General features: G+C 36.5%; 1 protein-coding gene across 2 annotated transcripts; it reads right to left on the bottom strand.

The window, feature by feature from the left end:
- Positions 1–21,287: 21,287 nt before the first annotated feature.
- On the bottom strand, positions 21,288–54,823 carry LOC107160248 (steroid transmembrane transporter SLC22A24-like). 2 transcript variants are annotated; one of them, XM_048789033.1, is made up of 10 exons: positions 54,161–54,822; positions 53,233–53,336; positions 46,858–47,012; positions 46,590–46,758; positions 44,728–44,851; positions 37,253–37,368; positions 28,795–29,009; positions 27,072–27,180; positions 26,425–26,628; positions 21,288–25,528 (listed from the first exon to the last, which is right to left on the bottom strand). In XM_048789033.1, the coding sequence occupies exons 1-10, from the start codon at positions 54,560–54,562 to the stop codon at positions 25,468–25,470; spliced, it is 1,659 nt and encodes a 552-aa protein (XP_048644990.1). In that variant the 5' UTR covers positions 54,563–54,822; the 3' UTR covers positions 21,288–25,467. The 2 variants fall into 2 exon arrangements, with proteins under 2 accessions (XP_048644990.1, XP_015362401.2); XM_015506915.2 differs by lacking the exons at positions 21,288–25,528; positions 27,072–27,180 and having other exon boundaries at positions 26,431–26,628; positions 54,161–54,823.
- Between the last annotated feature and the right edge of the window lie 7,124 nt (positions 54,824–61,947).

A 61,947-nucleotide genomic window follows, 5' to 3' on the forward strand; every position in this document is an offset into this window, starting at 1 on the left:
AGAGTAGTTATACCTACATTCCTCTCATTCTCTACCTTTTAAAAATGTTTTAGTTGTAGAAGGACCTTTATTCTATTTATTTATATGTGTGCTGAGGTTTGAACCCAGTGCCACACAGATGCTAGGTAAGTGCTCTATCACTGAACTACAATCCCAGCTCCTCATTCTCTTCCTTTTGGAATGAGAATATCTACCATGTGTCTGGTTCATCATTGTATTTTGGAAGCAGATACCCCTAGTCTTTCAGGTCTCTCCCCCATGTCTAATTTAGATGATTAAATGATAAAGTTTGGAACTTTTTGAGTTGATGTTTAGTTAAAATTTTGGAATTACAGTTGATTCTGTAATGGGTTGTGGCATTTTGGGAATGCCAAAGTGGGGGATGAATGCACATGGAAAGAATATGAATTTGGTGATGTCAGAGGGTGGGTTGTTGTCAATTTAACTGTATAATCTAAAGATATATGTTGAATCCTAAACCTGGGGACCTATGAGTGTGGCCTTGTTTGGATATAGGTTTTCTGCAGATATATCAAGTTAAGAAGTCAATACTGATTAGATTGTAACCTTATAATTACTGGTGTCCTTATTGGAAGAGAACTTTGGACACTGATATATAGGTAGAACATCATGAGGTGATGGAGGTGGAGATTTGAGGTTTTTTACAAGCCAAAGAAATCCAAGAATTTTCAGCTAAGAAGAGGCAATGAGTGATTTAAAAGCCTCTAGAGCTTTTAAAGGGAGCATTGCCCTGATGACTCCTCAATTTTTAACTACTCAACCCCAAAATTGTGAAAAAAATAAATTTACATTGTTTAAAGTCACTAAACCTGTAGTACTTTATGACAGCCATAGGAAACTAATATGGCCCCATTTCTTCCCATCCTTTTCTTTGGTTTCTTTCTTGAGAATACCACACTCAAAAAATTACTGAAATTCTATCAGTTTTTAAACTGCTCCAGACTCTTTCTCACCTACTGGGTTTTAAGCAATATTCCTATATCATCTGAATAGCATATTTTGTTAGTTATTACACAACCAACTCTCAGTAGTTCAACAATTGATAAACATCCATTAAGTGATACCTGAAACATAACTTTCTCCAGGATGCTCTCTTGATATCTGTACATTACAGTAGAACTCCTGCTTCACCATCCTTTTACTCTCCTTTCGTCATTTAGCACAGTGACTCTTAACTTTGGCATATGTCAATCACTCAAGTAAATTCCCAAAGTGCAAATTCCTGGGCCATGCACAGAATTACTTATTTAGCTGGTCTGTGTGGAATGATCTGGTTCCTTTTACTCACTTATACTGTGTGTGAAAAATCCCCAGCTGGGCTGCGTTGTGGCTCAGTACTAGAGCACTCGCCTGGCATGTGTAAGGCCCTGCTTTCAATCCTTAGCACCACATAAAAATAAATAAATAAAATAAAGGTATTGTGCCTAACTACAACTAAAAAATAAAATATGAAAAAAAAAGATGTAGGAGCTGCTCCTGAGTGTGGAGGATATTATAACAGTCACATGACTCCAGTTTTGTATTGAGTGTGATGCAAATTCACTTGAGGGCATTTGGGATTATGATCCTTGGGACATTAGCAAAAAAACACCATGGTCCAGGAAGTGAATTCTGTCAGCAATAACTAGGAAAGTTTTTGGTGCAGTTCTTCTAAAAAATGTGAGGGCAGATTATCTTGATTGAGGTAAGAAGAAAGCCATTTGAAGGGTTTGGAATTTTCCTATGCTTCCAGCTTGATTTAAGGGCTCCTTAAAGAGGAGTTATTGCTGACAAAGAATGTCTTTATGGAGATAGAACATAACTCCTGCCATTAATTTACACACCCAGAATTAATCCTAACTTCACTATCCATCAACATTTCCTTCCCCAATGCTTTATAAAAGTAGTTTTAACAGTTTCTTAGGGTTTTGTTAGTTCAGGCAGAGACATTTTTCAATAGAGTCACAGGGGGAATTATTTAAAATATTTCTTCTAATAACTGATAAATGAACATATTAAATTCCTCTTCTGGAAATGTCCCTGACTTCAGGGACAACTAGAAAACCAGAAGGAACTTGTAGTTTAATAAAATAAGTAAACAAAAGTATACCTGCTTAAGGGTCTATAGCGGAATAGAAATTTCTGTGCCAGGGCACCCCTGGTCCTAAGAGATTCTCCTCCTACCCTGTCTGCAATAAGTTTTATTTGGGCTGGAAGTAGGCCTCCAGCTTTCATAGCAGCTTCATGGACTCCAAATTCCAAGATCATAGAGGAAAATAAAGCCTGTTTCTGTCTGCTCTGTGACATGAAACCAAGAAAGCAGACAGGCAGCTTCTCCACAAGGTTTTGCCTAGGTAGAATACAACATCTCAGAGAGTGTGAGAAGACCCCTATACAGTGGATTTGAGCAGAAATCACCAGTGCTGCAACCACCTGCACAGAAATCAGAGCCTCTGGGCTTAAGTAAGTCTCCAGACTCCAGACCCAAAGCCTGCAGTTCTAGCTCACACAGCACCCCTAGGCAGATTAGAAGAAACACCTATCAGCACCTCTGCAGAACTCCAGACTGTGCTCAGCTCCCATGCAGGTCACTCGGATGCTACCTATCCACAGCACAAGTCCATTGTCCAACTACTCCCACATCACCAGACACCCGGGTACATAAACAAATACAAGAAGGAAAAGATCACCTCAACAGGGAGATAGAGGTTCTTTAAAAACAAACAAACAGAAATCCTTGAAATGAAAGAACTAATAAACCAAATTAAAAACTCAAATGAAAGCATCACCGAAAGAGTAGACCACTTAGAAGATAGGACATCAGACAATAAAGATCAAATAGATCATCTTGAAAAGAACATAGACCACACAGCCAAAATGATAAGGATCTATAGCATTTTTCCTCTAAAATAAAAATGTTGATATAGGTTCAAACTTTTTGTTTGTTTGTTAGAAAGAATAAATGCTAGGTTATTTAGCATTACATTTTGGTTAAAAGAGTTAGTTAAAACAATCAATTATGTTAGTGTTACATTTTGGTTAAAAGAGTTAGTTAAAACAATTACGAGTTAAATCCAGATGGAATGTTCAATATAAAATATTAATTTTATTAACTAAAGATTTACCTCAATGGACATCTAACCAGGAGTTAAGAATGATTTTAAATTTATAAAAATTGGGAAATGGATTTGGGGCTGAGTGGTGGCATGGGAGAATTAGTATTCCTTCTGATAAAGAAGTTTACTTTCTTTACCTTATTTTTCATTTATTTAACATATTTTCAGAACATCATCTGTGCTTGCTAGGAACACAGAGTTCAAAGAACATAATAAGGATTCCTAATGGTCTCATATTTCTTCAAAAAAGGAAGAGTTTAGTTTGTGAGGGCAGGATGTACAACATGCTGTAGAAGAATCAATAAGATGGTGTTTGTAGTACTTAGTAAATGCAAAGTAAGGAAGTCTCAGCTGTAGGTATCAACTTTGTGCAGGTATCAACCAGGTATCCGAGGATGAGTGAACCCTCCAGAGTTAAAAAAGGGTAGGTGGAATTAAACACTAGGAAAATATCATTCCAGGCTGAGTAATAACAAGCACAACTATGAACAGAAGGGTAGTGGAACATGGGATCATTGTGCAATCAGTGCTTTCTTAACATAGTCAGATATTAAAGAGGGTACATAACTATAGAAGAGATTTTAAAGGAATAAACAAAAGAATCAACTTTATTCTGAAGATCAAATGTTGATTCCTCAGTTGCTTAATAACTGCCCTTGAGGAAATGATAATGAAACTCTGTTCTGGAAGTGATCATGAGGCTGGTGGCTCAAAACTCAGATGTGAAGAATCTGTGTCACAAATTGGCAGATGTTTTCTGTAAGGTCTAGGAAATGACCTTTAGATAATAAATAGTTTAAGATCTGTAGACCAAGATGCAAAGTTGAAGCTATTACATAGGTATTTATATAACAAAAGAAAAAGCAAATTTTTATATTTTTTTGTTATTTTCCATAATTCATTACCCTAATCAGTTTTAAAAATTTATTTATTTATTCTATTTTGTAACATATAACAGCAGAATGCATTTCAATTCATTGTACCCATATAGTGCACAATTTTTCGTGTCTCTGGTTGTACGCAAAGTAGAGTCACACAATTTGTGTCTTCATACATATACTTAGGGTCATGATGTCCTTCTCATTCCACCCTCTTTCCTACCCCTTTCCCCTACCTAAAGTTCCTCCATTTCTCCCAAGCTCCCCTCCCCTTCCCCATTATGAATTAGTATCCTCATATCAGAGAAAACATTCAGCATTTGTTTTTTGGGTGATTGGCTTACTTCACTTTGCATAATATTCTCCAACTCCATCCATTTACCTGAAAATACCATAATTTTATTTTCTTTTAATGCTGAGTAATAATCCATTGTGTATATACACAACATTTTCTTTATCCATTCATCTACTGAAGGACATCTAGGTTGGCTCCACAATTTAGCTATTGTGAATTGTGCTGCTATAAACATTGATATGGCTACATCATTATAGTATGGTGTTTTTAAGTCTTTGGGGTATAAACCGAGGAGTGGGATAGCTGGGTCAAATGGGAGTTCCTTTCCAAGTTTTCCAAGGAATCTTCAAACTGATTTCCAGATTGGTGGTAACAATTTGCAGTCTGACAAGCAATGTATGAATGTGCCTTATTCCCCACATCCTCGCCTACAATCATTGTTGCTTGTATTTTTAATAACTGCCATTCTGACTGGAGTGAGATGAAATCTTAATTTTCATTAGCATTTCTCAAATTGCTACAGATGTTGAACATTTTTTTCATATATTTGTTGATTGATTGTACATCATCTTCTAAGAAGTCGTTCTTCAATTTCTTAGCCCATTTATTGTTTTGGTTATTTGCTTTTTGAGTGTTAAGATTTTGGGGTTCTTTATATATCTTAGAGATTAGTCCTTTGTCTGATGTGTATGTGGTAAAAATTTGCTCCCATTCTGTAGGCTTTCTATTTACCTCATTGATTGTTTCTTTTGCTGAGAAGAAGCTTTTTATTTTAAATCCATCCCATTTATTGATTAATGATTTTATTTCTTGCACTATTGGACTCTTATTAAGGAAGTCAGGGCCTAATTAGACATGATGAAGATTTGTCCCTACCTTTTTTCTTCTATTAGGCACAGGGTCGTGGTCCTTGAAACACATTGAGTTGAGTTTTGTGCATGGTGAGAGATAGGGGCTTAATTTCATTTTGTTGCATATGGATTTCCAGTTTTCCCAGCACTATTTGTTGAAGAGGCTGTCCTTTCTCCAATATATGTTTTTGGTCGCTTTGTCTAATATGAGATAACTGCATTTATGTGGGTTTGTCTCTGTGTCATCTATTCTGCATCGTGGGTCTACAAACCTATTTTGGTGCCAATACTGTGCCATTTTTGTTACTATTTCTCTGTAGTATAATTTAGGTCTGGAACAATGATGTCACCGGCTTCACTCTTCTTGCTATGAATTGCTTTAGCTATTCTGGGTCTCTTGTTTTTCCAGATGAATTTTATGACCACTTTTTCTATTTCTATGAGGAATGTCTTTGGGATTTCAATTGGAAATTCATTAAATCTGTATAGTGGTCTTGGTAGTATGGTCACTTTGACAATAGTAATTCTGCCTTTCCAAGAATAAGGGAGATCTTTTCATCTTATATGAACTTCTTTAATTTCTTTATTTACCATTCTGTAGTGTTCATTGTAGAGGTCTTTAACCTCTATCATTAAGTTGATTCCCAAGGTTTGTTTGTTTGTTTGTTTGTTGAGGCTATTGGAAATAGGGTGGTTTTTTTGAGTTCCTTTTTCAGAGGGTTTGTTATTGATGTACAGAAATGCCTTTGATTTATGGGTGTTGATATTATATCCTGCTACTTTGCTGCATTCTTTTAACAGTTCTAGAGGTTTTCTGGTGGAACTTTTTGGATCTTCTAGGTATAGAAATATATCATTAGAAAATAGTGATAGTTTGAATTCTTCTTTTCTGATCTGTGTCCATTTAAGTTTTTTATTTTTTAATCTGTCTAATTGCTCTGGCTAGAGTCTCAGTGTCGTCATTTACCTTTAGGAATTTTTAATCTCTTCTTTAATGTCTTTTGCAACACATTGTTCTATTTGTTTTGTTCCAGTTTTTAGAGGGAACACTTGCAATTTTTTTTCATTTAGAATGATGATGGCCTTGGCCTTATCATAGATAGCTTTTATAGCATTGAGATATATTCCTGTTATCTCTAGTTTTTCTAGTGTTTTGAACATGAAGGGGTGCTGTATTTTGTAAAATGCTTTTCTGCAACTATTGAGATGATCATACAGAAATGATCATATAGTAACTCTATTTTCTTGTATTTGCTAGGAGTAAATTTGTGGCATAAAATATGGTCTATTTTAGAGATGAATTCATGTGCTGCTGAGAAAAAAGAGTATTCATTTGTGGATGAACGAAATTTTCTATATATGTCTCTTAAGTCTAAATTATTGATTGTATTATTGATTTTTATCATTTATTTGTTTAGCTTTTGTTTGAAAGATCAATCCAGTAGTGAAAGAGTTTGTTTAAATCACTCAGAATTATTGTGTTGTGGTCTATCTGACTCTTGGACTTGAGAAGAGTTTGTTTGATTAATATAGATGCTCCATTGTTTGGGGCATCTATATTTATAATTGTTATGTCTTGTTGATGAATGGTTCCCTTAAGCAGTGTGAATGTCCTTCTTTATCCCTTTTGATTAACTTTGGCTTGAAGTCTACTTTATTTAATATGAGGATGGAAAACCCTGCTTAATTTCCACAGTCTACATGAGTGGGATGTTTTTTGTTCCAATCTTTCACCTTCAGTTTGTGGAAGTTTTTTCCTATGAAATCAGTCTCTTGAAGGCAGCATATTATTGGGTCTTTTTAAAATCCAGCCTGCCAGTCTATGTCTTTTGATTATTGAATTTAGGCCATTAACATTCAGGGTTATTATTGAGACATGATTTGTATTTCTGGACATATTTGTTCATTGTGGGTATTTAAGTTGACTTAGTTTCTCCTTTGATTAGTATTTCCTTTGGCGTAATACATACCTTTGCTGATTTTCATTTCCTCCTTATGGAATATTTTGTGAAGAATGTTCTGTGGTGTATGCTTTCTAGTTGTAAATTCTTTTAACTTTTGTTTATCACAAAAGGTTTTTATTTCATCATCAAATCTAAATCTTCATTTTGCTAGATAGAAGATTCTTAGTTGGCATTCATTTTCTTTCAGAGCTTGGTATGTGATGCTCCAGGATCTTCTAGGTTTCCACATCTGGATTGACAAATCTGCAGATATCCTAATTGGTTTTCCCCTCTATGTAATCTGATTCATTTTTCTTGTGCCTTTTAAAATTCTCTTCTTTTTCTGTATGCTACTCTTTTTCATTATAATGTGCTTTGGTGTGGATCTGTTGTGGTTTTGTACATTTGGTGTCCTGTAATCCTCTTGTATTTGATTTTCCAATTCATTCTCCAATTTTGGAAAATTTTCTGATATTATTTTATTGAACAGATTGTTGATTCCTTTGGTTTGGAAATCTATGCCTTCCCCTATCCCAATAATTCCTGAATTTGGTCTTTTTATGTCATCCCTTAATTCTTGAATATTCTGCTCATGGTGTCTTACTATTTTCACTGTGTGGTCAACATTCTTTTCAAGATTATATATTTTGTCTTTATTGTCTAAGATCCTGTCTTCCAAGTGATCTAATGTGTTGGTGGTGTTTTCTGTTGAGATTTTAATTTTGTTTATTGTTTCTTTTATTTCAAGAATTTCTGTTTGGTTTTATTTTCAGAACCTCTATCTCTTATTGAAGAAATCTTTTGCTTCCTGTCTTGGCTTATGTAGATGTTTATTGAAATAATCTTTTTTTTCTGTATTTATTCTCTTACATCACATTTAATTCAGAGAACATTTTAATTATGTATATCCTGAACTCCTTCTCTGTCATTTTTTTTTCTGTTGTGCTGCTCTTGGATTCTAATAATGTAATATCTTGGTTTGTTTATGTCACTATCTTCCCTTGTTTATTCATCATGTTATTGTGTCTTCCCTTGTGACACTATGGATCTGAAGAGTTAATAGGCTTATAGTGTCTCTTCAGGGGACACTATACTTTGATGAGGGAACAATGTAAACAGACCCCAATACAAACAATACACAGCCTTAAAGCAGATAGCTGCTATTAAGACATTTACAGTTTTGTCAAAATAAGCAGAAATGATAAGTTCAATTATTATCTATAATAAAAACAGTAGGTTGGCAAAAGGACCTACAGATTCTGATGGTGGACAAAGAATCATGGTTGAGGTGTAGGATGAGATGTTGAGGAGGGAGGAGGTAAGGATATAGAATTATTAGATCTTAGAAAGCATGAAAGATTATATATTTTGTCTTCATTGTCTTAGGTCCTGCCTTCCAAATAATCTAATGTGTTGGTGATGCTTTCTGTTGAGCTTTTAATTTGGTTTATTGTTTTTTTTTTATTTCAAGAATTTCTGTTTGATTTTATTTTCAGAACCTCTATCTCCTATTGAAGTACTCTTCTTCTCTGTCATTTCTTCTATTGTGCTGGCCTTGGATTCTAATAATGTAATATCTTTGTTTTTAGGGAGCACTGTCTTCCCTTGTTTTTTTTTTGTATGGTTCTTGTGTCTTCCTTTCTAGCACAAAAGATGTTGGTTAGTAGCAGGAGAAGATAGAAAAATTAATTTTGGGGAAACAAGTAAGTGGGAAGACAGTAGAGTACTAAAACTAAACAAACATATATATTAAGAAACATTTAAAAATGTAAACATAGGAGATAAAAGAATATACAACACCATTGCAATATACTATTTGGACATCCCAGTTCTCAGTAGCCTAATTCATGAAAAGTATTTGGTTTCAGAAATTTTGAGGATATGAGGGCAGGAGAAAAGAGAAAAAAAATCTCAAAAGAAGATACAAAGTTTGTTTCTGTTGAAGACCAGTATCTTTCCAGCTTCCCTTCTCATCCAATAGGTGGAGTTGTCTGTTGCTTGCTGGTTTCTCCACCCTCAGGATGATGAAGGTTATTAGGGTATGAAGATTGCTTTTGGGGACATGGTTCCTGGAGGTAGAATATAGCAATTGCTCATCCCCGATAGAAGACTGCACACCAAGGATCTCCTTTAGGACCACTCTTGTGATGTAGGCATGTGGTCTTATCTCCTTATATTGCCTGTAGACTTCACAATTCCTGGTGTCTAATTATGTCTCTAAACTGTATCTCTCTCACCCTTGCCCTTTCTACTTCCTAATCATGAACCTTTCTCTCCAGAGGTCTGTGTTCTGGGGGCTGCACACATGTTAAGGAGAGATGTTTTATACTGGGCATTTCAGGACCGAGTTTTATGAGCTACAGATCAGCCTCATAGCTGCAAGCACTGTGCCAGATTAGCAGCTGCCAAGGACAGGGGAGTTGGGGACTTTTGGTACCTTGATATTGCTTCTAAGCCTTAGCCAGTGTTCCAAGCTGGGAGTTTACCCAGGTAAATATGGTGATGAAGGTGTCCCAAGATGCAAGTGGCTGCTTTCAGCAATGGGTGTCAGGTCAGGTGGGGCTGGGCAGTGGCACTGAGCAGCATGTTCAGAGATGCAGCTCTGTGGCAGTATTCTGACTGGCAGCTGTCTCCAGACAACAACTCTGGTTGCAGAGTCCCAAGATGGAGGCAACTGGGGGATCCCAACATTAGTAGATGGGGGTCCACACAGGAATGGTGGCCAGATTTCCAGCCCATGGGCTGTGGCCAGGTGTCCTGTGTGGGTGCTAATGCAGGTGGTCCTACTCAGTAACCCAGAGGTCCTCTGTAGACTAGTAGCCGGTAGTCCTGCACTGACACTGAGACCTAGAGACCTGAGCAACATGGCAGTTGTGATTCCTCCCTAATTAGTTTTTTGACAAGACTAAACTATAACAACCACTGAGTATGAATTTTTGTAATAAAAGCCTGCCAATGAGAATTAAATTATTTTTGAGACATTTTATTTATTTGAGTTCAAAGTTAGTGCTACCTCTCAAAGCCAATTGTACATATTCATGTTTTAATGATGATCCATTGTTAGAGTCTGTAAACAAGTCAAAATAACACCTGGCATTTTGCCAGGGGAATGTTAGAGTTCGTAAACAAGTCTGGATGGTGCCTGGCAAAATGCCAGAGGGAGCGGTTTGAGAAGTAACAAAAACAAGCCATTAAGTGTGGAGATTCCTGATTGGTTGACTGATGTATCTAGTTTATGCTAATTAGATAAGCTGTGTGGAATGTATAAATACTGCTCCTGTCCTGCAATAAACGGCTCCTACTCCTGCTGTATCAACGTACACAAGTTATTCGTCACCCCCCGGTTATTTTGCTGCAGCCGGACTGCGGCAATCCATGATGAACTTGTGCATATTTAATCTTTTCAATTGTCTTTTCACATCAGTAGGTACTACTAAAAACTGATATTAATTCATGAGCATATCTATTGCATGAAGTAACTTAAAGAATTCTAGTAGAGTGTTCTTTAGAAATTAGGTTACACAGAAGCTCCTTGATTGCAAAGCAGCATATTATTTGCATAAGAACAGACATTGATCAATGGAATAAAAAAGAGCTCAGAATCCCAATTGGAGGTGGGGCCCAGCCACTGCCTGCACCTGCACGGTAGGCAGACCGAGCAACCCGGAGAAGGGGCCCAGCGGCCCGCCGGTGGTAGTCAGACCACCCCAATTGGAGGAGGGGCCCAGCCACCGCCTGTACGGTGGGCAGACCACGCAACCCAGAGATGGGGCCCAGTGGCCCACAGGCATGGTAGACAGACCACCCAAATTGGAGGAGGGGTCCAGCCGCCACCTGCCCCTGCACGGTAGGCAGACCCTGTGACACGGAGAAGGGGCTCAGCGGCCTGCCTGCGTGGTAGACAGACCTCCCCACTTCGAGGAGCCCAGCCTCCCACAGGTAAGATAGACAGACAACTCCATCTGTAGGAGGGGCCCTGCCGCCCGCCCATGCGGTCACCTGACCGAGCTCTTGACAAACATAAGGTTTCCCCAACACCTCCACCTCATCAAATACCTTATGAGAAAAAACTGATGGAACTCATCTTGGAAAATCCCACCAACCCTTAAAACCTACCAACCAGTTGGCAAGGCTACCAGTGCAGTTCTGCGGTGGATCAGGCACCTGGTTTACATCTCAGAGAATAAAAGTAGAGAGGCCACAGGTGGAAGCTCATGTCCTCTCACACTGACTACCACCACCATCCTGAACCCAGAGACTCAAGCTAGGAATAGACAACACCACCAACTGGAAGAAATGAAAACAGAGTTCTGAGAGACATTTTTTTTTTCTTTCTTTTTCTCTCTCCTCTCTCTGTTTTCAGCCATTCACTCAGTCTCCTCTACCCTTCTCCCTCTGGTCCTCACAACCTCAACATATGTGAAACCAAAAATTGTGCACGAAAAAGGTCTTTAACAACTGAATCACCAGAATAATATACTATAGAGGAATTGCATATGCCCCACCTCCCTCCCCCCTTTTTATTTCTTTTCTTTTTTCTTGTATTTTCTTTTTCCCACTCTCTTTTTTCTCTTCCTTTCCTTGTTATTTGTTTTCCTCCCTCTTACTCTCTCTATCCCACTTGCAAACCCCTAAATTTTACTATTTATAAGTAGGGTAATCTTATAATTACAGATAGGAATTTGAATCTATACATTCTTCCATAAATTACCCATCTATTGATTAGAGCTTTCCAAAGTTACTAAGTTAGATTAACACCATACTCGCACTCCTTTCCCCATAAACATAACATCCTACACCGGAAATTCAGTTTTCTTCAAGCTACCAGAAACGGTGTGCCTTTCATGAAACTAATCACTATATTTGTAAATGATAATCGAAACCAACATTTGTAGACATAGAGTCTAGCTATAAATGTAGTAATAAGGAAAATGTGTGCTTAGATGATGTACTATTGATATTGAGAACTGTTAATATTGTCTTTCTCCAAAAAAGGGAGACATTGCAACTATACAAGAGCAATATAAATATATAGGGGGAAAATCAATCACACACCAGGTTCACAAAGCAGAAAGAAAAGTGAGCAGTATGAAAAGACAAGGAAAGAAAGGACCACAAGCAATGCAGGTCAACTCAACTTTAGAAGAGGTAATATCTGCAGCAGATGGAATGTCAGATAATGAATTCTGGATATACATGCTTCAGATGATCTGGAGTCTCAAGGAAGACATTAGACAGCAAAATCAGACAATAAAAAGATCACATCGACAATGAATTACATAAACAAATCCAAGAAGTAAAAGATCAACTATACAGGGAGATAGAGGTTATAAAAAACAAACAGAAATCCTAGAAATGCAGGAAGCAATAAACCAAATTAAAAACTCAAATGAGAGTACTACCAGCAGAGTAGAACACTTAGAAGATAGAACATCAGACAATGAAGACAAAGTATTTCAACTTGAAAAGAACATAGACAGCTCAGCGAGACTGCTAACAAATCATGAGCAGAACATCCAAGAAATATGGGATAACATAAAGAGACCAAACTTAAGAGTTATTGGGATACAGGAAGGTATAGAGGTCCAAACAAAAGGAATGAGCAATCTATTCAATGAAATAATACGAGAAAAGTTCCTAGACTTGAAGAATGAAACAGAATCCCAAATCCTAGAAGCCTACAGGATGCTGAATGTGCAAAATCATTAGAGATCCACAACTAGACACATTATAATGAAGATGCCCAACATACAGAATAAGGAGAGAATTTTAAAACTAAAAGAGAAAGGAAGCAGATTACATTTAGGGGTAAACCAATCAGGATAACAGCTGTCTTTCAACAAAGACTCTGAAAGCTAGAAGATCTTGGAACAACATATTTCAAACGCTGAAAGAAAATGGGTTCCAACCAAGAATTGTGTATCCAGTGAAGTTAAGCTTCAGGATGAAAGATGAAATTAAAACCTTCTACAAGAAACAAAAGTTAAAAGAATTTATAGCTAGAAAACCAACTCTTCAAAACATCCTTGGCAAAACATTACAGGAAGAAGAAATGGAAAATAACAATGAAAACCAAAAGTGGGAAGTAGGACAGTAAAGGGGGGGGAAATGATCAAAGAGGAAAAAAAACCATGTTTATTAACATAAATAAACAAATATGGCTGGAAGAACAACCCATATCTCAATAATAACCCTAAATGTTAATGGCTTAAACTCACCAATTAAGAGACACAGGCTAGTAGAATGGATCACAAAACAAGACCCAACAATATGCTGCCTACAGGAGACGCATTTGATAGGAAAAGACATACATAGGCTGAAGGTGAAAGGTTGGGAAAAATCATATCACTCATATGGACTTCGGAAACAAGCAGGAGTGTCCATACTCATATCAAATAAAATAGATTTCAAGCCAAAGTTAATCAAAAGGGATAAAGAGGGACACTACATACTGCTTAAGGGAACCATACACCAACAAGACATAACAATCATAAATATTTATGCCCCAAACAATGGTGCAGCTATGTTCGTCAAACAAACTCTTCTCAAGTTCAAGAGTCTAATAGACCACCATACCATAATCATGGGAGACTTCAACACACCTCTCTCGCCACTGGACAGATCTTCCAAACAAAAGTTGAATAAGGAAACTATAGAACTCAATAACACTATTAATAACCTAGACCTAATTGACATATATAGAGTATACCACCCAACATCAAGCAGTTACACTTTTTTCTCAGCAGCACATGGATCCTTCTCAAAAATAGATCATATATTATGTCACAGGGCAACTCTTAGACAATATAAAGGAGTAGAGATAATACCATGCATCTTATCTGATCATAATGGAATGAAACTGAAAATCAACGATAAAAGAAGGAAGGAAAAAGCATACATCACTTGGAGAATGAACAATAGGTTACTGAATGATCAATGGGTTATAGAAGACATCAAGGAGGAAATTAAAAAATTCTTAGAGATAAATGAAAACACAGACACAACATATCGGAATCTATGGGACACATTGAAAGCAGTTCTAAGAGGAAAATTCATTGCTTGGAGTTCATTCCTTAAAAAAAGAAAAAACCAACAAATAAATGATCTCATACTTCATCTCAAAATCCTAGAAAAAGAAGAGCAAAACAACAGCAAAAGAAGTAGAAGGCAAGAAATAATTAAAATCAGAGCTGAAATTAATGAAATCGAAACAAAAGAAACAATTGAAAAAATTGACAAAACTAAAAGTTGGTTCTTTGAAAAAATAAACAAAATCGACAGACCCTTAGCCATGCTAGCGAAGAGAAGAAGAGAGAGAACTCAAATTACTAGCATACGGGATGAAAAAGGCAATATCACAACAGACACTTCAGAAATACAGAAGATAATCAAAAACTATTTTGAATCCTTATACTCCAATAAATTAGAAGATAGTGAAGGCATAGATAAATTTCTTAAGTCATATGATCTGCCCAGATTGAGTCAGGAGGATATAGACAACCTAAACAGACCAATATCAATTGAGGAAATAGAAGAAACCATCAAAAGACTACCAACTAAGAAAAGCCCAGGACCGGATGGGTATACAGCAGAATTTTACAAAACCTTTAAAGAAGAACTAATACCAATACTTTTCAAGCTACTTCAGGAAATAGAAAAGGAGGGAGAACTTCCAAATTCATTCTATGAGGCCAACATCACCCTGATACCTAAACCAGACAAAGACACTTCAAAGAAAGAAAACTACAGACCAATATCTCTAATGAACCTAGATGCAAAAATCCTCAATAAAATTCTGGCGAATCGGATACAAAAACATATCAAAAAAATTGTGCACCATGATCAAGTAGGATTCATCCCTGGGATGCAAGGCTGGTTCAATATACGGAAATCAATAAATGTTATTCACCACATCAATAGACTTAAAAATAAGAACCATATGATCATCTCGATAGATGCGGAAAAAGCATTCGACAAAGTACAGCATCCCTTTATGTTCAAAACTCTAGAAAAACTAGGGATAACAGGAACATACCTCAATATTGTAAAAGCAATCTATGCTAAGCCTCAGGCTAGCATCATTCTGAATGGAGAAAAACTGAAGGCATTCCCTCTAAAATCTGGAACAAGACAGGGATGCCCTCTCTCTCCACTTCTGTTCAACATAGTTCTCGAAACACTGGCCAGAGCAATTAGACAGACGAAAGAAATTAAAGGCATCAAAATAGGAAAAGAAGAACTTAAATTATCACTATTTGCAGATGATATGATTCTATACCTAGCAGACCCAAAAGGCTCTACAAAGAAACTATTAGAGCTAATAAATGAATTCAGCAAAGTGGCAGGATATAAAATCAACACGCATAAATCAAAGGCATTCCTGTATATCAGCGACAAATCCTCTGAAATGGAAATGAGGACAACCACTCCATTCACAATATCTTCAAAAAAAATAAAATACTTGGGAATCAACCTAACAAAAGAGGTGAAAGACTTATACAATGAAAACTACAGAACCCTAAAGAGAGAAATAGAAGAAGATCTTAGAAGATGGAAAAATATACCCTGTTCATGGATAGGCAGAACTAACATCATCAAAATGGCGATATTACCAAAAGTTCTCTATAGGTTTAATGCAATGCCAATCAAAATCCCAACGGCATTTCTTGTAGAAATAGAGAAAGCAATCATGAAATTCATATGGAAAAATAAAAGACCCAGAATAGCAAAAACAATGCTAAGCAGGAAGTGTGAATCAGGCGGTATAGCGATACCAGACTTCAAACTATACTACAGAGCAATAGTAACAAAAACAGCATGGTACTGGTACCAAAACAGGCGGGTGGACCAATGGTACAGAATAGAGGACACAGAAACCAATCCACAAAACTACAACTATCTTATATTTGATAAAGGGGCTAAAAGCATGCAATGGAGGAAGGATAGCATCTTCAACAAATGGTGCTGGGAAAACTGGAAATCCATATGCAACAAAATGAAACTGAATCCCTTTCTCTCGCCATGCACAAAAGTTAATTCAAAATGGATCAAGGAGCTTGATATCAAATCAGAGACACGCCGTCTGATAGAAGAAAAAGTTGGCTACGATCTACATACTGTGGGGTCGGGCTCCAAATTCCTCAATAGGACACCCATAGCACAAAAGTTAATAACTAGAATCAACAAATGGGACTTACTCAAACTAAAAAGTTTTTTCTCAGCAAAAGAAACAATAAGAGAGGTAAATAGGGAGCCTACATCCTGGGAACAAATCTTTACTCCTCACACTTCAGATAGAGCCCTAATATCCAGAGTATACAAAGAACTCAAAAAATTAGACAATAAGAGAACAAACAACCCAATCAACAAATGGGCCAAGGACCTGAACAGACACTTCTCAGAGGAGGACATACAATCAATCAACAAGTACATGAAAAAATGCTCACCATCTCTAGCAGTCAGAGAAATGCAAATCAAAACCACCCTAAGATACCATCTCACTCCAGTTAGATTGGCAGCCATTATGAAGTCAAACAACAACAAGTGCTGGCGAGGATGTGGGGATTAACATTTAGGGTTACTATTGATATATGGTTTGTACTTCCAGTCATGTTTATTTATTTATTTATTTATTTAAATTTGGCTTGTTTTTCTTCTTTGGTTATTTTTCCCCCCCTTTACTGAGTTACCTCCCAATGTTAGTTTTGGGTGCTGTTTTCATTTCCTCTTCTTGTAGTGTTTTGCTCAAAATGCTTTGCAGTGCTGGTTTTCTGGCTGCAAATTCTTTTAACTTTTGTTTATCATGAAATATTTTAATTTCATTGTCAAACCTGAAGCTTAATTTTGCTGGATACAATATTCTTGGTTGGAATGCATTATTTTTCAGCATTTGAAATACGTTGTTCCAGGATCTTTTCGCTTTCAACGTCTGTGATGAAAAATCAGCTGTTAACCTAATTGGTTTACTCCTGAATGTAATCTGCCTCCTTTCTCTTGTAGCTTTTAATATTCTCTCCTTGTTCTGTATGTTGGATATCTTCATAATACTGTGTCTTGGAGTTGGTCTATTATGGTTTTGTATGTTCGGGGTCCTGTAGGCTTCCAGAATTTGGAAATCCATTCCACCTTTCATTTCTGGAAAGTTTTCTAAGATTATTTCATTCAACAGGTTGCACATTCCTTTAGTTTGGACCTCTATACCTTCTTCTATCCCAATGACTCTTAAGTTTGTTTTTTTATGACATCCCATATCTCTTGGATGTTTTTCTCGTGGTTTCTTACCAGCCTTTCTGCATTGACTATATTCTTTTCGAGTTGATAAACTTTGTCTTCATTATCTGATGTTCTAACTTCTATTTGATCTAGTCTATTTGTAATATTATCATTTGAGTTTTTGATTTGGTTTATGGTTTCCTGCATTTCTAGGATTACTCTTTGATTTTTTTTTAATTTCTCTATCTCCTGGTAGAGTTCATTTTTTGCTTCTTGAATCTGATTATGGAATTCATTTTCACAGTATTCTTTCATTGTTTGGACTTGCTGTCTAATGACTTCTTTAAGATTCCATTCCATCTGAGTCAGGTATGCCTTGAGTTCTTTCTCGGTCCATTTTTCTGATGCCTCTAGGTTCTCCTGTGAATTTAAGTTGTCCTGCATTGTTTGTAATCCTTTTTCCCTTGTTTTTTCATGGTGTTCACGTTACTTTCCAACTCTGTTTAACTGCTGTGTTTCTGTTTTCTCCTATAAATTTGTTTTGGTTTTGTACATCTCTGTGGTCTCTCCTTTGTGGTGGGAGACTATGTCTAGAGATGTTGGGCTTTATTGTAATTTAAAGCTGCTTCATTTGATTCATAAAAGGCTTACAGATTCTGTAGGCATATAGTGATCTGTTGTTTGGTCTTAGGACTTTATGTTTAGGTTGGGTGCTATGATGGTATGAAGGTTAGTATGTCTTGGCTGCTTTGGAAGATTGCTCTACTGAAGGGGGATATTAACAGGTGAATGGATCAGGGTATTTGGTAATAGCTAGGTACTTAGGAGCCCTATAGACAGCCTCAGAATATTCACCTATTTGCATTTAGAAAATTACACGTAATGAAAGTCATAATGCTTGGAATGAAAATTAGGAGGAAGGGGAAGGAACGAGTCCTTAAAGAGAAAGAGGGAGAGAAAAATAGGTAGAATAAAGGAGAATGGAAAGAAGAATAAAAATTGAAAAGGGAAGAGAAGAAAAATGATAAATGAAGTCTTAGAGTTCTATTTTCTTCTCTTCCAGTAGGTGGAGCTGTGCCCTCTGAGCTGAGCTTCTGCCCTCGTTGTGCCAGCAGCAATCCCTGTAAGTCTGCTCCTCTTCCCCTATTGGGCGTCTCTCCAATCCTGTTAGTCCAGAGCCATTTCTCTTCTCTGGCCCCTCCCCCCTTCCTCCTGCCAGCCAGCCAGCCAGGCCCTGCTCACACCATCAGTTTAATTTGTCTGGACCCCTTCAGTGGCCATGCCCCCGGGAATTTGCGGCTAAGGCCTTGGGTTTCACCGCTGGTGGTAGGGGGAGTTGGGGTTCGGGAGTCCCCCCTGCTTCCCTCGGCCCCTACAATCACACCCACGGAGCTCTGGGGAGAGATTTTTGAGGTTTCCCAGCTGTATGTATCTGGTGGGGATGGGAGTCACACACCTGCTAAAGCCGATACAGCTGGGAAGGGTTCCCATCTGCCAACTCTGTTGACGTCAGTTCTCTGCTATGGCAGGCCCCAGACTCCTTGCTGGAGTGTCCGATGGGAGGGGTGGGTCTTGCCTATCTCTGGTCTGTCCCAGACTTGGTTTCAGTTCTGGTCTGCTGTTTCACGAAGGCTTGGTTAGCAACCTCTTCATAGAGTCTCTACACCGCACATGGTATCCCGCAGTGCTGAAACCTCCTGTGCCGGTTGCCGCCAGTCGCTAGGCAGCTGCGGCTCGGACCTCCGCGCAGGGTGGCCGAGATTCACCCATCTGGGGCAAGCTATCACCTCAAATAATCCCAATTCCCCAGCTAGGTCTCACTTCAGCGGAATTTTGCTGGGAGTTTCTCAGCAGGTGAATCCAGACGTTCTGATGTGTCTTTCTGTCTGCGTGGCTGAGGAGGTACTGAAAGCGCTGCCTCCCCCGCCCACCGCCATGTTGAGTCCTCTTAAAATTCGTAATGAAGACAAAAATCATGATGAAAAAAGTAGACAATATTAATAGCCTCATATATCTACTAAAAATGAAGTTTGTAGGTAAAACAATATTAATTCCACCTTTAAAAAAAAGACAAATGAAAATAAAATTAAAAAACTACAGTGGCAGAAATCTATCAAAAACAAAACAACAACAACAAAAACCCCAACATATCATGACCAAGTTTCTGTTATTGTAGAATTACAAGGGTGCTTTAACATTTGAAAAGTCATCAATGTACTTTTCTATACTTGGAGAGTAAAAGAAAGAAAACAGATTATCTCAATAGATCTGGCAAATTATAGCATCTTTTTTAAAAAAATTAATTTATTTTTTCTAATTGCCATGCATTTGTGCTCATTTATGGTATACAGCATTGTATGTGTGTGTGTATATATATATATATATGTGTGTGTGTGTGTGTGTGTGTAGGTGTGTATGTGTGTGTGTGTGTGTGTGTATATATATATATATATATATATATATATATATATATATATATATTTACCATATAACAAAAATCAGGCAGTTAGCATTTCTATCACTTTGAATATTGTCATATTTATGTGATGGTACCTCCAAATTCTTATCCTCTAGTTATATTGGAATGTATACTTAAGTGGAAAATAAATTGGAAGGTAAGACTTTATCTTTGTTTTCAAATAAGTGATGTTGATTTTTCTTCCTGTCAAAAAATTTAAATCAACTTAGAATAAATATATCTATCAAAAAAGTATATATAAAGTATATATAATACTTTATTATATGTGTGTGTGTGTGTATATATATATATATATATATATATATATATATATAGAGAGAGAGAGAGAGAGAGAGAGAGAGAGACTGTATAACAATCAAATCAGGCAGTTAGCATTTCCATTGCTTTGAATATTGTCATATTTATGTATTGGGACATTCAAATTCTTGTTCTCTAGCTATATTGGAATATGTACCTAATTGCCATAGACTGCATAGACTGTAGTTGTCCTATCACACTACAGGACATTAGAGTCACTCCCCCAGGATAGTTCATAACTTAGATGTTCCCCCACAGCTCATGTGTTGAAGGCTTGTGCTCTAGTAGATGGAGGTGTGGAGAGGTGGCTATTGGGATGGTGGCTTTAAGAGGTGGAACCCAGTTGAAAGCTATTAGGTCACTGGGACTGTGATCCTGAGGGAAATATTGGGATCCCAACTCATTTCTATCACTTTCTGCTCACAGTCACCAAGAGATGAGCAGCTTTGCTCTACCAAGCACTACCTGCCATGGTGAACTGCCTTGCTGACAAAGCAACAGGAACAAGCAACCATGGTAAAGTTGTGAGCCAAAATAGATATTTTACCCCCTTAAGTTGATTTTCTCAGATATATTTTCATAATGACAGAAAGCTGAACAACTTCCCCCTTCCTAACCTTTAGTGACTTCTATACTCTCTACTGCTATGTGATTAACTATTTTTGACTTCCATAAATGAATGAAAACATTCACTAATTGTCTTTCTTATTCCAGTAATTGCCTTACTTATTTCATATAATATCATTTTCTCTAGTTGCTGCAAATGACAGGAGTTTATTCTTTTCATGGCTTAATTATATTCCATTGTGTGTATGTGCATCTTTTTCTCAAGTTTTTCTCTTTTTATTTCCTTCTATTTTAAGAGTCAGTAAGTGATATTGGGTTTTGATTGGTATATTTTGGAAAGCCTGAGGAAAAGAACAAAATGGCACTTCCCACCAATGCCAGTACCTCTCTTTTTAGGGTTATAACTAAGAAAGTTATTAATTTTTTGTTATCTACTTTTCTGTAGAACATAAAGCCATTAACTTGAATTTGAGGTGTATACACAATAATTACACATTAGTGTGTGAAATACTTTATATAAATAGTTATTACATTTCCAAGTACTGGAAACAATATCTGTGCTAAATTTATTTTGACTGAATGGAACAAAAAGGGTTCAACCTTCAACTACAGAGGGTTGTACTAATAGTAAATCTCTTAAAGTCAAAAATATATTCCTCTACATTTTTATTTGCCACAGACTACACCATGTCCTGAGTAGATTCATTATGGGAAAAATGTCAATCACAGCTTTATTATCTTACTTTGGAAGGAAATAATGAGAAAACAACTTGGAAGGTAAGAATACATCTTTGATTTCAAATAAATGATGTTGATTTTTCTTCCTATCAAAAAATATAAATCAACTTATAATAAGTATATGTATCAAAAAAGTTTAGGTCAGATTGTGATAAATATACCTAAACCATTAGATAAATATATTTAATTTTGTTGGTGGGGACTGAACCCAAAGCCTTGTGCATGGGGGGCAAGCACTTTACCAACTGAGCTATATCCCAAGCCCAGATAAATATATCTAAACTATTCATCTATATATATTCATCAAATTCTAATAAGAGTTCCCATTGACATGGTGATTCTTGAATGGATGATATCACATACAAAGATGAGAAGATCTCTACTGTCCTATATACAATGACCTTTTTTTGTGGTGCTGGGGGTTGAACACAGGGCTTGTGCATGCAAGGGAAGCACTCTACCAGCTAAGTTAGATACCCAGCCCTTTCCATATACTCTTTATCAATAAAAGGCTGGGCTTTACCAAAGGGCTGCAAAAGTTAATGGTTTAGATATATTTATCATAAATTGACCTAAACCTTTTCAAAAGGAAGAAAAGTTAACCTCACTTTTTTCAAAAAGTGAGAGATTTTTGCTACAGCCATGAATTCTTTAACATCTTGATTATTAACAAAATTAATAATCCTAGTTATTTTTAGGTTCTGATGCACTGAACATTTTTACAGAGTTTTTCTCTAGTTACAGAAGCCCTCTTTATGTCCACAACAGCTATTACAAACTCTATGTTAGCATAATAAGTGTTCCAGGGAAAACGAATTGACCTTCTGGCTATCAATATCCAACATTGGTAATGTGTATTTTTCACCATCCTCTCTTCTACATTACCTTTTATGGTAATATTTACAACTTAATTAACAGAAAATTTGTAAATAATGTTGGTTTTCTCTGCATTATCCAACTCAACAATGATAACTGTGCTCCTGGCAATTAAATCATCTCCATGTCTGAGTGAATAGAATTCTCATTCTTGGGCAGTGGACCCTCTTCAGCCACCCAAGTTGCCTGTCTTCCTCTGGCTCAGGCTGAGGTTCAGGAAGAGACACCTCTGGTTTTCTGCTTCAGTCTGCGTGCTTCTAGGGAACTGGAGGGAGGCAAAAGCCTAGGCCACGTTGCTGCTGGCCAGGCCCCATCTGTGGCTTCATTTGACTCAGGGAGATTACTGCTACATTGTAAGCAGTGAGCCTCATAGACCACCACACTCCCCCAGATCCCCTCATTTAAAATTCCATTCAAATGATTATCTTTGACATCTTGCTAAGTCCATAACTTGTCTTTGTGAATAGTGTTGCAGTACACATAAGCATGCAGATATCTCATTGATAGAATGATATTCTTACTTTTGGATATATATATACCTATTGGTGAGATTACTGGATCATGGTGTAATTCTACTTTTAGTTTTCTGAGCACTCACCATGCCATTTTTCACAATAGCTATACCAGTTAATATTCCCATCAACAGTGTATGAAATTTAACCCTTCTCTGGATCTTGGCTAGCATTTGTAATTTTTGTCTTTTTGATAATATCCATTTTAACTGGGTGAAATGATATCTTATTGTAGTTTTGATTTGCATTTCCTTAACGACTAGTGTTGACCATTTGAGAAACATCTATTCAGACCATTTTCCTATTTTAAAGTCAGTTTTTCTATGTTATTGAGTGGTTATCACCCAATCATCACTGTTGGGTGTGTGAGAGACTCCCCACTGAAGTTAAGTTTCAGTCTTGCATAATCCCTTACCCCTCCCCTCCTCTCTAAAGGGTGCAAAGCTGAAGAGCATCAAATTCAAATAATTTCTCATCCAATCCCCATGAGACACAGTGTCTGCTAGCAGTTCCTGAGTCACCTTGCCAATCAGCACCCACCATGTCACCTATGCAAGCCTTCTTAAGCCGAAGTTTGCAAGCTCACACTCTCTGCCCTCTTTCTCTTCTTTCTCTCTTCTCTTTCTCTTTCTCTCTCTCTGCTCTCTTCCTCTCTGACCTCCTCCTCTCCTCTCTCAGCTCTCTGACTCCCCTTTTCTTCCCCTTTGGACAGACCCCCAATAAATCTCTTGGTTGAATCTCCATCTCGGGTGAGTCACTCACCTTTCAATCACCACTTTTTTGATGAGTAGTTTATGAATATTTTCTCCCATTTTGTAGGTTGCCTTGACTCTGTTGACTGATTCCTTTGCTGCACAGAAACTTCTTGGTTTGATATTATCTTGTCTAGTTTTGCTTTCACTGTTGGTGCATTGGGAGGATCTATCCAATTTTTTTTTTCAATTTCAATGTCTTGAAGTGTTTTACAATCTTTTCTTCAAGGTATGTTCTTGGTGCCTTTGTAAAACATCAGATGTCTATAAATATGAGAATTAATTTCTGGATTTTCTGTTCTGTTCCACTGCTGTGTGTGTCTGTTTTTTATACAAGTACCATATTCTTTTGATCACTATGGCTTTGCAATTTGTATTGAGATAATGTGTTGTATGAATTTTTATTTTACTATACCAAAACTACTAGCAGAATAAAGAATAGGTATAAGAATTTTTTGTTATTTTGGCAAGTAAAAGTTGGTATTTCATTTTAGTGTGTATTTATTTGATCACAAATTTAGAAATCTTTTCTTATACTTATTTTCAAGTGGCTTTTTCCCTCTGAGAATTATTTGCTCTTGTTTTGCCACTTTTGCATTGAAGTATAATATTATTCCTAATTATATATTAAATAAATATACATATGTATATGTTGAAGTCATCAATCATATCAATAGTTATTTAGTATCTGATAATATGTATAATATTTTAAAGTGATTCATATTATTTGTTTAAAGTGTGAAGCCAGAAAGAATCCAGGGGAAAAACAATAAAATATAATCACAAATAGAATGATTACCAATATTTTTGTAAATTTATTCCAAGATAGCTAATTAATATTATTTACTACAGAATATTTCAATTGATAAGTGTTTTTTTGGTGCCAAAACTTTCATGTATTAAGTGTTTATTTAATTGTTATTTAAGTGTTAATTTTTTGGAATTATTATGATTTGTGGTGGCATTTACTATGAATGTTTGGATTTCTGTAATTTGATAAAATGTAGCACATGTTTCATGATATATGAGCCAGCCTCTTTGTTACTCCTTTTCCTTTTCTTGCTTTCAAATTTTATCTATTAAAAGTGACATACAAAATTATATGTATTTATTTTTGCAACATGATGTTTTGCAGTACATGTGCATTTTGTAATGATGAAATGTAACTTATTAACCATGTATTACCTCATTTCTTTGTGGTGATAGCACTCCACCATCATTTCAGCTTTTTTTCAAGAATACAATATGCTGTCATTAACTATAGTCAATATTTTGCCCAATAGATCTCATTTACTTACTTCTCCTACCTAATTGTAATTTTGTATCTTATGAACACTCCCGCTACCCCAGTGCCCCTGTCTCTAGAAATCACCATCCTACTGTATTTTGAGATCATCATTTTCAGGTTTCACACATGAGTGAGTTATGTGGTATTTGTCATTCTCTGTTTGTACTTCCTACATCCCTTAACATAATCTCCTCCCTGTTCATTTGTGTTATTGCAAATGTCAGAATGTTCTTCATTTATGTGGTTGAGTAGTGTTCCATTTCATGTAATATAATACACTTTCTTAAACTATTCATCCTTTGAAGGACACCGAGGTGTGCTACAATTAACATGGAAGTGCAGGTATCTCTTTGGCATATAAAATCTCTTTTGGATATATACCAAGTAATGGGATTGCTGGATCATGGAAACAAGGCTTCTTTTTCTATTATTAATTTCAAGATGAACTTCAAACTATTTTTGCAATGTCTTGCTTCAAACCAACAATTGTTTGGTGAAATTACATAAACTCATAAATTATTTTGAGAAAATTTATATATTGAGTGATTTTAGGTAGCATCCATTGGTCCATTAAATTTTTGACTAGTTTTATTGGCCTAAAGAAGAATCTTGACTTTTTAATTCCTTATTTTTTTCTTCCCTGGATCAACTCTTGGAAAGTTGTTAAAACTGTGTTACTTTTGTGGAAGTATCTTCCTGCTTTACTTTTCTTGAATATTTTGTGCTGGGAAGAAGAAGAAAAAAAGAAGCAAAGATGTAGAATAAGTGCACATATCCTCCATGCTAGATGATGAGCTTTGTATCAAGTTCTACATGATATTGTTCTATCTCAAGACTCCCTAGACACCAATGTGCTGGGAAAGGCCTTGATATCTATGAATGCCTGGGAAGACAGAGTTGAGTATTGCTACTCTTACCCTTGTCAATTTAGACATTTGGTCAATGACATTTTGGGGGGAAAATATCAAAGGGAAAGTAAAAATTTCTAAGGGCACTTTTTCATTTTTCCTCATTTCAAATTCTGTCAGCCCATATCTTCAGTTTCTCTCTCTCCTTAAAATTTTCACTATATATGGCAATAAATTGAATTAAATCTTATAGAATCCACTTCCTTTAGATACAGTGTTTTCTTTATAAGTAAGGTTGCTCTGTTTTAGTCCCACAATCCTTCCTGAATGATGCAGTAATCAGGTTTGTATCTTTGAGGCATGCTCATTTCCTCCCCATAATATATTGAGCACTCATTGGGCTGATGCCTGATAACACCACAAGTATGAGAATTAAGTATTTGAGTCTTCACATATTTACAAGAAAACACCAGAAGTGGGCTTTCCTTAAGGGCAGAGAGTGTGTGCCCTTCACAGTAGGGCTAATTTTGACCTTTTCACTATTAAAGGACTGGTGCAAGATGGTCTGTGTTATCTAGTCTCAAGAGGAGTGATACAGTTTTATGGGTATAGGAGAGCTACTACTGAATAAAAGACATGGGTCAAGCAGAAATAGCTCAGATCTGAGTCTATGTGTAGGACAGATGGCTGCAAATGGTCATTAGCTTCCTCATCACAGAGCTATAGAACATAGCCACTTCCTATTCAGGTGATGATCATGGCATCTGCTTACTTATTTTCCACATCCTGGAGGGTGTTAACAAGAGGCTGATTCCTGGTTTCTGGAAGGGGCAAGATAACAAGGACAGCAAGGAGGGTGATGACTCCATAAATGATCCAGGGCAGACGGAGAGAATACCCCAGTAAGGTCATCAGGAGAGGAGCCAGTATTGCCCCTGTTCTCTGGAATCCTGAAACGATGCCTCCAAGTGTGGACCTTAGGATGAAAATAAAAAAACAAAGAAAATCTTGTACAAATCTGTATATATGTTGTCACTTGTCAACTCCATTTCATTTTGGGAGACAATACAGCAGAGTTATTGAACGCATGGGCTTTGACAACCAGCTCTTAATTGTGACATTGAGCACTATTGATTTCTAATTAATCAGTTTCATCATAATTAAAATAAGAATATTCATAGCACCAATCCTGTAGAGTGGCTCTTCAGATTAAGTGAAAAACTGCAGTAAAAGACTTGGCACATTGCGAGGCATAAAGTCTGTTTTAAATAATTGTGGATTATTAGTTGCTTTTAAAATGTATATTACAATTTATGTCTTGGAAACATGAAAAACCTCCATTTTATCCCTGCAGTAACTGTTAATTAGTTCAGAAAGTCCTTTTTGGAAAGCAGACAGAAGGTCTTTGAGCTCTTGTACCTGAATACAGTGGGGAGGAGCTCAATTTGGTGGAGAGTAAAACCAGTGCCGGCAGCAGAAACAGATCCAACTCCCAAGGTTGCTAAAGACACACGCAGAGTCTGCATTTCTGGAGAGAAGAGACCAGGGAGAATAAAAAAATCTTGGCTGAAGAAATCGGTCTTTCACTAACTAATTGTGAGGTGATTCTGTTGTAGGGTTTGCAGGTGAGAAACAAATGACAGACAAAATGCAACCCCTCAGAGATGATGGAGAGGTTGAAGAGCTGCTGAATGCCGGGCTGAAACACTGAACAAAAGGATCTAAATCTCTTGCTTCAATTTTCTCTGCACATTTGAGTATTGCTCATAATGGTGGGAATAGAGAAATCAGGAAATATTTGTTTTATTAATTCTGTCAATTTTTTTCACTGCATTTTCTGAAGGGCCTAGAACTATATGTGAACAAAAACTGAGGATTTTATGACCCGTGTCTTGAACAGCTTTGTACTAAGAGTATGGTAACAATGTGTGATGTGGGGCAGGTCCTCCTCCACATAGTGACAACGAGATTGGACAATCTGAAAAGAGGCAAGTTCTAGGCAATAATTCAGGATTTTAAAAGCCTGACATTAGAAAGTCTATTCAGAAGTGTTTAATGTCATACTGGGTATTAATCACATACTTTTGAATTACTGAATTTACAGAGGTTAAAAAGATTATTTTAAATTCACTAAAATAACCAAAATAGGACTGTAAAAGAATACAGACAGTTCTCCTGAAAGGCGGGAAACTTCTGTTGGAGAGAAGAATGGAGACTTCCAGTCTGAAATCCTACAAAATATTTTCCTGCTCTGGGAATATGGTGGAGTATGGTGATCACTGAAATTCCCAAATCATTAATGAGATCATTTGGGTAAGTTAGTAAAATAGGTTGAGTTGTATTCTTAATCTGTTTCTAGTGTTTTTCCTAGTGCATTATTGCTATACATTATAGTGGGGTTCATTTTGGTACATTCCTAAGTGCATATGACATAATTTGTTCCATTTCAACCCCTAGTACTTCCCCTTTCACTCTCTTCCTCCATCTCTCTGATCCTCTATTCTACTGATCTTCCTTTCATTTATTTATTGTTTTTAATTGGTGCATTATAATTACACATAAAAGTAGAAGTCATTATTCATTTCTTCTCTAAGGCCAAATCACAAAGCCAATTAGAAGACATTAAGATTAAATTATTCTCTTACTCCTGCTGTGCTCTTGCTTTCTGTCTGAAGACAAGGGGCTTTTATTTCACTAAGTTCAAGAAACCTTTCCTAAAAATGTATTGAGTTAGGGAGGCCTTAATAATCAGGAAGAGTCCCAGGGAAAGTATCACATTCCCATTTAGAAATGCAATTGCATGGCCTACCCCCTCCAGGATTGTTATGAAAAGTGTCATTAGCCAGAGGCATGTGGTTAGCTCCTCTTCTAAAGACACTGTTTGAACCATTGCAACTGCTATTCAGGTTCATCTTGGATGTGGTCAGGACAGCTTTGTTTCTGAACCATACTTTAAGGACATAGGCACAGTTGGAGCCTAAGTCCTGCCAAGTGCTTGCCATAATCTGTTTCAACCCTTTATATTAACTGCAAAAATCCTTTAACTTTTAATGACATTTTTGTGGCATCAGACAGGTAAGATGATGTAATTCCTAAGGAATGAGGGAAACACTTTCTTTCCCCAAACCTTTGTCTCTCTCACCTTGAGGCAAAAATGTGTTGACCAGAATGGAGACTCCGGCCAGGAATGAGAACAATATCTGGTTTGTCCGACGACCCATGTAATTCAGAGTCCAAAGGGAAACAATTCTGGCTGTGAGCGTGATGGCTCCAAAGAGAACCTGGAACAGGAAGATATTGCTCCCCAGGTGCTGCAGGTTGAGGATGAGGCCATAAAAGGATACAGCATTTGAAAATCTGAAGTGAAAGGAGAAGAGACATCTAATAACATTTAGAGCCTAAGGAACATTCCCTAAGATTTTGAAGGAGACTCCTACATGATGATTATATTGGCCCAAGATGGTAAGTGTTCAATGATAATTATAGAATGGAATAATAGAACAATTGTTTTTAAGGCAGTGATCTTAAATTACCATAAAATTACCATGAGCTCTTTATTGCTATAATTTTTACTGAGGCCACAAAAAATATATAGCATATATACACATATTCCAGTAAAAGTTAATTTTTAACTGCTTAATTCTATGCAAAAAAGGTAATTTGAAATCTGAGATTATGGTTCAATTTAAGGGGATAAAGGAATGAACATAGATAGGGTTAGATATTGGAAATTAGGTAAATTGTTTCTTTGCAACAGTGAGTCTCTTTTCTTTGATCCCTGGTGTGGAGTCCTTTTTCACCTTAATCCTAGTAAGTAAGGGTGCAGGGCACTAGGGAGAATTTTCCATGTGTTTCCTGGTTTTAAGAGTATAATGACCTAGTCAGGTGCAGTGGTGTCAACCTAGCAATCCCAGTGACTCAGGAGACGAAAACAGGAGCATTGTATGTTCAAGGCCACCTTGGGCAACTTAGTGAGAGAATTACATTTATTGATTTGTATATGCTGAAACTAACTTGCATCCCTGGGATTAATTCAACTTGATCACAGTGTATAATCCCTTAATGTGTTTTCAAATTCGTTTTCCTAATATTTTTAGTAAAGATTTTTGTGTTTATATTCATCAGAGATGTTGGTCCATATATTTTCCTCAGGATAATACTGATACTGGTTTCAAGGAATTAATTTGGAAGTGTTATCTCCCTTTCTATTTTATGATATAATTTGATGATGATTGACATTAGTTGCCTTTGTTGAAAGCTTCTTTTATGTCTTCAATCTCATTTCCTGATAATGTTCTGATCAGGTTTTCTATATTCTCTTTTCTCAGTATGGATAAGTCATAGATGTCTAGTAATTGTCATTATCTTCTAGATTTTCCAGTTTATTGGAATATAAATTTTTAAAGTAGTCCCTAATGATCCTCTTGATTTCAAAAATGTTTGTAGTGATATTGCCTTTCTCATCACTAGTTTTATTGATTTGGGTCTCTAAACTCTTTCTTTTGGCTAGTTTGGCTAAGGTTTATCAATCTTTGAACTTTTCAAGGAATGAACTATTTGTTACATTGATACTCCCCCCACCCTACCCCACACTATTTCATTTATTTTGGCTCTGAACTTCTTTTTCTCATTTTGGGGTTAGTTTGTTCATGCTTTTATGGCACATTGAGATATAACATTAGATTGTTTATTTAGGATTTGTTTCTCTTTTTTTAATATAATCATCTACTTCTATAAAATTCCTCTTAGCAATAACTCTGCATAATGACCCAGAACTTTTTAATGTTGTATCACTATTTTTGTTTGATTCTAGAAATTGTTTTTATTATTTGTTGTTCAAAACTTTACAAAGCTCTTGACATATCATATTTCATACATTTGATTCAAGTGGATTATGAACTCCCATTTTTACCCCATATACAGATTGCAGAATCACATCGGTTACACATCCATGTTTTTACATACTGCAATACCAGTGTATGTTGTATTCTGCTGCCCTTCCTATCCTCTACTATCCCCCCTCCCCACCCCTCCCCTCTCATCTTCTCTCTCTACCCCATCTAGAAATTTTAAAACTTTCTCTTATCATTTCATCTAAGACCTATTTCTTTTCAAAAGATAATTTTTATTCCCCATGTGCTTATGTAATTTTGTGTTTATTTCTAATTTAATTCCATTATGATCTGATAAGGTAAAAGTAATTATATTGATCATTTTGTATTTTCAAACACTTGTTATGTGACTTAAAATATGATCTATTTTGGAGAACGTTCTATGAGCTATTGAGAAGAAAGTGAATTTGCTTGTTATTGGATGAAATAGCCTATAATTTTCTGTTGTGTGCATTTGATTTATGGTATTGTTTAGATCAGAAGTGTTGTGTTTGTTGTTTTTGTTGGTGTAAGCAAAATACTTGACTAGAAAAATTTAGAGGAATAAAAGTTTACTTAGTCTCATAGTTTCAGAGGTTCAGTCCATGGTCAGCTATCTCCATTGCTCTGGGCCCACAATAAGGCAGAAAGAACATTATGAAAGAGGAATATTGTTCATATTGTGGTAGTTAGGAAACACAGAGAGACAAAGAGGGGCCAGGAAAGCCAGATATAGTTTCGAAGGTCACACCCTCAGAGACCTATTTTCACCAGCCATATCCCATCTGCCTGTAAGAACCACCTAGTTAGTCCATTCAAATTATTACCCAGATGGGGTGGTGGCACATGCCTATAATCACAGCTGCTTGGGAGGCTGAGGCAAGAGACAGTGTTTGGGTAGCTGTCAGGTATTCTGTGTGGGAGCTGCATCTGGGATTTCTGCTCAGGTGGGTGGATGAAATTTTATGTGGGTGCTGATGCCTATGGTCACTCTCAGACACCTGGTAGTCCTGCATGGGTGAGTATTTGGGAAACCTACTCTGATGTAGAGGCCTGAAGCCCTGCATGACACAGTACCATGATTCCTGTGCAAAAGCAGGAATGTTGCTCAAGAGAAGCAGTATTCTCATTTCTTGAATCACAGGTCATGGAGCAACACAGAATGCTTCCTCTGTCTGGCCTGCCATCTTGTATCCCTTGTGTAGTACTTCTTTAAGTATTTCCTGTAGTGCTGGGTTACAGATAATGAATTCTTTTATTTTATCATTATCTTGGGAAGTTTTTACTTTTCCTTCCATTGTGACTGATTGCTTTGTTGGCTATAGCAATCTTGATTGGCAATATTTTATTTCAGAGTTTGTATTATTTAATGCCAAGCCCTCCTAGATTATAGGGTCTGAGCTAAATCATAATTATCCTTATTGGTTTACCTATAAATGTGACTCAACATTATTTTCTGGCAGCTTTTAAATTCTTTCTTTTGTCTCTATTTTTTAGTATTTAACTTATAATATGTCATAGAGGGATTCTTTTCTGGTCTTGTCTATTTTGGTCTCTACATGCCTCCAATATCTGGATATTCATCTCATACCCAAAGTTTCAAACATTTTCTTTTATTATGTCACTGAGTAGGTTATTAATGCTATTAGACTCTATCTTTTCTCATTACTCAATCTCTATGGACCTTCAATTCACTCTTATAATGTCGTATAGATATTGTATATTGTTATTGTAGTTTCATTTTTTCTTAAATACTGTCTGAATGATGACATTACCTCTAAGGTTTGAGATTATATCTTCTACCTGCTCTAACATATTTAAAACACTTTAATTTCAGCTGTATTTTTTATTTGATTTACTTCCCTTTTATTTTCAAGATTTCTTCTCAGGTTTTTCAAGATCTCTATCTTTTTTTGGTTGAATTTCTCATTCATATTCTCTAATTCCTTCCTTAATTTATTCAGTTTTCCTGAATTTTCTTGGTATTCAATCCTATTTTTAAATAGTTATCTTTTTGAATTATTTATCCAGCATTTTATGTGATGCAATATCTTTGGAGTCATTGCTTGTGAGTTTTACCTTTGGAGATTTCACTTTACCACAATTTTTCGTATTTTCAGTTTTGAGGTTAGTGCATCTGTTGAGATGGATTTATCTTCCAATTTTATGTGAAGAACTTTGAAGGGTACAATCTTTTCTTGGTGAAGTGTTTTTGGATATCAGGGTGTTGTAAATTGTTGAATATATTTCCAGGTGTGTTTAATAGTATAGGTTTCCTGGTACTTGTTTTGCAATGTATTTTAGTACTTCCCCTCTTCCCCAGTGGAGGTAACCCAACACAGTAGCTGCCCAACACAGGTGTGCAGTGTGACCAGGGCCCACCTATGGGAGCTCTGGGGTGAGAGTTTCCTCAATTGTGAACTGGTAAGGGAGAGGGATATGGGGCTAAAGTTTGGAGCCTAACAGTGAGACCAGGAACTGGGAAATCTCCAGGCAAGATAGGAAGATAGGACTGGGCACTCAGGTCATACAAGGAGTCCCAAAAGGTGAGGTGAAGTCTCTCTGCAGGGACTGGTGGATGCTATTCCCCTCTCCAGGTGCCCTGCACCAGGACCAGTCTTCCCACCTAGGTTACCTCCACCATTCTGAGGGCAGAGACACCAGCTTACAACAGACAACCTCACCTATTGGATGAGAAGAGAAGCAGGAAAGATACAGATCTCTAAAGCTAGCAACAAACCTGGTTTTTCCTTCAAGTTTTTTTTTCTTCTACCCCTCTATTCTCTGGCATTCACATCCCCAACATATGTGAAACCAAGAACTTTGCATGAAATAGGATTTGAGGACTGAGTCATCTGAATAATATAATATAGAGGTGTTGAATATGCTCCCTTTTTTCTTTTTCTTTTTCTTCTTTCACTTTTCTTTCCCCCTTCAAATTTTACTATTTTAACATCTGTATTTTTCTGAATACATATGTGTGATTTTATGTACTCCACTGTCTTCCCACGTATTTGTCTACCCTAAATTACTTCCTGTCTATTCCCTTGATACTAACCCTCTTCTTAGATTTCTCTTTTGCACTTCCTAAGATACTAGCTCTTTATCCTCACATCCTACCTCCTCAGCATATCGTCCTATGCTCCACCCCCAGTTCATTGTCCACCATCAGAAACTGGAAATCTTTTTACAAAATTACTGATTATATTTTAGATAATAATTGAATGCAACAATTCCGGACATTGAGACTAAACTTTAAATGTCTTAATAACAACAAATTGATCAAAAGTGTTATATAGTTGATATTGGGATCTGTTAACATTGTACTTTCCCACAAAGGAGAGGTCTTGGAACCCTGCAAGAGCAGTATAAACTTATAGGGTAAAAACAACAACACATCAGACCCTCAGAGCTGGAAAGGAAGACACAAGAGCAACATGAAAAGACAAGGAAAGAAAGTGCCCCAAACAAATGAAGACATCACATCATTAGAATCATTGGCAGCCACAGCAAAAGAAATTACAGAGAAGGGAGTTTAGGATTGGCATGGTTAAAATGTTCTGTGAACTCAAGGAAGATATAAGAGAGCAAATACAGGCAATGAAAGATCACTTTGACAAATACAGGAAGCAAAAATTACCTCAATAGGTAACAGAGGTTCGAAAAAAAAAAAAAAGAACAGAAATCCTTGAAATGAAAGAAACAATAAACCAAATTAAAAGCTCAAATGAAAGCATCACCAGCAGAGTAGACCACTTGGAAGATAGGACATTAGATAATGAGGATAAAATATATAAAGTTGAAAAGAACATAGACCACACAGTGATAATGGTAAGAAACCATGAACAGAAATTCAAGAAATATGGGATAGCATAAAAAGACCAAATTTAAGAGTTATTAGGATACAGCAAGGCATACAGGTATAAACCAAAGGAATGAACAATCTATTCAGTGAAATAATATTAGAAAACTTTCTAAACATGTAGAATGAATTGGAAGTCCAAATTCAAAAAGCCTACAGGATGCTGAATGTACAAAATCACAACAGATCCACAATAAGTCACATTAAAATAAAAAGGCCCAACATACAGAATAAGAAGAGAATTTTAAAAGTCACAAGAGGAAGGAATTAGATTACATATGGGGGAAACCAATTAGGATAATGGCAGATTTTTCAACACAGACCTTGAAAGCTAGAAGATTTTGGGAACAACATATATCAAGCTTAGTATACTCCAATAGTGTTTATTGCATTGGAGATGGAGAATTCCACTTTCTATGAGATCCCAAAAGAGGGAGGTCCTTCTGGTAAGTCAGGAAATTGTGTTATATACACAAGGGCATAAGGAGTATACCCTCTGTGATTGCTTTTCTGGACTTGATAGTTCTGTATATATTAAAGGGGTATAGGAACAATCTATTTTGAAACGCTTCATAGATGTGGTATTCACAGTCTTTGTGTTATTTCTCTTTGCTTTTTCTATGAGAAAATATGTTTATGAGTGAGCACTGAGTCCCCGTAGTCTTTCCTGGTTGTCAGTTTGGGGGTTCTCTCCTACTCTTTGTGATATTGTGTTGCTGAAGTTTGAGTGAGTTAGGTAATATATGGAAGAAAATGTGCTGTCTTCTAAATGGGTAGAGTGTGTGGCTCAGAAGCATAATATCTACCCAATGAAGTTAAAGTGTTATACCAGATCTCTAGCATCTCACAGAAAAAGAAAAATAAATAACAGCAACAATAGTAGCAAACAATATATAGAATTAAAATGAATACCAGATGCCAACTATGACATTTTCAGCACTAATAGCCACAAAACAGGAATGGTGGGGTCAAAAGTTAGCAACAGCAAAAATTACAATATAGCAACTAGATTTTTCACTAAAGGAAATACCAGGTTTCAACTATGACTTCCAAAATGATAATAACTGTAACAATATGAATGGTGTGGGCATAAATTACATAAAATAGTGTTAAAATATGGGAAAATTTTGGTTCATTAAGAGAAAATATGGGAAAAGTGAAAATAAAGATTGGAATATGATAAAGAACAGAAATAAAACAGAAGAGAGGCATAAAGCCCAAAAAGAAAGAGGAAATTTTTTTTAAAAAATGAAATAAGGTGGAGAGAGAGAGAGAGGGATGGGGGTGGAGAGTGAGAGAGACAGAGACACAAAGAGAGAGAGAGAGAGAGAGAGAGAGAGAGAGAGAGAGAGAGAACAGAAAAATTTTAGTATTTGAAGGAGAATATAGGACAGAGAGTCACAATAGCAAAAAAAAAGAAGAAAAGAAAAGAAAAATAAGAAAAAAACCTCACTAACCCTAAAAAAATAATAAAATAAAAATCTGGTAAAATATGAAAAAGAAAATGTATATACATACATACATTCACACATATTTATGTATACATATAAACCAAACTGCAAATACAACTGGAAGAACAAAAAATTTGTCAACAATGGATGAAAGAATTGTCTTCATTGTGGTGGTTGAAACTGACCAAGGATGCATATTTACTACAAATGCCAGACTGCTCTTCCTTCCATTTCTTCCTGGAGTATGTGCATTTTATAGCAAAGATTTGGGGATTATTAGCCCTTTTTCCTTTTTCTTAATTGATATACCTAGAACCAAATATGGAGTGGTTGGACTCAATGCTCATTGAAATGACTCTTAGATTTTAAGTTCATCAGTACAAGGTAGTATGTATGAGAAATACCATGTGTTGGAATATTGTCTAAAAAGACTAGGTCAAAGTGTGCTTAGGGCAGAGATGAAGCAAGGATCTAAATGGAAAGTTCCCACAGTTGGGATCTATCCATTATTTGTCATATTCTGGAGATATTAGTAAAAGAAACCAATAAGATCAGGTAGATGGCAATCTATTCTGGTTGTCCCAATCCCACTCACTTCTTGATAAATTTCACTCAGAAGGTAACCAAGTTTCCTGGGTGGAGTAGGCACAGCAGGTCACACTTCACCACCCAGGACTATGACCTTCCAAGGTTTACAATCCTTGAATGTAATCATGCCTGCCTGTTTGGCTTCCTAAATATCTTCAGCTGATTAAATGAGTCGCCAGACTCCATGGGAAAGTAAGTTGCACTCCTCTCTATATCCCTGCACTGAATTCTTCTATGTGCCTGTTTCAACAGCATGTATTCTAGACCTTATGGTAGATGCCATCCAATCTTTTCTTTTGGTTCCTGTAGCAAAGGTGTTCCCCACATCTAGTATGACTTCCATGAGTTGGCTTCCCACTTTGGCTCTCTCCTCCCAACTTGCGAAATACCGAGCAATTTTGAATCACCAACTCCAAGTGTAGACTCAGAGTAAGCTAATTTCAGGCTGTCTTTCTGTCCTCTGGGTATCTCCATGCCAATTTATTCTGCTTTTTAAAAATCTTTTTGTCACACCCCTCCCCTGTGTGGTGTAGCCACAATGTCTTGGCACTGATATACTCTTGCATGTCCTCCATTTGAAATATCAGTACTTCTCGGCCTCTCCAAATCTCTGACTGTCCATTATTGAATTTTAGTGAATTCCCTTAAACATCTACCTCACTGAGAAACAGTATTCCCATCGATTCAATTCAAAGCCATAGAGAAACTGGGAGGTACAACCTTTCTCTATTCTACCATATTTGTCCCTCATGGCTAATATTTTTTGAAAGGAGGAATGTGGTTGCATCTTAAACATTTTGAAGTTACTAAACACCAGATGGAACTTACCTGAAAAGGCACAAGCAGCATGTTCTCATAATCACTTTGGGTGCATGGAACAATTGAAAAACAGACGGTTTGACCTGGACTGCATCCAACTCCTTCTGTATGGTGGATTTCACAAACTTAAACAACAAAACAACAGGTATTTATAGTATGTCAATAATGGACATGTATAGTGGTAAGTACTAGAGGATATACTATCTTTGAAACCTCTGACTCGTTGGGAATATGGATGCTAAATGATCTACCTCATGTACAAAGGGATTGGGGAGAATGAAAACTATCTATGAATAAAGCCAGTACTTAGTTTATGAGAGGAAAAAAGGATTAACCAAAAGATTTGCACTGTAAATTGAAAACAATGAAAAGGTACTTGTTTAAGGATTTGAACTTTCTTTCCTATTCACTGGAAATGAGAATTTCCCCTCATTGTTAGAATTAGAGTTTATCTCTGTAAATCAATGGATTTTATAAAATCTAGGTCCACTTTATGATTTGGTTCCAAGTAGACCATTTCTGGGTATTGTAGGCATGCTGCCTCCACTCATGATTGGAGTGTACAGAGTTAAAGGAGTGTAAAAATTAGGGTATCTATTGTTAGAGTATGATTTGCACTCAGGCCAGATGTTATAGCAGATGAAATTTGGTGAAATTCCAAGTGAAACATAATAGTTGCAAAAACATTTGGTTTCAGGGTTAGAACTTTTAGGCCTGACACTACTGTTACTTTATATTTTGGAGAAGGTTGGTCAATAGGTACATAAGTGTTCTGTTCTGGTGTTCTATGGTACAACAGGGTGTATATTGATAATGATAACATATTCTGTATTTCCAGAAATGCTAGAATAAATAATTTTGAATGTTCTCAGTACAAAGAATAAGTATTTTAGATGATAGATATCCTTACTCCAAGTTGAACATTACACAATGTATCCATGCATCAGAATGTCACATAATATCACCAAGTATGTAAATTTATCATGCATCAGTTAAAAAGTGAAAGTAGCCCCTCACGTTCTTACTGGAGTTATTAAAGATAACTCTTTAAAGATACTCAGTATCATGATATAAATATCATATGTATTCAGCACAAGAGAAGGCACTTAATAATTTTCAAAATAGTTATAAGTTATTTCTGATAATAAAAATACAGTGAGCTGTGCATGGTGGCACATGCCTGTAATCCCAGCAGATTAAGAGGGTGTGGCAGGAGAATTGCAAGTTCAATGCCAGCCTCAGCAACTTAGTGAGACAATAAGCAACTTATCTAGATTCTCTCTCAAAATAAAATATATAAAGGGCCTGGAATGTGGCTCAGTGGTTAAGCACCCTGGCTTCAATCCCTGGTGCAGAACAAACAAATCAACTCTCCCAAAGCAGACCAAAACAAAACAAAACAAAACAAAACAAAAACAATCAAACAAACAAAACAAAACAAACAATCACCACCCCCCCACACACACACACACAAAGAAAAAACCCTATAGTGACTTAGCACAGGACGCCACAGACAATTTTTTTTCCCCTGAGCTCCAGTAAACAAATATTTTAGGCCATACAGGCAATGATTTTTATTGCAACTGATTAATTATGATGCTGTAGCACAAAACAGTCATTCATAATACAAAATCAACTGGGTTTGGCTATGTTTCAATAATATTTTATTTACAAAAACAGGTGTTATTCTGGAAAGAGTTTTCTAATCTCTGGTTAGTGGATGCTGTTGTATCCTACTCACATGTTTTATTCACTTCTCCAGCTTCTGGGAGTGTTGATGGCTGGTTGTTGTGGCCCCCACTGGGTATTGCACTTAGATAAAGAAAATCTCCTCAACCAATGCCAGACCCTTGTCCTTATCCAATAACTGAAGAATACAAGCATATTAGAATCATGTTTCCTTGCTTCAAGGCAGAGGAATTCTCATGGGCAATCCTAGTTCCAGTGTTTCTTGCAAGATCTCCTGGGTCCTCTGTTAGAACTGCATTATACTCTGACACTTATTTCTGCCTAATTCCATTTTTTTCCTCACAGATAATGTTTTGAAAGAAAACCTCAATAAACCTTCTGCACACAAATCTCAGATTTTTCCAGTTTCTAGGAAAGCAGATCTATAATACTTGTAATTGTATAGTAGTAGTCAAATAAATTAATGCTATAATAATAATCGAGAACTAGATTATCCAATGGATATCCCATAGTGGTGTTAGCTGGTGCATGCAGTTGTAATTCAGGTATTAAAATTTTCACTGGTGGTAAACTGGGATGGGTTGGTTATGATCCCAGAATTTCAAAAGTTTTAAAAAAGGAATAATTGTTAGGACTTTAGAATGTATCTCTAGAGTATGCTGATATTTAGAACTCTTGTAAAGTACTACAAATGCATTTAAAAAAGACAATGGAAGACTAGTAGTAATTGACTACCAATCTAAAGTGGAATGTGAAAATCAGAAGATGTATATAAAGATCAGAGTATAAGGATACCCTCATCTTCCACAGGTAGAGGGCAGAAAAATCTGAAGTCCAAGTCCCAGGACTCAATTTTAAAAAATATTGTCAATAAAACTTGAAGATAGGAAACTTTTGTTGTTTCTTTGTGAAAGGACCTGGCCTTAATTGAGAAATAGGACTTATTTGGGGATGGTTATACCTGAGTTGAGGCATTTGATCCTTTTGAATCCTTACATTCCCTCCTACTACTTGGCATGAAAAAATATTGACCCCTCCTCCCTGCTAAAATCTAGTGCTACTGTCTGGTTTAAAGATAGTGCAGAGGTTTATGATTGCAAGAAAATGCATAATTTCCCTGTCATAATTTATTACTATTTTCCTCCTACCAGACGTAGAAAAGAAAAATATACTCTGTTTGGGAGATGTGCCTGTATGCTCAAAGTGCTCCAGTAGTAAGCTAAAACCATCAGCTTGAGAGCACATATGGGGAATAATTTTTTGATTTCAAAATTTTATTGGTGCAAATATCAATTATACAAAATAGTGGGTTTCATTGTTGCTGATTCCTATATGCACATAACATAATTCGGTTAATTTCTTTTTCAAGTAACACCCCATTAAATTCTATTTTGTCCCCCTGATAATTTTCTTTACTCTGACAGTATTATTCAACTTTCATGAGATTCTCATTTTTTCCTTTTTTCTATCCAGCTTCCACATATGAGAGAAAACATATGACCTTGAATTTATGAGTCTGGATTATTTCACTTAACATAATGATCTCACATTCCATCTATTTTTTGGCAAATGATAAAATTTCATTCTTCTTTATGGCTGAATACAACACTGTTGTTTATAAATATAGCACTGTATTTATCCCTTAATCTGTTGATGAACACCTGCTCCATAAGTTGGCTCTTGTGATTTGTGCTGCCATAGACATTTGTGTGAATGGATCTCTAGAGTATGATGATATTAAGTCTTTTGGATAAATACTGAATTACTCACTTTTATACCTGTCATATGGTGGTTCTATTTCTAGTTTTAAGGAATCTCTATTCTGATTTCCATAGTGACTGTAGTAATTTACATTCTTACAGAGTTCAAATATCAGAGTTCCAATCCTCCAGCATCTTCACCAGCATTTATTGTAATTTTTCTTAATACAACTCTGTTGTATAATTCTAAATCAGATATTGTGATATATCCAGTGATATATTTTCTTTGTTAAAAATTGTTTTGGCTATTATGGGTCTTCTGTCTTTCCATTTGAATTCTAGGACTCCTTTTCTTTTCTTTTCTTTTTTTTTTTTACATCTGTGAAGAGTGTCGTTGATATGTTGATGGGTATTGCATTGAATGTGTAGATCATGTTGGGTCATATGGTGACTTAATCAATATTAACTCTACCTATGAAAGAAAAGATTCTAAGATTAAGGTGGTCACCTAGATATTAGATAGAAACACTGCACCTGATAGAAAAAAAAATGTAGGCACAAAACTCCATGTTGGCTTAGGAACAGACTTCTTTAACAAAATTCCTAAAGTACAAGAAGTAAAATAAAAAACCAACAAACTGGTTGGTATAAAACTAAAAAGCTTATTTCTAGAAGAGGAAACAATCAAGAGTATGAAGAAAGAGCTTTCAGAATGGGAGAAGATTTTTGCTACCCACACATCAGATAGGGGATTAATTTCCAAGATATAAAAAGAACTCAAAAAGCTTAAAAACAATACCACCACCACCACCACTACAATAATCACCTTCACCCAAAACCAGTGAATAAATGGGACAAAAAACTAAAAAGACACATATCAAAAAAAGAAATAGGAATGGCCAACAAATATATGGAAAAAAAGGTTCAATATCTGTAGAAATTAGAGAAATGCATGTTAAAACTACAATGGGATTTCATCTCATTTCAGTCTGAATAGCAATTATCAAGAATATAAGGAACAATAAGTGTTAATGAGGACATAGGGAAAAGGAAACACTCATACATTGCTGGTGGGACTGCAAAATAGTGCAACCACTCTGGAAAGTGGTATGAAGATTCCTCAAAAATTGGAATGGAAACACCAGTTATTCCACTCCTCAGTATATATCCAAAGGATTTAAAATCAGCATACTATAGTGATGCAGCCACATCAATGTTTACAACAGAACAATTCACAATAGCAGACTTATGGAACAAAACTAGATGCCTATCAAGAGATGAATGGATAAAGAAACTGTGGCATATATACCATACCCAATGGAATATAAATCAGCTATAAAACGAATGAATTTATGATATTTTCCAGAAAATGAATGGATATGGAGACTAACATGCTAAGGGAAATAAACCAATCCCAAAAGATGAAAGGTTAGATTTTTATCTGTTACATGAATGTTAACACAAAATAAGGTGGGAGGAGGAGAAGAATAGAAGTTCAGTGGATTAGACAAAGAGGAATGAAGGGATGGGAGGGGGATAGAAATAGAAAAGACAGTGGAATGAATCTGGCATTATCTCATATGTTCACATATGTATAGAACACAGTGAAACTCACAATTGTGTACATCTGCAAGACTGAGATCCTAATTAGAAAGAGATAAAAACCATGCTTGTATAAATATACCAAAGTAAATTCTACTGTCTTGCATAATTAAAACAGAACCAATAAAAGAAAAAGAAAAATGATCAAGATGGTCAGAGTATAAACTTGAATAAAGGGAGAGTTTGTTTTTCATATGGAAATAATTGTTCACAGCTTTGAATGACAGCCTGAACAGAATAATAACTACCAATGAGATAGAAGAAGTAATGAAAAGTCTTCAAACAAAGAATAGCCCAGAGTCAGATGGATTCTTATCTGAATTCTACCAGAATTTCAAAGAAGAAATAATGCTAATGGTCCTCAAATTATTCCACAAAATAGAAAGGGATGGAACACTTCCAAATTTATTCTATAAAGCCACTATCATCCTCATACTACAACCAGATAAAGACACATCAAGGAAAGAAAACTACAGGCCAATTACCCTGATGAACTAAGATGAAAAAATTCTTAATAAAATATTAGCTAATCATATTCAATCATATATTGAGAAGATTTACACACCAATACCAAGTTGATTTTTATGCCAATCTTGCAAGGATGTCTTAAAATTCATGAATCAATACGTAATTAGCATATACATCACCTCCTGTACAATGTTTCTCAAGATCTCAGGGGGATCAAATCTCAAACAAACAATAGAACTTCTGAGATAATTAGATGTGTTTTCTTTCAGCCATTTCAGGCACCCAAAGCTGAGAAGGGTTTATATCAAAGATATTTGTTAGAGCATTAAAATTTTTTGTAAACTCCAAGAAATTTCATAGGGGCTCCACAATGTTTTTGAGAAATATTTGTCACAATAAACATTTCCAACTTGACTGAAGGGAACAGAAATAGTATCAAATGAGAAAGGCTCCCCAAAATGCTATACTGATAAGCTAACTTAAAACACCTTTTAGATGAAAATATGTTTATGCATTTTATGAGAGGGATGAAATTTGGAAGTTGGAGCCAAGGGACAAGAGGTTGTGAGAGCCAAATTGCTTCAATTTTCCAAACCTTTAAACCTACTCGAAAAATTTCTAAACTTTGCCTTTCTTGATTTCATAATTGCTATATACTCTGTATCTCAAATCTCCTTTTTGAATAGGAATGTCTCCAGTATTTATTCTAAACTTATATCATCAGTATATGTTGGATATATTTCAGACATGTGTTTTGTCTCTTTAGTTTCGTGGATTTACAAATACAGGTTCTATGATTAGAGAACAACACATAAGTAGTCTGATCCACATTTGGACCTCATTGAAGTGTTTTGGTTCTGGGGGTCAGGGTGTAGCTCAGTGTTAGAGTGCTCTTCTATCAAGAGTGAAGTCTTTAGTTCAAATGATGGCAATTAAAAAATATTCTGGACTTCAAGAACATGCTATAAAAATAAGACTTTTGGGGAAATTGAGAATGTGTCAATTTATTTAGTGAGTCAGAAGGATAGAATAATTTTGTAGCCATAGAATCTATCCTTTGTGTTTTCCTTTATTAACAATTTCTAGTCTAGGGCATTTGCTCTCTTTCAGGGTTAATGTGGGGAAGTCTATTAGTTGTCCCTCCACCAAGTAGTTTGTGTAATGCCTGAAGTGCTTTTTAGCTTCCTTTTTATCAGTTAACCCCCAATACTTTTTGGTCCATTAAAGCTGTGTTCTCTCAAAAATTCTTTTCACGTGACTTGTCATATCACTCTTTTTGTAATTGTCTCTTAATTTTTGTCCCTAATTAAAATGTAAGTTCCTTAAAGGCTGAGAATCTGATTTATTTGCTTATTAATATATATTAACCTGCTGGCACACAGTAGATGCATAAGTATTTTTAAATGTGTTAATGAGAGTAATTTTTGAATAAGCCACATCAGAATCTGGCTCCCATGAGGAGGGAACTTCAGGGAGAAAAAAAGAAAAAAAAGATTTGTCCAAAGATTTTTCACAGAGGTGCAATTTTATTACTCTCTAGTGAGAACAATGTTAAATGTCAAAAGAAGTAGGAAAGGACTTTTATATATTTTACTGTCATGTTTATATTGTGTAGAAGAGTATGTGATTCATTTGTTGCACAATAAATATTTGTTGAATTGATAAATAAATGGATAGAATTAAAAATAATTTTCATGCTATCTTTTTCATGGTCGATTACTCTTTGTCTTTACTAGCTTTCTGATTTTCTTTAAAAGGGACCATGATTTATTTAAGTAGTGAGAAATGAATTAGGGTACAATTTGTGTACTTCCATGAATGAATTGCAACATGTATGTCCAAATACCTGATACATTTGTTCAAGGTCCCCTCTCTACAATGAATCAATGAAGAACCAGGACGAGATGTAAGAGCTCATTCAGCATTCTCATTCAGGCCCTTTAGTCACCCCCAGAGGCCCAGGAACATAGCCTAACATGATTATGAGGTCATTTCATTTCATCCCAGGTCCCCCTTCCAGATCACCTCTATGGTCAGGGTCTCTTCAGCATTCTTTTTTCCATTTATGTGTGCAACTCTTCTAAGTTCCTTTACACCCTTTTCTAGCTGATTTCTGACAATCAGCCACCGGAAGGACTCCACCAGCTTCCTGATTAAAGAAGACAAGAAAGGTACAGTAAATATTCAACTATTTAATTTCCATACAACCTTGAGATTCATTTGCCTTTCCATTTATACATACTTTATTATTGTGGCAGTGTAATTTCTAACCAAATCTTCCTTTTCCACTGGACTTGTCTTCCACTAAGATGAGGGACATGTCTGTCCATTAATGTGTGAAAATAATTATAGAGATCAGTAAACAAGGATCAAATGGTATAAATCATCCATTTGCATTCCAATTTTTTGATATATAATTTTTATCTATAATTCACATATCATAATGTTTTTGTAGGACCCAAGTCAGTGAACATCATACTCAATGGTGAAAGACTAAAAGATTTTTCTCAGAGATCAGAAATAAGGCAAGCATGCCCACTTTCACCACTTATTTTCAACATAGAACTAAAAATTATAGATGGATTAATTAGGCAAGAAAAAGAAATAAAAGGCATCTATATGAAAAAGGAGAAAGTAAAATTATCTGTTTGCAGATGATATGGTCTTCCATGTAAAAAATCCTGAAGATTCCAGAAAAAAAGATATTTTAGCTAATGAATAGAAAATGCAGCCAAATAGCATAATACAAAGTCAACATAGAAGGTCAGTTGTATTCATATACACTAATAATGAACAATGTGAAAAGATAATTACAATTGTTGGTTGGTCTTTAAATCACAGTGGCAAAAAAAAAATTGAATAAAATAACATTTATCATTGGTAGGACTGCAGATTGGTAAAATCACTTTAGAAACCAGTTTGGAGATTTCTCAAAAGACTAGGAATGGGACCACCACATGACTCAGCTGTTCCAGACTTAGGAAATTTATGCCAAAACCCCCAAGTCAGTATACTCTAGTGATACATGAATTTCAATGTTTGTAGGAGTGCAATTCACAATAGCCAAGTTATAAAACCATTGTTAGTGTCCATCAACAGATGAACAGATAAAGAAAATATGGTATATACACACATAGAGTTTTATGCAGCCATAAAGAAGAATGAAATTATGTTATTTGCTGGTAAGTAAATGGAACTGAAAAGCATAATGCTAAGTGAAATAAGCCAGACTCAGAAAGCCAAAGACTGAATGTTTTCTTTCATAGGTGAAAGGTAAAGAGGGGAAAAAGGGAAAAATAAAAGGAGCTCATGAGAATAGAAGGGAGAACAGTATAGCAGAGTAAGACAGGCAAGAATGAGAGTTGCCAAGGAGAGATGCTGGGCATTGAAATCAACCAAAGTGTGCTATGTCCATGTATAAACAAATCACAATGAGCTCCATGTTTATATATGATCATAATGAACCAATTAAAAAAATAAACACGTAGAAGAGATACCATAAGGAAGACAATCAGAGGGAGTGGGAGGGTAGGCAAAAGGGAGGTAAGGGAAAATAAGACATAGGAAATTATATTATGTGCATTTATGAGTATGTCACAATGAACTCCACTATTATGTAATATTATACTGCACTCATAAAAGTATAATAAAATGTTTTATTTTTTGTATTACAATTATTTCATGACAATTTTCTGCCTATTATACAAAAATGGTGATGCATAGTGCCAACCACCATTCAAATTGCCATCCTATTTCCTCTCTTGCACCTTGGATGGCACACGGGGTGTTAATAGGGACCAATATTGGAACCAAAAACATACCCAGTGACATAGCTCTTCTGTTATCACCTTGGCCTCTCTTGTAAATAACATGGAGATTGTTCATACCTGGAAGGCAAGAGGAGGACAAGCAAGGGTACAGACACAGCCAGATGTATTGTGTGCCAGCTTCTAATGGCAAAAGCCAGTCCTCCAAGGAACATCTGCCCAATACTGTAGGAAGACATCATCAGGACTATTCCTACAGACTTCCTTTTGGATGTTGTCCATTCTGACACTGGAATAAAATATGTACATAATTGTCATTCCAGGCAAAGGGTAATTTCACAGTCAATTCAGGCATGGAGAAAATGAAAGTCTTAAATTATTGACTTACTGAGACAAAAAGCATTTATCATAATAGTCATGACACTCAACCCAGCCCAGAAGCGTAATATGCAGTAAATGAGGAAGGTGGGGGCGAAGGCTGCCGCGGTGTCAAGGATGCCCAGCTGGAGTAAGCACCACAGGTAGACCACCTTCCGCCCAAACCTAAGAAAGATCGGAACAGGTAAGCTTATTTCAGAACAAAAGTAATATGTGGGAAACAAGAAAAGATAAAATAACTTGAGATTTAGGGTAAAATGTTTAACAAGTAGGACATTGTACTTGTGGTCTAGCGGAATTATAATACTAGTCAACAATGAAAATCACAGATGTAAGCATCCCTGCTAATCTTAGAATGATGTCAGAATGCACAGAAAAGCACATGGCATAAGAGGATCTTGATGCCACGTGGAACCATATCAAGAGGAGGAAATAGGGGAGGTCATAACAAATGTTTGTTTTAAAAACGTTAATTTAGGAAAGTGGATTTGTGTGTCATGTTCAGAGTGCTGAGGAGTGAAATCAAGAGATCCATAGTTGGATGTTTGCAATCTTTAGGTAAATGCTGAAGGATTTGAAAGGAAGTGTGGGAAGACAATACATCAAAGTTGCAGATAGATGACATAATCAATACTCTGGGCCATGTCAGTGTTCAAAGGCTTTGGGAAGTGTTTTTCAGAAGATGACCTGGCAACTGTTCCCTTTAGCACAAGAACTCATAGGAGGTCCACAGAGGAGAGACAGAGAATAAGAAGCAGAAGGACATATCACACAAAAAAGAACAGGGAAATATTTGTGTCATGGAGCTCCAGGGAAGGGTCTCATTCTGGAGTTAACTTGGACAAAGTTCCATGAGCTGATACAAAGTTTTCAGAAATGTTAATTTTTATGGTTTAGATGTGGTGTCTTCCAAAATCTCACATGTGAAACAATGCAAGAAGGCTTGGAAAAGAAATGACTAATTAAACTAATCAGTGAGTTAATCCATGGTGGGATTAACTGAGTGGTAAATGGAGGCAGGTGGAGTGTGGCTGGAGGAAGTGGTTTATTGGAGTCACAGTTATGATGAATATATTTGCATCTGGTGACAGCAGTCTCTCTCTGCTTCCTGGTTGCCATGAGAGATGCTTCCCTCTGCCACACTCTTCCACCATCATATTCTGCCTTGCCTCCAGCTTCAAGGAATGGAGCTGTCTTTCCATGGTCTAAGGACCTCTAAAACGGTGAGCTCTCAAATAAACTTTTCTTCCTCTACAGTTGTTCTGGTTGGGTCCTTTACTCCCAGCAGTGAAAAAGCTGACTAGGACATTACTATCTGGATAAAATTTTAGTTTTGAACATTTTCCCTGTAACTTTTGTTACTTTAGCAGACTAAGTCATTAAAAGTCTTATGAATTACGTTACCTTCTGTAACAAAATGTAGGTTCTTGCCACATACATTGTGTTACTAAACTTGAATGAGAGAATTTAAGATAGAACTGTCTTTTTATGAGCCACGATTGAGGATGAAACAATCTCTGGAAAATTGAGAAATGAAAATAAAATCAGTACAACAAATAAATTCTTGTGATAATGGTTACAGAGCTTGAGTGGAAGGGATGGTCAGTTAGAGGACAGGATCTTTTAAAAGAGATACTCTGTTGGTGGCTACATGGCTTTATACTTTTGCCAAAACCCCTAAAACCATGTAACACCAAGATTGTGTCCTGTTGTAAACCATGGGCTTTAGTCAATACCATATAAATATTGGTCTATCACATATAATAAACTCATTACACTAATGTAGGTTGCTAAGAATATGTGAGGTTGTTTGTGGGAGGGGGTATTGGGAACTCTCTGTACTTTGGACACAATATTTCTGTAAACCTAAAACTGATGCAAAATTTTAAAGCTCATTGCCAGGCATGGTGGTGAATCAGGAGGCTGAGGTAGAATCAGAAGTTAAAGGTCAGCCTCACCTGAGGAAAACCCTGTTTCAATAGATAGGTGTGGTTTTAGGGATGCCTTGGGAATCAAAGAAACAAACACTGGAAAATATAATAGGGAAAAGTGTTGGGAGCTTATCATGAGGAGCTCTGGGTTACTTTGAAACAAAAGACTACATACATGAAAATATAAGTAGACCTAAAAGAACTTAGCGTTGAATGATAAATGTAATAAAGAGATTAGAGAAAAAGATACATCTTATATAGATTTGAAAACTATCATACTCAAAAACATCACATATTTCATAGCATGTAGAAAGAGAAATAGTAAGCATGTGAGACATTTCTCTGTTGTGATAGATGGGAATGGAGATTAATGGGAATTCATGGACATGAATGGGAATACACAAGGAAAAGGATCTTTGCTGAAACCAATAAGAACATTGTAAATGAGAAGAATGACATTATCCTCGAGTAAAAGGAAGACAACAACACCTGTTCAGTTACAGTGAAGTAGAATGGTGCACATGGTGAGTTATTGCTTTAGGCAGGTTTAAACTATTTTGTATCACTGTGCTTACTGATTTTTTTTCCTATCCTCACTCCTCTAACTATAAAAATATTTGTATGATAGCAAATTTCAAGATATTCACAGCCTTGAACTTTTCTATGGCCCAAATGTATGTGTACAACTAGATACCTGAATCTCCATATATATGTCCATTATGGTTTAGATGTGAACAGATGTGAGCTGTTCCCAAAAAGTTGATGTGTGTGAGACAACTCAAGAAAGTTCAGAGGCGAAGTGATTGGATTATGAGAATATTAACCAATTGGTGCATAAATCCAGTTGAATGGATTAACTGAGTGGTAACTATAGTTGAGTAGCATGTGGCTAGAAGAGGTAGGTCACTGGTGGTATGCCTTTTTATAATTTGTCTTGATAAGGAGAGTTTCTCTCTCTCTCTCTCTCTCTCTCTCTCTCTCTCTCTCTCTCTCTTTCTCTCTCCACCCCTTTTGTGCCATGTTCCTGGCTAATACTTTCCTCCACCATATTTTTTACCATGATACTTCAAGGAATAGAGTCAGGCACCTATGCACTGAGACTTCTGAAATTGTGAGCCCCAAGATAAACATTTATCCTCTAAATTTGATTTTGTTGGCTGTTTTAGTCACAGTACGAAAAAAGCGGACGGACACAATGCAAAACAGCTCCCACTCAGCAAGTCCAAAACAGATTTCTTGATTTTCTCCACCAACATTTCTCCACTTCTCTAATTCTCTTCCATCTTCTATAGTGGCATTAAGTCTAGAGTTTAGTCAATTTTTCAGGCCAGAAGCTTATATCCTCTTTGATACTTCCATTTCTCTTACTAACAGCTCTACAATAGTGGAAAATAATTTTTATCTCCAGAAGGTCTTGATGTCTCTACTTCTAAAACATTCCCCAAATCTAGCTCCATCTTTCCATCTCCATGATATCTACTTCTTTTAGACTCCTATCATCTTTACTCTGGGCTACTTCAATAGGCTTACAGATGGTCTTTGTTACCACTCAGTGCAGAAATAAGGCATTTAAAAGGCAAAGTTATAAAATTCCCATTTGTGGGGACAAGTGCATGGAGTACTGCATACATGGCATAAATTAAGGGCATCTGAGTAGCAGGCCACTCCCCTCGTGCTAGGCATGTGAGTGGTAGACTGCTTACCCTGTAAGCACAGCTCTGGGTGTGAGGCCATGGGTGTGAGGCCTGTGCTTGCTCCACGGCCCACTCCTCAATTGGTTGCTGCAAGGACAGTTATCAGAATTTGCATTGGTATCTACCTGTAATCTGCTTAGCTATTGCCCTATTATAAATACGTGGTAACTGTGCAATAAAATCAGACCTGCTTCCTGCTTGGCCTCCGGAGAACTTGTTTAGGGACTCCACAGCCACACACTCCTCTACCCAGTTTTGTGGACCTCCTTGCTGGACAAGAGAGAGCCCACACACCCATTAAATTTAAAGGCTGGAAATTGCCACAAGAATAACTTGGATAGAGGTACCACTAAATAGGGAATCAGGGAAGAGACTTTTCAGAAGGTAAGAAGATTTGAATCTGAGAACCTAGAAGTTGGGCTGAACAGTGTACAGGGAAAAGCATTATAGGCAGAATAAATAGAAAATGCAAATGCCACGTGGTAGAATCCAGCTAGATGTTCTGAAGACTATCAGAGAATGGAGAAGTGGGTAGATAAGGTGAGGAAGGGAGGCTGGGGCCATATGACAGAATGGAAAGACTTGATAAGAAACTCAAGAGTTTTATTCTATGTATGACAGAAAATCACTGGCTATTTCCTGGGTAAGAAAGGCAGAAAATTTTCAAGCTTGAGAAGACACTGGTCAACATAGTGTGTGGATGAAATATGGATTATTAATGCATGTCAAATGCTAGCTGCAAATGTGAGCTACACATACTCTAAAGTGTTCTAAGAGACTGGGTGGTTATTTGTCATAAATGCAGAGGTCCCTTCATTTGATAGGGGGGTTGAACTCCATAACTTCTGGTACTAGAAGCAGGGAGAGGTGAGGGGGAGTAGAAGGAAGTTGAATAATTGGCACCAAAGCCCAAATGTATGGCAGTAATTAATTCTAAGTTCTACAGCAAAGCAGGCAACTATAGTTCACATAAACTATAGTATATTTTATGAATCACTAGAAGAGAGGAGCTTCAAAGCTGCAAACCAAAATAATCATAAAGAGACAGAAATGCTTATTACCCAGATTTTATTGGTATATAAGGTATACATAAAATGAAATATCACATAGTATTTCATAATACAATTATTATGTGTTTATAGACATTTTTAAATTTAAGGTGATGGAAATATTAACCACATTGTCGTGGTAATTACACACTGTTTGTATGTATTTAATGTATATAAATACACCAAATTAATGTACTCCATAAATTTGTGAAATAAAATAATTACTAAAGTAATTTTCTATACTGCTTTCCATTATTTACTACTTTAGATCTGAAAGGGCCATCTTACAAATCTCTGCCATGAGTATTGAAGTTAATCTTTTTACGACTGATCTCCTAGCTGCTACTATTGCCTTCTATCAAATTATACTCCTAATTCAATAGTCAAATCTCTACCATTGTTACATCCCTTATTAAGCATTTCATTTACAAGTTTAATTATTCTCACAAGACCACTCTATTTAACCAGTTCTAAATCAATAGAACATCAGTCTCATGAAGAAGTTGTTCTCAGACATTCTTCTGGACACCATTCTCAACAAAGATATCTAAGATCATGAATTTTAATACCATATATTAGCCTGTATGCTTTGATCTTCATGGAACTTGAAATCATGTATTATGCAGTCCTGGGTTATGTAATATTGCCCCTGTTATTGCATGTGGCAGTAGTTTGTTCTTTCTTGTGGCTCAATAGAAATTTATATGAATATAATACATTTTTATTCTGCTATTTATGGATAGTAACCTGAATCTATGCTCAAAGAAAACTTACTTATTCATATTTTTCATTTAACTGTTTTGATAATTCATTCTCCAGTACAAATTGGTAGTATAGAGACCTGAAAACTAGAGGGAAATGAATTCTCTGATCTAGAAATCCATACAGGCATCATTTATTTGTTGTATGCTCAAAGTCACAATTTTGAACTGAGAATACTAGATGGCTTTCAGAATCAGCACTCCCATCAGTGTTCTTGTGGGAGACATGCGTGGATGAGAGCCATGGTTGACTGCCTTCTGTAGCTCTGCCAGGGTGCTAGAAGCCACAAACTTCTCACCTCCAAGTTTCATCCTTCTAACTTCTTAATAATTAACTTTTCTGGTTACAAATGTTACCTATTAAAGTCATTTCACAAGGACCAGTATCCAGGTTACAGGTCCAGTGACTTACCATCCCATCAGGGACACAGTGCTACTCAATCCTCAGATTCAGATTTTATAATGTTGATTACCTCTGTATGTGTGCCTACACTGCATGTGTGAAATGATGACCAGTATAAAAGTATCTATACTCATTTATCTTACAGGGTCTAGGTGGTTCAGAATATTGCCAAGACCAGGAACATACTTTTAAACATGCAAGTGCCTTCTCCCTGAAATCTCCTTTCCTTGCCTTTGTTGAACTAACTGTTACTCATACACCTCACATTCTGGATTTACTCTGCAAATTGCTCCCTAAACTAAGGGTATTGACATACCCTTTTCTGTCCTCCTTAATGCAGAACAATGAATTTTTCACAACAAGTTTTAACTTCCAGTGTATATGTATTAAGTGCTAATACTTAGTTTCCTGGAGTCAGAAAGTGAGTCCAGTACACAGTTCAGTGCAAAACACAGAGAACTCGTCAAGATTTCTTAAATAAAGAAATAAGTATGTACTGAATACTTAATTTTACCAACAGTCCAAAAGAAAATGAGGTGACACTCACCTGTCTGAAAGAAGGCTATATATCAGACTTCCCAACAGTGACCCAGTCATAAACAGAGTTTGAACCACTGATTTTAATGACTGGGATTCACAAACCAGGTCCCACTGGAGGGAAATAAAAAAGCACAGTGGAGTTTTAGAAGGTTTGGAGCCTTTGAAATCTTTTCAGTCAGTGAAAACAGAGTGCAAACTCCCATATATGATCTCTGCTTTGTGGATCCTGCCCGATCTCCAGCTTCACCTACAGTCACTCTCCCCTGGTCGCCCCTCCTCCACTTATTTTAGCCCTTCAAGTACACTTGCCTCTCTCTTGCCTCATAACCTTCCAATATTCTGCACCTTTTTTCTGCATGACTTTATTCATTTTTACCTTCAGGTCACCAACTCTCTTTATTCCATTAACTTATACAGATTCTTTAGCTACTACAATTAAAACATATAAAAACACAGTTACCAAAAATTTTAAAACTATAACTTTTTTTCTCATCATGTAAGTGGTATAAGGACCCTGCCTTTGACTTTTCTTAGCAGTCCATACTTCAACTACGACAATATCTCTCATCCTTGGCCACACATTGAATCACTTAAAGGACATCAAAAACACTAGTGTTTGGATTCTATGCCCAGAGATTCTGATTTATTTGCTCTCAGGGTCAGTTTTTCAGCACTGAGAACCACTGACTTAGTATAACATTTGATCACTTTTAAAATTAAAGATCTTTCTCACTAGATTAAATGATAATTGTAGGTATATGTTTTGTTTGTTCAGTTCATTAACTCCAATACTGTACATTCTCCACAGCATCAAAGAGTAAGTAGATAAGCAATTTCTACCTGCAGAAGGACTAAATGTATAAAGCAAGCTTCTTCTTGGATTACCTCCAAACTCTTTGATCATACAAACAGTATATTTAGATGAGGCACCTTACCTCAGTTATGATGGTGGAGGGGAAGTAGCTTCTGTCATACACCCATCCATCCACACAGGGCTCTGTGTCTGGCTCAGTTTTGTTGGCGACAGTTTCATTCAGGTGAAGAAGATGCCACTGGGGATGGATGAAGCGATGACACTTCTCTGGTTTTAGGTTTGAGTCCAGGGGAATGGAGATCCTCAGGAGGGCATCTTGGCTGAGAGTTCTGGTGACATTACCAGAGACAGTGTCATTGTCCAGAATCTGGACCCAGCAGCGATGATCAGGAATTGCAGCAGTGAAGTTCTCCAGTACAATATGTGGGTATGTTAGGAGGTTGATGACACAAAAGAGAACTAGCTGAAAGATTTGGAATCTCCCCAGGCCTCCAGCTTGATCCAGGAGCTCATCAAAAGACATTTAGGCTGAACAGGGGATCACCTGAAGGAATCACTTTATGAAGGTAAATTCAGAAGGAGAAAATGCTTTCTTTTCCAAGACCTATAATGTGTTGATCCTCATTCAACTTTCCCCTTGTTGGGCTGTGACTCACTGCTGCAGAATAATGGGTTTAGACAGGCAGATAGTTTCAATAAAGTTACAGAAATATTTGACAAAGAGACTTCTACTTGCTGGCAACTGAACGCTGCTTAAAAGACTACTCTGTGAATGATTCTGATCTTTGAGCTTTCTGAGAAGTCAACAGTGGACTTTCAGCCGGTGTAATGTCCACATGACCCGAAATATACCTTTCAATGATCTGTCCTTTTGAGAAAAGGAATGTTGGAATCTCAAAAGTAAAAAGCTTTCTGATATTACTGTGTAAAGAATAGAGCATGGCTTTTCTTAGTTAGGACTGACTTTTCACTAGAAGTTACTGATAAATATTCTTGGTTAAAATAATGGAAAGAGGGATATTGAATGTAAATGCTGACTATTGGTAACTGAAATTATGTTTCAGTTTAAATAGTGACTGATTTTAAAGTTTTTGAAATATGGAAACAAGTATAAGGGACAGGGAGGAAGAAAACAGAACTTTTATGCCATAGTTTATTTTATCAGATTTATTAATTTATTCAAATAGCATTTTGGCCTTTTATATCAATATATTTGCGTACTTAATTACAAATTTGGAAATAGTATATGAGTTTGCTGTTATAAGGTCTTATGTTCTGGTTAGTGAGAGATAGACACATAAACTATTTCACAGAAAATGTTTAATTATTCCTTGGTAGAATGGGACAGGAGAGTCATCCCTCTAGAAGTAGAACTTTGAACTTGTGAAGAAGAATTCCTGAGACAATAAATGATTAAAAGGACAGTTTCTGAACAAGAAAGTACATAATTATAAGTAACTAATTATATAAAAAGGTTTGACATAACTATATTTGCAGGATATTCCAAAGAACATGCAGGGTAATAATGAAAGAAGTTGGACTGGTTGAACAAAACCAAAACAAGCAACCAAACAGAATATCTGGAATTAATTATGCAAACTAGAGGTTTTTATTCTTTAACTTTAAATCCATCACCTGTGCAACATCTTAAAATGCAGATTTCTGTCCAGGATGCACAAATTTTTACAGGAAAAGACTTTTTGAGAATTTAAATGAAATGTTTTTAAGTCATACATAAAAGCATTAAAATGTGCATATTTTGGGTACCCTTTTATGTTTTGACACATTATACATTGTGTAGTATTTTAATATGGCCAAACATCTGTTTCCTTAAACATTTACCATTTATTTAATTTAAAATATTTTTAGGCCCAGCGGCCCACCTGCGTGGTAGACAGACCACCCCAACTGGAGGAGGAGCCCAGCCTCCTGCCTGCAGGGTAGGCACACCAGATGACCTGGAGAAGGGGCCCAGCAGCCCTCCTGCGCAGTAGTCAGAACACCCCAACTGGAGGAGGGGCCTAGCTGCGGCCTGCGAGGTAGGCAGACCATGCGACCCGGAGAAGGGGCCCAGTGGCCCACCTGCATGGTAGTCAGACCACCCCAACTGGAGGAGGAGCCCAGCCTCCTGCCTGAAGGGTAGGCACACCAGACGACCTGAAGAAGGGGCCCAGTGGCCTGCCTGCACCATAGATAGACCATCCCAACTGGAGGAGGGAAATGGATGGCATTAGAGCAGATTATGCTAAGTGAAGCTAGCCAATCCCTAAAAAACAAATGCCAAATTTCTTCTTTGATATAAGGAGAGCAACTAAGAACAGAGCAGGGAGGAAGAGCATGAGAAGAGGATTAACATTAAAGGAGAGATGGAAGACGAGAGATGGAAGGGAAAGGGAGAGAGAAAGGAAATTGCATGGAAATGCAATTTGTTATACAAAATTTGTTATACAAAATTACATATAAGAGAAAGGGAGAGAAATGAATTACAGTAGATGGGGTAGAGAGAGAAGATGGGAGGGGAGGAGAGCGGGGGGGGGGGGATAATAGAGGATAGGAAAGGCAACAGAACACAACAGACACTAGTATGGCAGTATGTAAAAAAGTGGATGTGTAACCAATGTGATTTTGCAATCTGTATATGGGGTAAAAATGGGAGTTCATAACCCACTTGAATCAAATATATGAAATATGATATGTCAAGAGCTTTGTAATGTTTTTAACAACTAATAATAAAAATTTAAAAAATATATTTTTAGTTGTGATGGACACAATACTTTTTGTTTATGTAGGTTTTTTAAATGTGGTACTGGGCATCAACCCCAGTGCCTCACACTTGCTAGACATGTGCTCTACCACTAAGCCAGAGCTCCATCCCTTTAATTTCTTTCATGGTGAAAACTATCAAAATTATTATTATAACTTTTAAAAATGTACTGCACATTATTGTGAGCTATAGTCTCCCCACTGTAAAATAGCACACCAATATTTTATGCTCCCATCCAACTGTCATTTTGTACACATTGATCAAACTTTTGCCATCTGTCCACTATATTCTCCAAACCTTTTGGCAACATCATTATACTCTGAATTTCTAAGATTCTACATTTGTATGAGATGCAATACTTGAGCCTGTTTTATTTCACTTGACATATAGACCTCCAAATCCATGCATGTTGTTGCAAATGACAGGATTTTGTTTCTGTTTTTCATTCCACTAGCTTCTAGGCTCTTTCATTTAAAAAATTCAAATTTTTAAGTGCCTTATACTTATACATTGTAGTGGAGTTTATTGTGACATATTCATACATGCATGAAATGTAATTTGCTCCATTTCAATCCCCATTACTCCACATTCCATTGCCTCCCCTCCTCCACCTTGCAACTCCTCCTCCTTCTCATTCTTCTTTATGAATATATATGTATACATATGAATAAATATTTTCTTTATATATTCATTCATCTATGAAGTCCTAGCTTGTTTCCACTTCTTAGCTATTGTGAATAGGGCTGCAATGAACATCAGCACACAGGTATCTTTTTCCACACTGACTTCATGTTCTTTGGGTATATTCTCAGTAGTAGAATTACTGGATCATATGGCTTCTCTTTTCAATTTAAAAATAATTGTTTTTATTAGTGCATTATACTTACATATAATAGTGGAATTCATTTTCACAGAACTATAGATGCATAGAAAATAATTTGCTCCTTTTCAGTCCCTACTGCCACTTCTTTTCTTTTCTTCCACTGTCCCGTATTCCCCTTCCTTTGTTCTACTGGTCTTTCTTTGATTAATTTATTGTTTTTAATGGATGTTTTATAGGTATACATAAAAGAAAACTCTACTGTGTTGTATTAAATTTTTTTTTTTGCGGGGGGGTACTGAGGATTGGACCCAGAGGTATTTAAACACTGAGCCACATTTCCAGACCTTTTAAAAATATTTTATTTAGAGACAGAGTCTCACTGAGTTGGCTTTGGACACTCAATCCTTTTTCTTCAGCTTCCTGAGTTTCTGGGATTAAAGGGGTGTGCCACCATGCTCAGCCACTGTGTTGTATTCAAATTTAGATACATAGAATAATGTGGTCCATTTTATTCCACAGTCTCTTACTTTTTCTCTCTTTTCCTTTCCCTTCTATCCTTTTATACTACTCCACTCTCTTGCATTTTATTTTCAAGTAACTGCCCTCCACCTATCTTTTTCTCTTATTTTGCTTTAGCTTCTGCATGTGAAGGAAAATATTCAACCTTTGACATTATGAGTCTAACTTATTTCACTTAGTGTTATGTTCTCCAATTCAATTCATTTCCCAGCAAATGCCATTATCTCAGTCTTCTTCATGGTTGAGTAAAACTCCATTGTGTATATATGGCATATCCTATTTTTTCATTCATTTATTAATGAGTATCTGAGCTGGGCCCATAACTTGGTTATTAGTGAATGGCACTGCTATAAATATTGATGTGATGTTCTTGTTTCACTGTAATGGCCTTATTTATTTATTTATTTATTTATTTTTCTTGTCCAACAAGAAACAGGATAGCTGGGTCATAGGGTTGATCCATTCCTGGGCTTTGAAGAAATCTACAAACTACATTCCAAAGTGGTTGTACTAGTTTTCAATGCCACCAAAATTTTTGAGTGTACCATTCTTGCCAGCATTTATTATTCTTTGCATTCTCCATGATTGACATTCTAAATTGAGTGAGATAAAGTCTCAGTATTACTTTGATGTCCATTTCCGTGATTGCTAGAGATATTGAGTATTTTTTTCATGTATTTGTTGATTTTTATATTTTTTCTTTTGAGAAATATCTGGTTAGTTCTTCTGCCCACTTGTTGACTGTGTTTTTTCCTTTTTGTTAAGTATTTTGAGTTTTTTATATATTCTGGACATTAATCCCTCTATGAGGAGTAGCTGGTAAAGATTTCTGTAGGCTTTCTTTTCATTCACTTAATTGTTCCCTTTATTGTGCATAAGATTTTTAATTTGATGCCATCCCACTTATTCATTCTTGGATTTTTTTGAGCTTTAGGGTTTTGCTAAGGAAGTTGGTGCCTGCTCCAATACATTGGAGTGGTGACTTTATGTTTTCCTCCAACAGTTGCATTTTCTAGTCTAATTCCTAGGTATCAGATCCACTTTGAGTTGACTTTTGTCAGGGTGAAAAACAAGCATCTACTCTCATTCTTGTACATATGAATATACAGTTTTCATTAGCAACATTTGTTAAAAAGATCATCATTTTTATAACCTTGTTTTTAGCACCTTTTTGAGTATCAGATGGCTGTATATCTATGCAGTTTTGTCTTTATATCTTCTATTCTGTTCTATTGATGTTTTAGTTACTTTTTTTGCTGCTGTGAATAAAAGACTTGACAAGATCAATTGTAGAAGAGGAAAAGTTTATTTAGGACTCATAGTTTTAGAAGTCTCAATCCATAGATAGCAAGGTCTGGTTCTCAGGGCTCCATGTGAAGCAGAACATCATGGTGAAAGAGTGTTATGGAGGGAAGCAGTTCACATGATAATCAGTAAGCAGAGAGAGACTCCACTTGCCAGGCAAAATATATACCCCAAAGGCATACCCCCAATGACCCACCTACTCAAGCCACACCCTACCTGTTTCCATTTTCACTCAGATAGTCACTTCAGGGGATTAACCCACTAACTGGGTTGAGGCTCTCATACCTTAGTCATTTTTCCTCTAAACATGCTTGCATTGTCTTACACACAAGCTTCTGGGGGACAACTAATATTTAAACAATAACATTTCACACATGTCCCACAAAAGCTCATGTTCATCTCATTATGGAAAATACATTTAGTCCATTTCCAAGAGTTCCCATAGGCTGAACAGTTCAAGCTGCCCAAAAGTTTATATTAAAAAAATCTCCTCTGAGACTCAGGGTAAGCTCATATCATGAGCTCCTGTAAAAATTCAAAAGCAATGTACATGCATCCAAAATATAAATGTACAGGGAGTTCAGGAAGTCTAAATCCAGCTAGGAAAACAAGTCCTGTAGTTCCACATCTGGAATTTGGGGCACATAGCATGATGTTCTGTCCAAAGGGCTTGTTTAACTCCAATCTGTGGCCTTCTTGATTGTAGCCCACGTGGCCTTTCTGTTGATTTGACTCACCTTGGTTGCTGCAGTCTTTCTCAATGGATGTTCCATGGTACTGGAATTTCTTATTCTGGAGGGTTGCCACTGCAGCTTTTGTTTCTTCCTCACATCTTTATGCATTGCCCTCCTTGCTTGCAGGAACTATGATGCTGCTGCACTTTTTCTGGACTCCCACACCTTAATTTGAAATCTCGATGAAGGCTTCCCTGACCTCCACACTCCACCATGTTACATTCCTGCAGAACTAGGTGGTTGACAGCAAGGTCTGCCACCAACTTGAACATTAGCTAAGCCTCCAAGGACCCTGGCTGTGGCAGCCTCTGAGTGTTTGGGTATATTACTCTGTTGAAAAAAACTCCTAGTTCCCTTTCTGCAAGAAGGGGTCCCCACTGGTCTCTTCTCAAGAGAATTTTTACTTTGACTTTCTTGAGTCTGAGATGGATATGATCTTGCCATTTTCTCAGATGCTCTATAGCCATCTTTCTTATTGTCTCTGGGAAAAAGTTTTAGCATTTTAGTTAGGTAATGTGTTTCTCAACTGCAACTTCTATAGATTCAGTTTTACTCCCACCTTTCAAGTCAAAGTTTTTCAAATCTTTCTGCTCTGCTTTCTTCTCTTGATTATCACAATAAATGTGGTTAACAGCCACCAGCAACATGTATGCCACTGCTGAAATTCTATGCTTTCTAGGTACTTCTTTCACCAGAACTTTTAAATCAGCCTCACAGACTTTGGGCAAAATACAGACAATTTCTCAGACAGAACATAAGACAAATTGTCTCTACTACAAATTCCAATATGGTTCTCTTTCTCTGAACCTGTAAGGGTTCCGCGAAACGTCGGAGAAAGAGACCACCAAGTGACCACTCATGCAATTGGCAGAAGGGGATTTATTGAACCAGCATGCTGGGGCTCCGTGCCCACTCAAGAAGGGAAAGCAGCCCAGAGCCCCGAGCAGGGGCTGAGCACTGCTTAAGTACACTTTTTGGGGAGGGCGGAGGGCTTTGTATACATCAGAACAAATCATCATGAGGCACGAGAAAATTGAACAACAACTCCTAAACATGATTAGTTCATTCATTGGCAGGAACAGGTCAGGCTGGAGTGATAGGTCATTCCTAAGGAGGGGGTTACATTTAAACTGATTGGTCCAGGCCCTGCAATGCCTACGTGCGACCACACAGAGCCTTTATTAAACAACCAAATAGTCAGGGGAAATATTTACTGGGCAGTTCCAAGCATTGTCTCAACAGCTACAGAAATTTCAGGTTTTGCAGGTAGCATAGGAACCTAACAATACCTAATCCTTTACATTTTAACTCAGACCTTGCAGCTTAGAAACTTTACAACACCCGGTCTTTTACCCTTTAACTTTTACGCTTTAACTTCAATTTCTTTTACCCTTACATTCCCCACTCCTTTTTCTGACTACTTTTAATCTTAAAAGTAATGCATCACAATTATTGAAGGGTTTCACATTTCATGAGTTGTTTTGCATTCCCTGGAATCATTTTCAGCATGGCCTCCATTTTAGATTCCACTCAATATTAGACCCCAATTTATCTAACTACACTGACTACCTAAATTAAAATCTGGCTTCATTTCCCCCTCTAATTTGGGAACTCCATACTGCTGTAAGGAAGGGGGGGGGGCGAAGAGAATCTTTCTGGCTTCTTCAGGCTGAAAAGGGACGGTGTGGGGCAAGCAGTTTGGAGTCCCCCTTTAAAAATATCGGGTCTATCGAGTGGTCCATGATAAAAGTCCAATTGAGAAG

This window comes from Marmota marmota, unplaced genomic scaffold (assembly GCF_001458135.2).
Source record: "Marmota marmota marmota unplaced genomic scaffold, marMar, whole genome shotgun sequence".
Lineage (NCBI taxonomy): Eukaryota > Metazoa > Chordata > Mammalia > Rodentia > Sciuridae > Marmota > Marmota marmota.

What these genes read in the sequence shown, in the direction of transcription:
- LOC107160248 (XM_048789033.1), bottom strand. Translation starts at nt 54,562, where the DNA reads ATGTCTTTTGATGAGCTCCTGGATCAAGCTGGAGGCCTGGGGAGATTC. An exon ending in TGCTGCTTGTGCCTTTTCAG is followed by an intron (nt 29,010 to 37,252) that starts GTAAGTTCCATC and finishes CTTTCACTTCAG; the next exon opens with ATTTTCAAATGCTGTATCCT. An exon ending in CAACACATTTTTGCCTCAAG is followed by an intron (nt 27,181 to 28,794) that starts GTGAGAGAGACA and finishes TCTTCTCTCCAG; the next exon opens with AAATGCAGACTCTGCGTGTG.